Below are 72,089 nucleotides of genomic sequence, written 5' to 3' on the forward strand. Positions count from 1 at the left end.
ACCTGTCTAAGAGAGATTAGGTCATTAGGGTGGTTCCTAAAACAGGGCAAACAAGGTAGGGTGATCAGTGATTAGAAATGGGGCTGGCAGAGACTGTCTGGACTTAATGGCAAGACTGGCTTGACACTAAATGCTAGAGTCTAGATTGCAACAGAATACAAGATCTGAATTGCACCTAGAGACAGAAAAAGTGGAGTTAGCAAATAGGACCCAAGTGGTTCCAGCGCCAGAGAAAAGAAGTTTGCAGATTAGAGGTAGGACCTGGCTTGAGAATGTGAAGCACCTATCATTAGTGATATTACATATGACAGCCTAAGTGCTGTCATCTTGTCACCTGGTATTGTCAGGTCCCTAGGTGGTACAGTTTACACTTGCCTACTAACTGAAAGGCTGGTGGTTTGAATCCACTCATAGATTCTGCAGAAGAAAAGCCTGTTGATCTACTGTAAAATTATTAAAAAAAAAAAAAATAGCCACTGAAAATTCTCTAGAGTGCAGTTGTAGTCTGACACACATGGGGCTGCCATGAGTTAGAATTGACTTGACGGCAATGGGTTTTCCCTTTTACATAGCAGCACATGACCTTCTTTTACGTTCCAGAGCCATTCTCAACCAACTGACTCTCAGAGTGCACGTAATTTTACCCTTCTCTAGGCATAAAAAAAAAAAAAAAAATTTTTTTTTTTCTAGGCATGGCAGGAGGGAGAGGATTAGAAGATGGTTGTCGAGTATGGTTAAAAAGTACAAATCACCCTGTCCTCAATGAGGTAGAACACAGCTCCCCACTCCTTAAGTATGTGCCCTGCATGGAGACTTCCTTCCAAATGATACAATATGGAAAGCGGGGAAAAGTAACTTTAGAGTGCAGAAACCTGAGAAACACTGCTTCAGCCAAGTGCTCAACACCAGTGATAAGTTATGCTGATAGCTGTACCCTTAATATGTTGTGACGAAAATGGCACTTTTGCCTCTGGTCTTATTCCCCAAAACTCATGTTGTTGTTGTTGTTAGGTGCTATCAACTCGATTCTCACTCATAGTGACCCTATGTACAACCCAAAAACCCACTGCCGTAGAGTGTACAACAGAAGGGGTGAAACGCTCCCTGGTTCTGTGCCATCCTCATAGTCATTGTTCTGTTTGGGCCCGTTGTTGCAGTCACTGTTTCAATCCATCTTGTTGAGGGTCTCCCTCTTTGTCACTGACCTTCTACGCTACCAAGCGTGATGTCCTTCACCAGAGACTGATCCCTCCTAATGTCCAAAGTACTTCAGACAAAGTCTTGCCATCCTCCCTTCTAAGGAGCATTCTGGCTGTAATTTTCCCAAGACAGATTTGTTCATTCTACTGAAAGTCTATGGTACGTCCAATATTCTTTGCCAACACCATAATTTAAATGCATCAATTCTTCCTCGGTCTTCCTCATTCATTGTCCAGCTTTCACATGCATTTGAGGTGAATGACAATTCCGTGGCTTGGGTCAGGTGCATCTTAGTCCTCAAAATGACATCTTTACTTTTTAGCACTTTAAAGAGGTATTTTGCAGCAGACTTTCTCAATGCAATATTTCGTTTGATTTACTGACTGCCTCTTCCATGGGTGTTGATCGTGGATCCAAGTGAAATGAAATCCTTCACAACTTAAATATTTTCTCCATTTATCATGACATTGCTTTTTGGTCCAGTGGTGAGAATTTTTGTTTTCTTTGTGTTGAGGTGTAATCCATACTGACAACATACTGAGGCTGTAGTTTTTGATCTTCATCAGAACTCATTGCCCCAGTATAATCATGAGAAAAATATCAGACAAATTTCAATAGAGGGAAACTACAAAATATCTGACCAGTGTTCCTTAGAGCTGTCAAAGCCATCAAAAACGTGGAAAGTATGAGAAACTGTTACAGCCAAAAGGAGCTTAAAGAGACATGACAACTAAACGTAATGTGGAATTCTGGAAGGGATTTTAGAACAAAGGATATTATGTAAAAATTAAGAAAATCTAAATAAAGTATGAACTTTGGTGAATAATAATAATAATAATGTATCCATACTGGTTCATTTATCGTGTCATATGAATCATACAAATGTAAGATGTGTAAAAAAAAAAAAATTTGCCTTCCAAATAGGGAGCGCAATATATCCCAAATTAAGTAATGGGTTAAAAAAAAGCCAAAACTGCTAAGGGGCGGGGGTGGGGGGGAAGGCTAAATAGAATATCTTATCAATAAACTATTACCTGTGCCACTTATCTAAATATTAATTAACTGAATTTCTCTTCATTTGTAAGCTGTTCCATATTCATTTCATAGCTCCTCATTACTCCTTAAGAAACATTTGAAATTTCCAAACAAAAAGAAACATCAGCTAAGAAAAATTATATGCCATATCTTTTGATTCCACTACTAAAATATCTGAATTTAAAGAAGCATGCCAATATGATAAAAATCAAAGGCCCTTCTACAAAATGCAGTGTAGAGAAGGAAGGTGGGGTTGTTTATATATTGAGCCTTACCAAATAACTCAATTACACCTTTGTTGTGGATTCATTTCCATGAGCGTATTGTAGATTGGAGATCTGTAATCTTACTTTTTTTTTTTGTCATTTTTGGTCATGATGGTCTGACTCTATGTAAAATCTCAGATGTCCAATCAGAATAAGTAGAACTTCACAGGATCTCAAATTCATGCTTGGCGTGACCAGAAAGGCCTTGGGCCCTCTGCCCTTCTTTATCGCATACCCTATGATCTCCTACAGCCCCACTGCATTAAATATCATCTTTGTTCTTGTTAAGTGCTGTTGAGTTGATTTTTGACTCATAATGACACCATGTGACATAGTAGAACAGCCCCACAGGATTTTCTTGGCTGTAATCTTTACAGGAGTAGATCATTAGGTCTTTCTCATGAGGAGCTGCTGGCTGGGCTCCAACAACCCATCTTTCGATTAGCAGCTGAGAGTTTAACCAGTGTGCCACCAGAACTCCTTAAATACTATCTCTAGCAATTTATTTTATTTTATTTGCTGTTGTTGTGAATATACACAGCAGAACATACACCAATCCAACAATTTCTACGTGTACAATTCAGCGACATTGGTTACATTCTTCAAGTTCTTCGAGTTGTACAACCACTTTTCCTAACTATTCCTCTTCCATTACTGTAAACTGACTGCCCCCTGAGGTGCTTATCTAACCTTTTGATCCCTGACCTTTTTACTGAGGTTGAAACCATAGGTCTAACTGCCTACTTGACATTTCCATTAGACCACTTCCCTCCAAACCTGCTCCTCTCTCAGTCTTTCCAAATCAATGAATGGCACCATTGCTCATTTATAGTCATGCCCCACAGAGCAGCCAAAGTGATCTTTTAAAACACAAATTACATCATGTCACTTTACTTTTTCAAACCTTCCAATGGCTTCCCCTACAAGTGGAATAAAATGCATTCAGTTCTATTATAAAGATTGCTTGATATATTAGGGAAAATTTGAGCATAATGTGAATTTCATGTTCGCTTAAGTTTGAAAAACACTGGGTGAATGAAGAAACTGCACACAGTTGAAGCAAGATGTGTAAGGACACATAATGCACACATGCACCCATTGAAACTTCCACCTGCTACCTAAGTGTGCATTGGGCCACACCCATCCATATCTGTGCTAACAACTTTCCTTTAGATTTCCTTCCACCACTTCAAAATAACCCACAAGCTGCAACCCTTCTGAAGCCCACTTCCACAACCAAACTCCAAGTCTATTTTGAGGTAAAGTGACATGTTTATTATATTATTTATTTATTAACTATTGAAAATGTGAAAAATTATGCTGTTTTTTTCTAGGTTTCTATAATTTATGTGTCACTGACAAAGTTTTTGAATGTTTTACTTAATACTCAAATTACACCCTGTGGGTTTTGTTTTTTGGGGAGGAGGACCAAAAACCACATCAAGTCTGTTGCCGTCTAATTGGTTTCAACTCATAGCGGCCCTATAGGACAAGTAGAACTGCCTCGTTTTAGTCATTTAGTGCTGCTGTAACAGAAATACCATGAGTGGATGGCTTTGACAAACAGAAATTTATTCTCTCACGGTCTGGGAGGCTAGGAGCCCAAATTCAGAGTGCCAGCTCTAAGAGAAGGCTTTCTCTCTCAGTGGGTTCTGGAAGAAGATCCTTGTTATCAATCTTCCCTTGGTCTAGAAGCTTCTTGGAGCAGGAACCTCAGGTCCAAAGGGCGTGCTCTGCTCCCTGCACTGCTTTCTTGGTGGTTTGAGGTCCCCCTGTCTCTCTGGTTGCTTGTCTCTTTTATATCTCAAAAGAGATTGGCTCAAGACACACAATCCAATCTTGTAAATTGAGTCCTGACTCATTAACATAACTTCTGCTAATTCCATCTCATCAACATCATAGGGATAGGATTTACAACTCATAGGAAAATCACATCAGAAGACAAAATGGTGGATAATCACACAATACTGGTCATCTTGGACTAGCCAAGTTGACACATATTTTTGGGGGGCACAGTCCAATCCATGACATACCTTACAGGGTTTCCAAGGAGCGGTTGATAGATTTGAACTGCCACCCTTTTGGTTAGCAGCTTAGCTCTTAACCACTACAAAACCAGGGTTGGAAGATGGGGGAGGGGAGAGGAGGCTAAGTGGATTTATTAGAAAAAGCCAGGGTTTCAAAGGGCTTAAGAGTTCACATTGGGGCCCTTCTTGCCAAAGGTGGGCATAACATTGACAAAATGCTGATTGTACTGCATTCAGACAGCCAGTCTTCTTGTTCTTCTCCTGTCTGGCCACTTTGGGAGTCTGACTTTCCCAGCTCAGAACAGGGAGACATGGATTTTACCTCCAAGCATGTGGCCAGCCACTTCCGGAGTGGTTAGGGCCTCCAACCTACTCTAGCTCAAGATAGCCTCATCCTCCCAGGCCATTCCTGACAATAGCATGACTTGATCTTCCATGGCAATGCCATCCAGGGATGCTGCACGAGCCTTGATCTGGGTGTCTCCTGGCCAGTCACTGTGAGGGTGTGCAGCTTCTGGGAACAAAGAGTTGCATGGAGGAGGCTGAGATGTGGCTCCCACTGCTGTTACCTCGAAGTCAGGGCCCAGAAAAGGAAGGAACAAGAATGGGCACGGCCCTCACCACTTGCTGTGAGCTTCATTACTGCTCAACCCTGTGGGTTTTATTGCACAATTTACCACAGTGCAGTGGCTTTTAAAAACTCATGTTGCATTATAGCAGAACCGGCAGTACAAATTCCTTATTTTCAAGGCCCTAATCTATTTGGCCTCAGCCTCCAACCTCATCTCATAGGAGTCTTCTTTGGCTCACAGTGATTCAGCTACACAGCTACGCTCCCACCTCAGGGTCTTTGAAATACCTGTTCATTCTGTCTGAAAATGCATTCCTCCTGTTCTTGTCGTGCTGGCTCCATTTAGGTTTCACCTTCAATTTCAAATTCTCATACTGTGATTCCAGGTCAGATTCCTAATCACTTTTTCTGAAGTACCATCCTCAAAGCCCCCACCAATATCACAATTATATCACCTTGTCTATTTTTTTCATAGCACTTATCACAATATAAAATTATCTGAAATATTTTATTATTCAGCTTACTAACATGTAAGATCCTTGATGATACTTCTTTATATCTATAGACTCTAACAAGGGCTGGTATACAGTGGGTACTCAATAAATATTTTTTGAGTCAGTGAACGAATTGATGGGGAAAAGTGCTTACATTATATTCTTTGTCCTACCATTAATGCTTTTGGAGCCCTGGTGGCGAAGTGGTTGGCTGTTATTCAAAAGATCAGCAGTTAGAATACACCAGCTGCTCCTTGGAAACCCTATGGGGAAGTTCTACTCTGTCCTATAGGGCCACTATGAGTTGAAATCGACTCGATGGCAGTGAGTTTGATTTTTAAGTATTGATGCTTTTATAAAAACAAACAAACAAACATATTTTTGAGCTATAAATTCATGTCAGGAAAAATATTCAGTCATATACTGTAAATCTTCCTTTAAGCTCTTCCCAGGGGATCAGTAGCAGTTTACTAGAGTGACTGAGCACTGGGAAAAAGAAAATACTCAGACTCTGGAAAGATTACTGGATATTGGCTCTGCACTGATGCTAAATCTAGGGGAAACAAAATGCCACTATGGTCCCCTAATCACATTGAGGCTTGTGGTGGTCTAGGAATAAAAGTTAATAGAAAAGTACAGCAACTACAAAAAGACAAGACCACTGAAGATTTAGAATCTCCAGAAATGAAATTTTGATTCACCAAGCAAGGCAGAGAACCCCGAGTAGCTGAGACCCTGACTCAGGACAAAGGAAATATAAATGAGATGTAGAAGGAAGGAGATAAAATTATCAACTAAGGCCATGTGGCCATTACAGAAACGAGGACTGCAGCAGCTATATCTTGATATCTTGGCTGTGTTTGTACATATACATATATACTTCTCTTTGTTTTCCCTTTCCTAGAATCTTATGCAAGTTTTGTTGGAGGTAAACTTTCCAACATAGTCTTTAGATAATAGAATATTCACATGTGGCTGTGACTGAATCTGAGGCGCAATTAACACAATTCAGAGACAAATAATCAATGGTTGGAACCTTGCATCTCCATATTTTGGGAAGAGAATGAGAATGCCTTCATTTGTCTAAAGGATAGTTCCATCATGCTAGGTGCAAACATAGGGTTTGCTTTGTTATTGTATGGAAGATATGCATGGATGTTGAGTAGATAAATGCGTAAACTGTGCCAATTATTAAGCTACTGTGTCTCAGGTCTAAGCGCACCATTTAATCTCTGCTTTGTAATGTTGTGGCTGGATTCTGCAAGCTGCATCTCTTTGTCAGCTGGCTCCCTGCTTGGCTCTGACAAAAGGAGCTGCTAGAGAGAACTGCAAAGCTTGAGAAAAGAAAAGAAACACGGTCCTTTCTGTTTGCTGACAGGTTGGGCTCCTCTCAGCATCACATCAGCATCATTTTTTCAACCCAGCTGTGGCATATTGCTCTTATGGAAGCAATTGAATCCAGTTTGCAGATTTTCCCAACTTTAAAGAGCCAGTTCCATTGTGCCTCTCAAAGATTCTAGTGCCAGTCAGTCAGCACTTTTTTTGAGAAGTCAGCATCCCTGCCCTGTGGGATACTGTCTTAGGCTGGTTTCTCTAGAGAAGCAAAACCACTGAAGTGTATATATATACATATATTTCAAGAGAATGGCTCATGCAGTTATAGAGGCTGGCAAGCCACAAATCCCTGGGTCAGGTGTCAGGGTAAAGGCTTCTCCTGACTCAAGTAGCTGCAGGGGCTGATGAACCCAAGCTCATTGGGTCAGATGGTCGGCTGCTGGCTCACAGGCTGCAGAGGCTGACAAATCCAAGATCAGCAGTCAGTATGGCAAGCAGCTGGCTCAAGTCTAAAGAACCAGAAGTCAGATGATGACAAGCCAGATGCAAGGCCCAGATCAAGCAAATGAGCTTTGCCAGAACATCCACATATATATTGGATGCAGGCCACATCCCCAAGGAAATTCCCTATACAACCATTGGTTGATCACATCAGAACACATCATAGAGGTCGACTACATCGTTAAAACTGTCAAATTACATTATTACTGAACTGCCAAACTCCATCATTACATAAGGGCTAAATCTCTGAGAATCACGGCCCAGAAAAGTCGTCACACAACCTTAACCACCACAGGTTCCTCCTCCAAGCACACAGACACTTGCTCCAGCTCAGTAATATTCTCTTTTTAGTGGCCTGAGTATACAAGTTCTAAGTTTTAGTAATTTCAACCTCTTCCTTCATTTTCCTAACCCCAGGGGTGGTAGCTGATGCTTGTAGTTCTAGCTCCATTACATCTTGATTTTCTTCAATTAAAAAAATTACTTTTTTAGTTTATTCTTTTATCTAGTTTAATTCTTTATATTAAATTCTCTCTTACGTGATTTTTATCTACTAACAAAGATCTATACACAATACAAAAACACTATATTTTTAACACTGAATAGACATTTAAAAAAATTCAGAATCCTTAATTGATCAGACTTGTGAATTCACATTCTTCAAAAGCCATTTTTTATCCTTTGTATGTACATCTTCCCTTTGTCAGCCCCTTGGAGATATGTTCTATTCATTATCATCTGGTTTCTAAGTGAAGGAGAATTTTAATTGATACATTTGGTCTGAGGTCTAAGTAGAAACTCAGCCTTTTAGATTTTCCAAATGGGATCATTCAAAGTGAACTGAATTAGAGTTGGGAATATGCCAATTTAGGTCAAGTAGAAACACACTAATCTTAAATATTTCTGTACTTTGTTTTTATTCTTTATCTTTTGGAACAAATAGAATACAATAGTATATAAGTTGTTTCTGAGATGTCAGGTGAACGGAACACTGTTGCTTGAAATTCAAGAACAATGTTTTCTCATATTTGATCAGCATTTTAAATATATGAAAAACCAAAGCACACATGATGATAAGTATATAAACCACGCCCACAAGATGGTGTGTAAGGGATCTTATGACTTAGGTTTACTCACAGTTCACCCCATGCCTTAGACTATGGCAGTCCCCCAAAACCGATGGATTGAAGCTACAGAAATACTTCTTATCTTGAGTTTATGGGTAGGGGCTATCAGTGACATATCTGTAAGAATCTAGGGAAGACAGAGACTGATATTCTACAAGGCATTAGCTAATAGACAAAGTCAGAAGCCCCAAAACTGTGCTGTGCAGTCCTTTGGTAAATTTCTTTGGTAGCTTCCAAATTGGCAGAACTGTTTTATCAATTGTCTTTATCTTTTAACTCTTATGTACTAAGCATTCAGATCCTATGGAAGCTAGGCAGAAAGGTAAGAAATAACCATTACTTCCAAGAAACTTGCCCCACAAGTGACCTAACCACTAGCTGTATTGTCATGAGTAGCCACTGTTAGCTGAAGATAATTCAAAAAGGATTGCAGCAGTACCTCTACAGGGAACTTCCAGAAATCAAGCCGAATTCAGAAGAGGAGGTAGAAAGAGGGATATCATTGCTGATGTCAGAAGGATCTTGGCTGAAAGCAGAGACTACCAGAAAGATGTTCACTTCTGTTTTACTGACTAAGTAAAGGCATTCGACTGTGTGGATCATAGCAAATTATGGTTAGTATTTCAAAGAATGGGAATTCCAGAACACTTGATATGCTCATGCAGAACCCGTACATAGAAAAAAAGTCAGTCATTCGAACAGAACAAGGGAATACTAACTGCATAGTTTAAAATCTGAAAAGGTGTGCCTCAAGGTTGTATCCTTTCACCATACTTATTTAATCTGCATGCTGAGCAAATAATCTGAGAAGCTGGACTATATAAAGAGCACAGTGTCAGGACTGGAGGAAGTCTCATTATAAACCTGTGGTATGCAGATGACACGACTTTACTTGCTGAAAGTGAAAAGGACTTGAAGCACTCACTGAAGATCAAAAGCTACAGCCTTCAGTATGGATTACGCCTCAACATAAAGAAAACAAAAATCCTCACAACTGGACCAATAAGCAACATCACGATAAAGGGAGAAAAGATGGAAGTTGTCAAGGATTTCATTTTACTTGGATCCACAATCAGTGCCCATGGAAGCAACAGTCAAGAAACCAAAGGACATATTGCATTGGGCAAATCTGCTGCAAAAGACCTCTTTAAAGTGTTAAATATCAAAGATGTCACTTTGAGGACAAGTTGTTCCTGACCCAAGCCATGGTCTTTTCAATTACCTAATATACACGGTAAAGCTGGACAATGAATAAGGAAGACTGAAGAAAAATTGATGCCTTTGAATTATGGTATTGGCGAAGAATATTGAATATACTGCGGACCGCCAAAAGAATAAGCAAATGTGTCTTGGAAGAAGTACAACCAGAATGCTCCTTAGAAGCAAGGATGGCAGGACTACATCTCACATACTTTGGGTGTGTTATCAGGAGCCATTAGTCCCCAAAGAAGAACTTCATGCTTGATAAAGTAGAGGATCAGAGAAAAAGAGGAAGACCCTCAGTGAGATGGATTGACACAGTGGCTACAATAACGGGCTCAAACACAGTAACAATTGTGAGGATGTCACAGGACCGGGCAGAGTTTCATTCTGTTGTACATAGGGTTGCTATGAATCAGAACTGACTTGACGGCACCTAACAACGACAACAACATTGAACGAACAAATCTGTGTTAGAAGTGCAGCCAGAACACTTCTTAGAAGAGATGGTGAGACTTCGTCTCACATGCTTAGGACATGTTATCACAAGGATACCTAACAACAACAGTCATTGTAACATCAAATTTGGCCTGTCAGTTTTATGACTCATCTGTTAAAATGGTACCTGACAATTCAATATGTCACAGGAGAAGATTTGTTATTTTTCATTTCTAGCCTTTCTTCCTCCTTACCTTTATCCATCAATTCTCCTAGAAGAGAATGGAAAGAGTGGACTTGCGAAGAATGGAAATTCCAGAACACTTGTGTGAAGCAGAGTTGGGAACATGGGGTGGGGAAAAGAATTAGAGAATCTGAAAGAACCAAGAAGAGGCACAATTTCTTTTCTTTTTTTTTTTTTTTAAAGGTACTCAAGCTGAGATTAAAGAAAGAGTATTGGGATTTGGTTATGAGAGGTTCTGGAGCAGCTGTGGGATGAGAGAGAAGAGAGGAAACAGGCTGTTGAGAAGTGTTATTGTGGATTACAAATGTGACCTTGCTTCATGTCCTTAGAGAGATGCATCTAAAGATGTAAATTTCTTAAAATACGTTTTGTTTCTGGACTATGCTTCTCCGAGATTCCATGCGAGGACTGGGCAATATGGTACTGACTTATTTTGAAGTTTTGTATAGGATACAGCTCGTTTCCATACATTATCATTTAAATGAAGGAACTTCAGTTTAATATATCAGGTTTTAATTTTGGGGGGTACATGTTTCCGTTGTGGTTCTTATATAAGTTGTGGCTTAGTGTCTCTTTCTTTCCCTACTTCCGATTCACTGTAGTACAAATGTGTTTTCTGAGGAAATTTACTGAAGTTGAGATAAGAGTTATGTGTACACAGCAAGCAGGGAGCGTTAGGCTCTTTGAAAGCTGCTAAAAGTTATAAAAAAAAATAAAACCCAGTTAGCTTCCAGTAATTGTTAGTCCTAAGACTGGACCAACATTAGATGGCTAGTAAATCATTGCTCAGGACAGTTCATGCACCCAGGCCAAGAACTTCACGGAATACCTCTGATATTGTCATTGATTTTGTCACTCTCTGGAAAATAGACTCTTTAATAACACACCGTGTTTTTGGTTATCCAGATTCTCATTTGTCTCCAGTCTAAATAACTTGGCACTTTTATTGCTATGGAAACCTCAGTGGCGTAGTGATTAAAGCACTGTGGCTGCTAACCAAAAGGTCAGCAGCTGGAATCCACCAGGCGCTCCTTGGAAACTCTATGGCGTAGTTCTACTCTGTCCTATAGGGTCACTATGAATTGACTTGATGGCAACAGGCTTGGTTTTTTTCTTTTTTTTTTTAGTTGCCATTTTTTTTTATAGCTGCTATCACTACTGCTTCTATCATTTAATGCAGTTGGCTAACTTTTACTGATTGCTTACATTGTTCCAGGTATTATGCTAGGTACCCTACACATGATTTCATTTAAGTTTGTACTTGTGTAACTTCTATTCTATGCAATAGACCCTAACATTTCATTTAATTCTTAGATATCCCTGTTATGAATTAAATTGTGTTCCTCCCAAAAGATATGTTGACATACTAGCCCTCGTACTTGTTAATGTGGCCTTGTTTGGAGAAATAGATTCTTTCTTTGAAGATACTATCAGTTAAGTTATACAGGAGTAGGGTAGGGTAGGGTAGGGCCTAGTCTTAATCCCTTCTAAGTGGCGTCTTATAAAAAGGAAGAACAGACACAGACAGGGTGTGACACACAAGGGGAAAATACCATGTGAATATACATCTACAAGCCAAAGGACACCAAGATGTGCCATGAGATGCCAGGGGCCACCAGAAGCTGTAAGTGAAAAGGAAGGATTTTCTCCTCTAGCCAACAGAGAGTGCATAGCCCCATCAACATTATGAATTCAAACTTCTAGCCCCTTGTCTTAGTTATCTAGTACTGTCAGAAATACCACAAGTGGGTGGCTTTAACAAACAAAAATTCATTTTCTCACAGTTTAGGAGGCTAGAAGTTTGAATTCAGGGTGCAGGCTCTACAGGAAGGCTTTCTGTCTCTGTTGAGCTCTGTGGGAATGTCCTTTTCTCTTTTCAGCTTCTGTTTTTTGGTTTCTTGGAAATCTCATGTAGCTTGGCATCTATCTTTCCCCATCTCTGCTTGCTTGCTTCCTTGCTTAATCTGTTTTCTTTTATATCTAAAGAAAACATTGATTTAAGACATACCTTACACTAATATTGTCTCATTAACATAAAGAAGACTCCTAAATGGGATTATAACCACAGATATAGGGGTTGGGATTTATAGCACATACTTTTGACTTGATGGCAATGGGTAATTTTGGGGTACACAGATTCAATCCATAACATTCCACTCTTTGCCCCCCCCAAATTCATGTCCTTCCCACATGCAAAAGACATTCATCCCATCATATTATCCCAAAAGTCTTAAATAAACTTCAAACCCAAAATCTCACCTTCTGAATCATCTAAATCAAATATGGGTGAGACTTTAGGCATATTCCATCTTGGGGAAAAATTCCTCTTTATCTGTGAACCTAGAACACAAGATATCTGCTTCCAAAGTACCATGGTAGATCAGGCACAAGGTACAAATTTCCATTACAAATGGGAGAAATTGGAGGGAAAGAAGAGTTAACAAGCACCAAGCCAGTCCAAAACCCAGCAAAACAAATTACATTACATCTCAAGGCTTAAACATAATCCTCTGTTTTCTGACACCATCTGGGCAATGTCCATGCCCTCCAGGCTCTGAGTGTAGACCATAGCCTCCAGATTCTGGATGTAGGCCTCTCAGCCCTGGGCAGAGGCCCCACCTTCCAAGCCCACTGGTAGAGAAACCTCATCCCTTGGCTTTGGGTGGCCCTGCTCTCTGAGGGGAGAAACTGCTCCCTCAGTCTTGGCATGCCTGTTCTTCTGCCCCTTGGGCATGGCAGTCCACCTGCTCAGTTTTTGGCATTGGCCCTATCCTCCTGCCACACTTGTAAACAGCAGTCCCACACTGTGGAAATGGGTTGGTAAAGATCTGACTCTTTGAAATTAAGGAACCTGTGGCTCCATTGTTTGAAACCCAAGAGGCCATGGCTCCAACCTTTGAGACCTAGGTTTCTGTTGCTCCACCCTTAAAAACTTAGGAGGTTGTGGCTCCACCCCTTGAAACCAAGTCAGCCCTACTTCCAATGTTCCTTCTAACAGTTCTGCTGATCTTTAAGCTGCTCCAGGGAAGGTCCTTTTCTTTTCTTGGAGGACAAGAGATGTAGCTCCTTTGGTCTGTTTCCTGCCTATAGAATTCAAGAGGCAAACAGCTTTCCTTCTGTCTTAGTTATCTAGTGCTGATATAACAGAAATAGCACAAGTAGATGGCTTCAACAAATAGAAGTTTATTCTCTCACAGCCGAGTAGGCTAGAAGTCCAAATTCAGGGTGTTGCTCCAGGGGAAGGCTTTTTCTGTTGGCTCCGGAGGAAGGTCCTTGTCATCAATCTTCCCCTGGACAAGAAGCTTCTCAGTCAAGAACCCTGGGTCCAAAAGAAGTGCTCTTCTCCTGGCACTACTTTCTTGATGGTATGAAGTTCCCACTGTCTCTCTGCTTGCTTCTCTTTTATATCTCAAAAGAGATTGGCTTAAAACACAACCTAACCTTGTACATTGAGTCATGCCTCATTAACATAACTGCACAATCCCATCTCATTAACATCATAGAAATAGGATTTACAACACATAGGAAAATCATATCAGATGACAAAATGGTGGACAATCACACGATACTGGGAATCATGGACTAGCTAAGTTGACAGATATTTTGGGGGGACACAATTCAATCCATGACACCTTCCTTTCTTCCTTTCTCTCTCCACTTCAGCCTAAACTGATGGATTTTCTGCTGTGGTAGTTGGTTAGATCCATTAGCCACGGGCTTAATCTCTTTAACAAAAGACTGAGTCACCAAGTCCTCAGTGAGAGTTTTAGGGCACATATTCTTAGTTTGTAGAACAGAATTTTCCAAATCATTAAATTCTGGTTTAATTTTGCACTGTTCATCTTTAAGCCCATCTCTTTTCTATAGCATTTTACTGTAAGTGGCAAGGAGCACTGGCCCTTTAAGATATTGCTCAGAAATACCCTAAGCCAAATACCAAGGATCATTACTTACAAGTTCTGCTTTTCACCAAATATTTGAACATAATTCAGACAAGTTCTTTATCACTGCATGAAAAGCATTGTCCTTTCTCCATTGTCCAAACACATGTTCATCATTTCCTTTGAAAGCTTCACCAGAAACACATTTAACATCCACATATCTAGTAACATTCTGTTGATGGCACCATATGAATTTTCTATGACAATACTTTCTCTATAGCTCTCCTCACTTCCTTTTGAGCACTCGCCAGAATTGCCATTGATGTCTTAATTCTACCAATAGTCTCTTCAAGGCAGTCTAGGGCCTCACTATGAAACACATCGAAATTCCCCCAGCTTCTACTCATTACCCAATTCCAAAACCACTTCAACATTTTAGGCATTTGTTAGAGCAGCACCCAAACTCTTAGTTATCTAGTGCTGCTATAACAGAAATGCCATACATATGCGGCTTTAGTAAACAGAAATCCATGTTCTCACAGTTTAGGAGGCTAGAAGTTTGAATTCAGGGCACAGGCTCTAGGGGAAGGATTTTCTCTCTGTTAGCTCTGAGGGAAGGTCCTTGTCTCTTTTTTGCTTCTGTTTCTTGGTTTCTTAGAGATCTCATGTGGCATGTATCTTCTTCCATCTCTGCTTGCTTGTTTCCTTGCTTAATCTACTCTCTTCTACATCTCAAAAGAGATGGCTTTAAGACACACCCTATACTAATAATGCTTCATTCACATAACAAAGAAAACCCTTTCCCAAATGGGATTATAACCACAGGTATAGGGATTAGAATTTAGAACACATACTTTTCGAGGATGTAATTCAGTCCATAACACCTCCAGATATGTCAGAAAATCTATTTATGTTCTTTAAAGCCAATCATTTTGTGGTATTTTTTCATGGCATCCTTAGGAAATTAAGACACTTGCAAGATAGGTATTTTTAACCGTATTAATTAACCCCAGAGCCCTTGTGGTGCAGTGGTTAAGAGCTCAGCTGCTAAACAAAAGTTCAGCAGTTTGAATCCACCAGCCACTCCTTGGAAACCCTATGGGGGCAGTTCTACTCTGTCCTATAATAGGATCTCTATATTTTTATGAGTTGGAATCGACTCAATGGAAATGGGTTTAATTAACCCCAGAAAATTTAACTTGCTTCACATGTTCACAGTTAATACATGTTAGAGCCAGGTTCTGAATCTGGGTTGGCCTACTCTAAAACTCAGATCATCATTCAAATTCCACCTTCAATTATAGAAGTGAATATGCAAGTAAGAATTTTTTTGGTAGAAAATACTTGGGTCATCTTTAGTAATGTAGTTGACTTAATTAGAAGGAAAAACTCCATGTGCTCAGGGGTGTTCTTTCAACTCCCCTCTCAATATAGAGGGTATTTGTTTTTGACTCTATCATAATTCATGCCAGAGTATATGAGAGTCTATCAGTATACTCTTACCTAACCCCTTTAATCCCACATGCCCTCTTGGTCAATTGGCAACAGCAAACAACTGCTAATAAAAGGCTTCAATACCAGGAGATTAAATAAGGTAGGGGGTTGATTTTCTACTCACACAGCATGAAGTGTGGAATCAGCCAGTCTTGGGCTAAGATAAGAGTTCCTGGGTTGTGTAAGGAGCCCCGGTGGCACAGTGGTTAAGAGATAGGCTGCCAACCAAAAGGTTAGCAGTTGTAATCCACCAGCTGCTCCTTGGAAACCCTATGGGGCAGTTCTACTCTGTCCTATAAGATTGCTATGAGTCAGAATTGGCTGGATGGCAATAAGTGTTTTGGGCTTTGAGTGATATAAACAATTAACACACCCAGCTGCTAACTGAAAGATGACTCAAGGCACCCAGCGGTGCCTAAGAAGAAAGGCTTGATGATATACTTCAGAAAAATCAGCCACTGAGAGTCCTATGGAGTGCAGTTGTACTCTGACACCTGGGGGTTGCCATGAGTCAGAATCAACTCAATGACAACTGACAGTTGTGGTGGTGGTGGTGGTGGGGTGGGGAGGAGTGGTATGGGCAGCTCTATTATCTCATCAGCGACTCAGATTCCTACTTTCCTGTTCCTCCATTATTAAGTTGTGGCTTCATCTTCAAGGTGCCTCCATGATCACAGAGGGACCCTAGCTATCATATCTGAGTTCTACAGGGAAGAATGAGATGGGCCCTAAAATGACTTAAAAAAAAAAAAATTCGTTGCTGTCGAGTTAATTCTGACTCAAAGTGACCCAACAGAGTAGAGTAGAACTGCCTCATAGAGTTTCCAAGGAACAGCTGGTGGATTTGAACTGCTAACCTTTTGGTTAGCAGCCATAGCTCTTAACCACTGTGCCACCTAGACTTCTTTAAAGAGCTTTCCTAGGGGCTCCACCCAGTGACTTCTGTTTATATCACACAAGTCGTAACAGCAAGGGTCGATGGGAAATGTTGGCCATTAATTAACTTTTGGAGGGATCAGTTCATGGGGAAGGGCATCATGTTTGGTAAAGTAGCGGGTCAGTGAAAAAGAGGAAGACCCTCAATGAGATGGGCTGACACAGTGGATGCAACAATGAACTCAAACATAACAACAATTGTGAGGATGGCACAAGACTGGGCAGAGTTTCGTTCTATTGTACATAGGGTCACTATGTATTGGAACTGACTGATGGCACCTGACAACAGTAATTAATTTTTGGCTGAACCCATTGCTGTTGTTATGTACATCTCTTGGTGATTTGTATAACATTTGGACTTCCCAAATTATTACACTTAGGTTGATGATATCACTTTTTGTGTGTGAAAAGATATATATTCAAAAGCTTTGTGGAATTCTCCCACCAAAGGGAGTCTTTTCTCCCAGTCATTCTTGGTAAGCCCCAAATAACATGTCTGCAAATGTGAATGTAGTCTGTTTTCTGCTACCCCATACAGGGATTCTGTTGTAAGAAAAAGAGAATAGATATTGTGTAGTCAATTAGCAGTTTTTTTCATACTTCCTGAACAGAGTAATGCCTTCACAAGACCCCTGGATGTTTTGATTCAACTTTCTCTAGCTGTATTTAGAAAACATTATTTCCATTGTGCTAATCACAAAAAAAAGTTTCTTTAATCACCTTAGCTTTCTTCTCTCTTATCAAATTGTTTCTCTTTCTAATCAATTTCTACATTTTGAACCATAATATGCAGTGCACAGATTGTCCTTAAATCAATTTGCTTTGTTCTTTTTTCTAATCAAAATATGTAGGTCACTCAATTGTTTTTTCTTTCTCTTTAATCATTTCTGAATCAATCCTGAATTCTCTAGGTGAATCAACTAATTGCAGGTTGATGGGCTTCTCATATTATTCCTGAAATAGATCCAAAAGGGAGATCTATAAGAACTCCAACTCAGTGTGAAAGGAAGAATAATGAATTTCAAGAACAGAAGTAGCCTGTTTGTTTTTAATATCCATTAAGGTTCAGAAATCAAAAGCTATTTTTTTTGTCCTTTCAAGTTTTGCAGAAGTCAATACAATGTTTTAAAAAAAGCGTTGCCTCTTACTTTCTTATTCTCTGCAGTTCACTGTACCTAGTTGTTAGAACTAATAAGCTCAAGTCAGTTTCTAATTTGAGAAGTTCTGTCCTGGGCACGACTTATACAAGAATCCCTACCTCAGAAGTCTTGGTCTTCAGGTCAAATTCTATTCTTCATATGGTATACATGGCTGTTTCCACACTTTTTAAGTAAATAATACAATCAAGTATTATTTAAACGACATAAGGAAGCCTTGTTTACTCCTAGCAGGAGTTCTTGGACAATTACTCCTCTGCCTTATACTTCGAGTTACTGAACTAAATGTCTGGCTTTGTTCCCTTGAACTCATTGTACCTACTTGTTACTCTCTGAGTTTGCTGATTTCTCTGAATTTAATAGCTGATCAAATGACCCTTGACTTGATTTTGGAATGAACTATGTGCATTTTGTGTTATATGTTTAAAATACTGTGTATTCCTTACCCAATCCATTGTTAGAGGCCTAAATAAACCTGCCAGGCTGATTTCCTGCTTGTTTATAGTTGTTTCAAAGATGGGGGGGCCTGTTGCTATTGCTTTCCATTCATTTGTTTTACTTTGTTTTAACTTCATGTGGAACTGAGAAGAAGGAATAGAGTAAAACTGTACTACATTTTTGTAGAGTTCCTAATTTTTTGAGTTTGGCTCAGATTTTTTTCTGACCTTCGCCTCCTCTTACTGGAGCTTTTATGCCTCTTTTCTGGTATGTTTTAATTATTCCATTAAACAGGCCATTACAGTGGTAACATCTTTCCTAAGGACCCCTTCATCCTAGTCTTTGGTTTTTCTGACTTTTGTTTCTTTGCTGTCTCAAACCCTGGAAGGACTACTTCCAAAGTTCCTATGTACTCAGCCTGATCTTGAAATGACTCAAACATGTTTCTACCTGACGCTTTATATTTTCTGACAAATTCCCTTATGGGTGAACAGTCTGTTGCAGCTGTAAGTCTGTCTGCAGATCTTTGGGAGCCATGGATTCCCCTCAGGATCTGCCTTTTATGTAGCACAGTGGTTCTCTACTGGGCGCAACTTTGCCCCCCAGGGGAAACATGACAACATCTGGAGACATTTTGAGTTGTCACAACTGGGATGGGAGTGCTATTGGCATCTAGTGAGTGAAGCCCCAGGATGCTGATAAATGTCCTACAACGCACAGTGTAACTCCCCATAATGAAGGATAATTTGTTCCAAAATGTCAATAGTGCCAAGGTTGAGAAAATCTGATGTAGCAGATGCTTTGGGGGTACACTGGGAGGCTCTCCAGTCTGCTTTCAGTGCCTAGGCCATAAGAGCTTCTTTTAAAGGGAACGCTCCTGATTTCCTGCGGCCACAGCAGATGACACTGCTGCTGCAGGGGACTCAGAGCTGTCAATCTCCCTGTGGCTCTCCATGTCTTCAGGAAGTAGGGGAAGGTAGAGGTGGAGGAAGAAATTCCTGTACCTTCTGACTTGTGGTACAGCTCAAGTACACTTGGTTCACACATCCCAGAGGCTGATCACTGGGAGACCAATGAAGTGGTGACAGAATCCTACAGTACTTTACCCCCAGTTTTTTTCTGTCAGATTTATTGAGGTATAATTTACATATAAAACAATTCACCCTTTTTAAAGGCATATAGTTCTATGAATTTTGACAAGTACATAAATTTATGTCACCACCACCACAGTAAAGATATAGAATGCTCAGACATCTAACTCAATTGGCATAACATAATCTATAAAGAAAACGTTCTGCATCTGACTGTGGTAAGTAGATTCTTTGGCCTGCAAAGAACCATCTAAGATACATCTACTGGTTCCATCCTTACTGGAGCAAAGGAGAATGAAGAAACCAAAGATTTCTTTGGTTCAGGGAAAGATTAATCCAAAGGACTGAACCACACCCTACACCAGACTGAGCCCAGGAACAACGAGGTGGTGCCTGGTTTACACTACTGACTGCTCTGGCAGGGATAACAGAGGGTCCCAGACAGGGTGGGAGAAAAACGTGGAACAAAATTTAAATTCATACACACACACAAAGACCAGGCTTGGTGGCCTGACAGAGACTGGAGAAACCCTGAGATAATGGCACCAAGATACCCTTTACACTCAGTACTGAAATCACTCCTGAGGTTCATCTTTCAGCCAAAGATTAGACTGGTCTATCTACAGGGCCAACAAGAACACACGTGAGGAATGTGCTTTGTCATTAAATCATGCATACAAGACTAAATGTGTACAGTAGCCCAAAAGCAAAGACAAGAAGGCAGGAAAGGACAAGAAGACTGGATGAATGGAAACAGGGAAGGTAGTCAGAGAGGTTAGGGGTGGGGAGTGGAAGAGGAGAGTGTTGAGAGTTGGCAACCAAGGTCACAAGACAATTTGTGTATTAACTGTTTAATGAGAAACTAATTCACTCCGTAAACTTTCACCTAAAGCACACACATACAAAAGATACAGAACACTTCAATCAACTCAAAATCTTTCCCTGGGCTCCATGTATAGGGAATCCCTCCCTTTCTCTCCAGCTTCAGGCAACTACTGATGTCCTTTTTGTCTCGATAGTTCTGAATAGTTCCAGAATGTTACCTTTTGATTCTGGCTTCCTTCATTTAACATAATGCTTTGGAGACTCACACAGGCTGTTGTGAGTATGAGTAGTTCATTCTTTTTATTGCCCTGCTCTACTGTACGCAGGTACCATGATTTGTTTATCCGTTCACCAGATGACGCACATTTGCTTTTTTCTTTATGCTTTTTTCCCCCAGTTTTGGGTGATTGTTGTTGTTATTGTGTCTGTGTGTGTAGAAATATGTTTTTATTTCTCTTGAGTAAATTCCTTGGAGTGATATGCAAGGTTGTATGGTAAGTGTATGTTTGACCATGCACAAAACTGCCACACTGTTTTCCGGAGCAGCTGTGCAATTTTGCATTACTATCAACAGCCCGTGAAAGTTTCAGTTGTTCCTTATGCTTCGAAACACTTGGTATTGTGAGGTTGTTGTTGTTACATATTGTTAGGTGCAGTCTACAGAGTAGAAACCCCCATAGGGTTTCCAAGGAGCGGCTGGTGGATTTGAACTGCCGACCTTTGGGTTAGCAGCCTAGTTTTTAACCACTGCGCCACCAGGGCTCCTCATAGGCATGTAGTGGTATCTTATTACGAATTTAATTTGTGTTTCCCTAATGACTAATCATCTTGAGCATCTTTTCATATGCGTATATCTTTTTCGGGTGAAATATTTATTCATATATTTTGCTCAATTTTGTTGTCCTCTTGTTGAGATTTGAGAGGTTTTTATTATTCTGGATATCAGTCTTTATCAGATATGTGTCTTGCAACTATTTTCTTTTAGTCTGTGCCTTGTATTTTTTTTTTTTAATATATGAGTGTCATTTGATAAAGTCCAACTTATAAAAAAAAAATTTTTATAGTTCCTGCTTTTCATGTCCCAAGAACTCTTTGCCTAACCCAAGGTCTCAAAGAATTTCTCCTGTTTTCTTCCAGAAATTTTAGAGATTTAGACTTTACATTTAGATCTATGATATATTTTAAATTAATTTTTATATATGATGCAATGTATAGGTCCAGGTTCATTTTTGCATGCGGTTGTCCAATTTCAATGCCAATTTAGTCACAATACATACAATCCTTGTACTCCTCCTCTGTATGATTCTTCTTGACTAATCCTCCCCTTGGTCCCCACAGGTAGGAAATGGACCCTGCAGGGATTCTTACTGGATATGATTTTCACAATATATGCCTTTTGTCACACCTCTTATCAGTGGAGCAATGGCAGGATGAAGGCATGCTGGCATTTGGAATTCTACAAGGTTGATTATCTCAGTATTGAGGCCTAGAGCTTTCCACATAACCTCAAATGTACACGTTGTTGTTAGTTGCTGTTGAGTCAGGTAGACCTCATGGCAAACCCATGTATGATAGAACAAAACATTACCCCGTCCTGTGTTTCTTCATGATTGTTGGTACACTCGAGTCCATTGTTGCGGCCACTGTGTGTTTTGAGTGACTTCCAGTCTAAGAGGCTCATCTTTCAGCACTGTATTAGATAATATTCTGTTGTGATCCATAGGGTTTTCATTGGCTAATTTTCAGAATTAGATCACAAGATCTTTTCTCCTAGTCTGTCTTAGTTTGGAAGCTCTTCTGAAACTTGTCTACCATGGGTAACCCTGCCGGTGTTTGAAATACCAGTGGTATAGCTTCTAGCATCACAGCAACATGCAAGCTACCACTGTATGAAGAACTGATAGATGAGTGTTGGCAAAAGAACGTTATGGCCCTCAGTTTTCCTCTGTCTACTTCAGCACTGTTCATGAAATTAGTGATTCTTGGGAAGAATCCCCCTTCCCATGAAAACATGTGAATCTAGTGCAAGAGGGAGTTGGTAATATGAGTACAGGAAGTCTGTAGAATTCACGGAGTTCAAGCACCTCTGTAGACTTCTCTGTATACAAATGGAAGTCAAAGATATTCTGTTTGATTCTTGGTTAGCAGGGCTGGGAACATCTGGGATCAGAAACCATAGAACCAAACCCAGTGCAGCAGAGGTGCAGAAGAGGCCAGAAGAAGTCCATGAAGACAGACTCATTCAGATGGGGGACGTTTAAGGGGAGATTAGGTGGAAAAAAACACAATCCTTGGACTGACAGTGTTAATTTTGAATCCTAATCCCAAAGACAGTGGAATGTCAGACACATTGGATAATATTGTATGAGAGAAATTCTAATGGAAATTTATGTATCATTTTCACTTGTCTCATATCTCATTTGTGCTGATAACAACTTCATGGGTATTATTCCTAGTTCTTAAATAAGGGAAAAAAATATATATATATATATAACATACAGGTATGGAAAATTCAGTGATGTTTGTTCCCAAGGTCACAGAGTGAGTGATGGCAGAGCTAGGATGTAAATCCAGTGTTTGGCTTCACCTTCAGTGTTTCTTTCCACTATGCCATAAGGACCCCTCTTTCTGGAATTGGGGCACAGATTCTGAATTCTCTCTCTGTATCTATCTCTCTCTCTATTTTTCCCTTTCTTATAGATTGCATGAATCTGGAGATTAGGACAGGACTGTATCTGTAAACGGGGCTGAAGTGGCCCCAACTCCAAGGTGGAAGGATGGATGAATCAAAGGTCAAACTTTTAATTAAACTACTCTTCAGTCCCCCTGTCCCTACTCCTTCACTCGAGGTTCTTTGGATGGAATACATTGGATAAGAACTTGAAGCTACTTCCTTCTGGATTGTTGTTGTTGTTGTTAGTTGCTATGGTGTCGGCTCTGCCTCTTGGTGATCTTATGTATAACAGAACAAAATGTTGCTCGTCCTGTGCCAGCTCCATGATTTTTGGCATGTTTGAATCCATTGTTAAGGCTATTGTGTCAACACATCTTATGGAGAGTTTCCCTCCTTTTTGTTGACCTCCCACTTTACCAACTGACTGGGGCTCAAAGGTTAAGAGCTACGGCTGCTAACCACAAGGTTGGCAGTTTGAATCCACCAGCCGTTCCTTAGAAATCCTGAAGGACAGTTCTACTCTGTCCTATAGGGTCTCTATGAGTCAAAATCGGCTTGATGGCAACAGGTTTGGTTTTGGTTTTTGGTCAACGTCATCTAACAACAACACCACTTTACTAAGCTTTATACCCTTCTCTAGCGATTGGTCTTTCCTGATGACTTGTCCAAAGTAAGCAAGATGAAGTCTCGCCATTCTCATTTCTTTTTTTTTTTTTTTTAAGTTTTTTGGCTTGTTTCTTTTTGTTGTGCTTTGAGTGAAAGTTTACAATTCAAGTTAGTTTTTCATACAAAAACTTATACACACATTGTTATGTGACCCTAGTTGCTCTCCCTACAATGTGACAGTGCACTTCTTCTCTTCACCCTGTATTTCCCATGTCCATTCAACCAGCTCCTGTTCCCCTCTGCCTTCTCATCTCTCCTCCAGGCAGGAGCTGCTCACATAGTCTCATGTGTCTACTTCAGCTAAGAAGCACACTCCTCACCAGTATCATTTTATGTCTTATAGTCCAGTCTAATCTTTGTCTGAAGAGTTGGCTTTGAGAACAGTTTTAGTTTTGGGCTAAGAGAAAGTCTGGGAGCCATGACCTCTGGGGTCCCTCCAGTCTCAGTCAGATCATTAAGTCTGGTCTTTTTACTAGAATCTGAGGTCTGCATTCCACTTTTCTCCTGCTCCATCAGAAATTCTCTGTTGTGTTCCCTGTCAGGGCAGTCATTGATGGTAGCTGGGTACCATCTAGTTCTTACGGTCTCAGGCTGATGGAGTTTCTGGTTTATGTGGCCCTTTCTTTCTCTTGGGCTCATATTTTCCTTGGGTCTTTGGTGTTTTTCATTCTCCTTTGCTCCACGTGGGTTGAGACCAATTGATGCATCTTAGATTCACCATTCTCACTTCTGAAGAGCGTTGACATGGATTGAATTGTGTCCCCCCAAAATATGTGTATCAGCTTGGCTAGGCCATGATTCCTAGTATTGTGTGATTGTCCACTGTCATGAATTGAATTGTGTCCCCTAAATATATGAGTATCAATTTGGATAGACCATGATTCCCAGTATTATGTTCATCTGATGTAATTTTCCTATGTGTTGTAAATCCTATCACTATGATGTTAATGAAATGGATTGGCAGCAGTTATGTTAATGGGATCTACAAGATTAGATTGTATCTTAAGCCAATCTCTTTTGAGATATAAAAGAGAGGAGAGAACAGAGAGACATGGGAACTTCATACCACCAAGGAAACAGCACCAGAAGCAGAGTGTGTCCTTTGGACCTGGGGTTCCTACACAGAGAAGCTCATAGATCACCAGAAGATTGAGGACAAGAACCTCCCCCCAGAGCCGAAGGAGAGAGATGGCCTTCACCTGGAGCTGGCACCCTGAATTTGGACTTCTAACCTACTTGACTGTGAGAGAATAAACTTCTGTTTGTTGAAGCCATCCTCTTGCAGTACTTCTGTTATAGCAGCACTAGATAACTAAGACAAGCATTCTTGTTGTGCCTTTTCCCTTTCCTTCCCAACAGCTCTCCTGAATTCTTAAGATAATTATGGGGCCTGGTTCTAAGCCTGGGCATAACTTAACAGTTAATTCACCAAGGAAAGTCTTTGATCATAATGAAGATTTGAGTGGTATCTTGTGGCCCTGAATGTCTGTCTCCAGTGCCCAAATGATTTCACTTTATCCCAAAGTATACTCAATCAAAAAGTACAGGCATCAGTACATTTTTTCTTGATGTTCCTCAAATATAGTATTACTGGAAAGTGCAAGACCTCATTGCCACCACTAGAGTATATCATTAGCTGTGTTCCTCTCCGATATGCTGAGTTGCAGAATTTAATGAGCACAGGGAGTCTGAGCTTGCTGAATCATGGTTTGTTTTTCTGTAGCCTGGCCAGGTTACCCCTCCATCAATCTTCTTTCCTGTGATTAATTTATTGAGACCCACATTTACTTTATGCTTCACAGATTTTTCCATTACTCCTCCTGGGTGGATTACTTGCATGGTTGCTTGTTGCTGGTGGTTGAAGGGAGATGGATTCATTTCATTTGAATTGCCTTATTGGAACTACCACCTGGGTAAAAGGCATACTCAATTTTTTTATTTGCTGGGTTGCTTTTAAAACTCTTGGAAATTAATGATTTATTCATTAAGGAGTGAGACAGTGGGTTCTCGGTGCAGTCGTAATGAATGAGGCTGTCAGGAGATCCTGGGTAGGCAAGCTCTTCATTTACGTAGGTTGAATAACTAAACTCTGTGCTGGGCACTGCCTTGCTGGCCCGGGGGACTCCTCACCTTTGGAGAAGGAGTGCCCTAGCAGTGAGAGGGCTGGATCCACTCAGCTTCCTTTCAGGGTGGCTCCAGCACGTGTGGACATGAATTGGGACTCTGATATACTTCAGCATAGGGATTTTCTTTCATCTTGGGTGGGAATGTGGTTGGGGCTTCTCTCTGAACACTGAGTTTGGAGCTTCCAACCATGTACCCCAATCTGCTCAACCACCAAGCATTTGTTCCTATGTACTCCTGATTATGTGGGCTCTGGGCTGAGGTCTCTGTTCTTTTAAATTAGCTCATAATCTACAGTTGTTTAGCATTTGTCCTATACTTGCCATGTCATTCTCTCTACATTAACTCTTTTGCCATTAAAAGCAACCTGACAAATTGGTGATTTGGCAACAGTTCTTGCACAAAGAAATGAAGTAAATTATAGAATGTTTATAAACTAGCAGTTTGAGTAAGGGTTGCTGAGATGACTTTATAGTTATTCTGCAAGCATCATCACCTGTTGAATATGAATATAACACTCACACCAGTATGCAAAAAAAGCAATAAATCTTGCTTCTATAGAAACAACTTTTTTACTATATTCATTTTACAATTCTGTGACAGTTTAAGGATTGTCTAAATAGAAACATTACCTAGCTGCAGAAGTCTTCCAAATATTGCTATTTATGGAAATTGTGGCACTTGAAAACGATTGCTAGAATATCTCAAAATGTTAACAGAATTTCCGGCAAGTGCACAGCTGTGTCATTGCTTTTATGACCTCTTTCTTTTACTGTTTCACCATATAATTTTCTATATTGGGAGATTTTTCTCAACTCACCTGCTTCCATGGCTTATTCCTTTTAAGTTCTTATAACACTATCTCTTCAAATGTAAATGGACTTTTTTTTTCCAAATAAAAGTGTAATACATTCCAGTAAAAAGAAATTCACAGAAGCACCCTCAAAAAATAAAAAGGAAGAACATATAACACTATTTGTATGGGTGTGAGTTTAATATGAGTTCCCTCCTTAAGTACAGGTGAAAACTTCTTCACTCTAACATTAGAGAAATGACTTCAGACCGAAAATGCCACGCTTTAGTGTCAGTTTAGACAGTTAACATTTTAAAAAGAAAATTCTAAATGTCAGCACATCATGCAAATATCTAGTAAGACAGGGTTGATATTCAAAGGAGTTAATAACTATTAAGATAGCAGAATGATATGATGGGTGGGTGAGTGCTGACTAAATATCAGACCTGCTTTTGAAGAAAAATCTAATCCCTTCCTTTGGAAAGGAGATGAATTTGAGACCTTTACAAAATACTATGAAACAATCACATGACTTAAAGATGTAGCCAAGACTTCCAAGAAAGAAATATATGAATCGGTGACCAAGGCCAGTGATCAGACACTCTCAAGATGCTGCAGAAAGGCAGGCTTGGGCAGGTGGGCAGCAGTGATCCTCAGTTCTCAGCAGACAGGTTCTTTTAGAACCTGAATGGTATAACCTTCTGCATGGATAGATCTCATATCAAATATAATCAAATTGACCTTATTTAACACCACTTATAAGAAGATAACAAATCCCCACTTTTCACCTCTCTGTTCAGTTCTGACACCAGCTGTCCATGCAGTACTTCTGTCTCTGACCCCAACTACCCAGAGCTTCGTCAGAGCTCACAAGTTAAAGGACGCAGTCTTCCAGATTGCCCAATAGGGCCAAGACTTCAGACACCAGTCACAAGCTTGGGTGTTCCTATGACTTCTGATATGCTGGCTACAAGTTCAAGGTTTCCCCATTACCCTTTCAGGATGCCAGCCACAAGCTTGAGTGGATGGGGCTGGGCTCCCTCACCTCTGATCTGCTGTTTCCCACTACTCCCTCAGATTCAATAACTCTCTGGGACAACCTACAGAACTCACTGGTGCTATGCTTACAATTATGACTTTCTTAAAGCAAAAAGGATACAAACAAAGAGACACATAGGGCAAGGTCTAGGAGGGTTTCCAATGAAGAGCTTCCGTGTCCCCCCCAAAAGGATATGTTACCCTCCCGTGTGCACGGATGTCTTCCACCAACCAGGAAGCCCAAGGAGTTTCAGTTTCCTGAGCTTTAACTTGAGAGGGGTGGGGCTCACTGTGTAATGCAAACCCCACCCTTTCTCCCCCGAGGTCAGTCAGTAAATATCATGAGATGATCACAAGGTATTGTGAAGTGGGCCTCTCTGGCCTGGCCAGCTCCCACCCCAGAGTCACCTCATCATCTCACCTAACCTGTTAGGTAGCCTGTGGTTTGGAATCCTTGTCTGAGACACTTAAATTCCAAGGTTTTTTTTTTTTTAAGAGGTCATTTCTCAGGAACTGAAGAGAAAGACCAAATTCTTTGGGTAAAGTTAGCCTGAACACCATACCTTCCTTTCCTACTTCAGAATACCATTTGGCATTCCTTAAGACTGTCCGGGAAGTGCTATCACTCCCCACATGCACCATCAGCCCAGTGATTCATCTGAATGACCCCCTGTGGTTTGATACTGTGCTTTCAGATGTTGGTGGAAGGATGTTTTTTGCAGTTTTTTTTCTGTTTTTTTTTTACCCAGCCCTTAGTAACCCCAGGAGACAAGCCTCCATAGAACAGATAGACAATGATGATTACCTGTGTGAGAAACTGAGCTGGGATTTGGAGTTCTCAGTAGCAGCTTTGCATATGGACTACACTCTTGTTTCTTGCATTCAGTGATAGGAGACAAACTCCCTGCATGTTGTTTGTCAGGATGCTAAGACACAAAGCTACTCAGTTCTGATTATCCTGATTTCATGGTTTTTCATAAGGAAATGAAGTTTAGAAGCTTTGATAATCTATTCTTTTTTAGACATGTAGCATACTATTAAGAGTAATTTATTCCTTATTCTGCCTCCTTTGCTAGCCTGTAAGCTCCTTGAAGGCAGGGACAATGACTAGTTCATCTTTGAATTTCTAGCACCTAGCACAGTGCCTTCTTATTAAAAAAATTTATAGTAGGTATTAAATAAAAATTTTGAGTGAATGATTTTCAGCAAGGTTGGACATTTTATGATATGTTTTATGGATTGAGGATAGGTAATATTTTAAAATTTGGAATAAATGCTATTCATCCCGAAGAGTCCATGGGTAGTACAAATGGTTAATGCACTTGGCTGATAATGGAAAATTTGGAGGTTCTAGCTCATCCAGAGTAACCTCGGAAGAAAAACCTGGATATTTGCTTGCAAAAAATCGGTCATCGAAAACCCTGTGGAGCACAGTTCTACTCTGACGCACGTGGGGTTGTCCGTGAATTGGAATCATTTGGAAGGTAGCTGGTAAAGTGGTTATCTATTCCAAATCAATTTCATTCTTAATGTCTATTCAGGAAAGCTCTATTAAAGTTGTCAAAAAGCAGAAAACAAAAGGTCACAAGGACTCATTTATGTCCTTTTCTATTCAACTGCAGGTGTCTTCTATCTTATTTAGCATTGCTTTATTGGAAACCCTGGTGGTGTAGTGGTTAAGTGCTACAGCTGCTAACCAAAAGGCTGGCAGTTTGAATCCACCAGATGGTCCTTGGAAACTCTGTGGGCAGTTCTATAGGGCCACTATGAGTTGGAACCGACTTGACAACAATGAGTTTGGTTTGTTTGGTTTTTATTTCCTGAACAACTCAATGCAATGTGTGTGCCAGTCAGGGGAATTTTTTCATGTGCTGGAAGTCTAATTGCAATTTGATAATACTTAATGCACCGAAATTCACTTATAAGGTGCTACTTAAACAGCACTATTTAAATTTTTGGCCAACATCTTAGCGAGACCGCTGTACTAGCAGCTGCTCTGCAAGCTTTGTGATGCCACCAGAGGCTGACAAGAAAGATAAAAACCCAGTAAAAAAATCTGGGGTCAAGACCAAAAAGAAGTGGTCAAAAGCAAACTTTGAGACAAGGTCAATAACCTGGTCTTGTTTGGCAAAGCCACATATAACAAATTCTGTAAGGAAGTTTCCAACTATAAACTTATAACCCCAGCTATGGTCTGTGAGAGACTGAAGATTCATGGTTCCCCAACCATGGCAGCCCTTCAGGAGCTGCTTAATAAAGGACTTATCAAGCTGGTTTCAAAACACAGAGCTCAAGTAATTTACACCAGAAACACCAGGGATGGAGATGTCTCAGCTGCTGGTGAAGATGCACGAACAGGTCAAAACAACTGCACATTTTGAAAAACAACTTTGGTAAATAAATAAAAAACCATGTAGCTTTTTTGTGAAAGACTGACTTGATTTGTAAACTTTCACTTAAAGCACAATAAAAAACAAACAAAGAAATAAAAAAAAACATGTAGCAAATATTTTACTTAATGGGGAAACTTCAGATGCTCTGTAGAATCAGGAATAAGACAAAATTGCCTGCTCTTACTGTTACAACTTAATGTAGAGTGAGAGGTTCTGGCTAATGCTGTAAGAAAAGAAAAATCAATACGATGTATAAATATTGGCAGAGATAAAACTTATTATTTGCAGATTATAATGACATGTAGAAAAAACACCAGAAAAATTGCTGTAACTAGTAATGGAGTTCAGCAAGTTTGCAAATATAAGATCAACTTAAAAACCCAATAGACAATTGAACATCTAATAGCATAAATAAATAAATAAACAAACCTTGACTTAAACCTCAGACCTTATAAATAACTCAAAATGGATCATGGACTTAAAATGTAAAATGTGAATAATAAAACTTCTAGAAAGGAATGTAGGAGAAAAAAATGCACGATTTATGACTAGACAAAGACTAGACTTGACACCAAAAGAATGATCTATAAAAGGAAAAATAGATAAATTGCCCCTCGTCAAAATTAAAAACTTTTGCTCTGTGAAAACCCTGTTAAAAGAATGAAAAGACAGGCTCCAGACTGGGAGAAAATATTTGCAAATTACATACCAAAGACCTTGTGCCTAGAATGTCTGAAAACTTTCTCCATTCAATGAGAGAAAGTTTCAATAAATGGTGCTGGGACAACTGAATCTCCACATGCAAAGGATGAAGTTGGACCCATATCTCACACTATATATGAACACTAACTCAAAATGAATCAATCACCTAAATATAAGAACTAAAACCATAAAACTCTTAGGACAAAACGTAGGAGTTAAACTTCAGGACCTAGTTTTTGATAATGGATTCTTAGATATAACACTAAAAGGATAAGCAGCAAAAGACAAAATAGGTAACTGGGCTTAATCAAAACTTAAAATATTTTTATATCAAAGGACTTTACCAACAAAGCGAAAAGACAAACTACAGAATGGAAGAAAATATTAGGGAGCCATGTTGTTTTTGTTGTTAGGTGCCGTCAAGTTGGTTCCGACTCATAGCGACCCTATGCACATCAGAATGAAGCACTGTCTGGTCCTGTGCCATCCTTAAAGTAGTTGTTATGCTTGAGCTCATTGTTGCAGCCACTGTGTCAATCCATCTCGTTGAGGGTCTTCCTCTTTTCCGCTGACTCCGTACTCTGCCAAGCATGACGTCCTTCTCCAGGGACTGATACCTCCTGACAACATGTCCAAAGTATGTAAGACTCAGTCTCGCCATCCTTGCTTCTAAGGAGCATTCTGGTTGTACTTCTTCTAAGACAGATTTGTTCATTCTTTTGGCAGTCCATGGTATATTCAATATTCTTTGCCAATACCGCAATTCAAAGGCATCAACTCTTCTTTGGTCTTCCTTATTCATTGTCCAGTTTTCACATGCATATGATGCGATTGAAAATACCATGGCTTGGGTCAGGCACACCTTAGTCTTCAAGGTGACATCTTTGCTCTTCAAAACTTTAAAGAGGTCCTTTGCACCAGGTTTACCCAATGCAATGCATCTTTTGATTTCTTAACTGCTGCTTCCATGGCTGTTGATTGTGGATCCAAGTAAAATGAAATCCTTGACAACTTCAATCTTTTCTCCATTTATCATGATGTTGCTCATTGGCCTAGTTATGAGAATTTTTGTTTTCTTTATGTTGAGCTGCAATCCAAACTGAAGGCTGTGGTCTTTGATCTTCATTAGTAAGTGCTTCAAATCCTCTTCACTTTCAGCAAGCAAGGTTGCGTCATCTGCAAAATGCAGGTTGTTAATGAGTCTTCCTCTAATCCTGATGCCCCATTCTTCTTCATATAGTCCAGCTTCTCAGATTATTTGCTCAGCATACAGATTGAATAGGTATGGTGAAAGAATACAACCCTGACACACACCTTTCCTGACTTTAAACCAATCAGTATCCCCTTGTTCTGTCCGAACAACTGCCTCTTGATCTATGTAAAGGTTCCTCATGAACACGATTAAGTGTTCTGGAATTCCCATTCTTCACAATGTTATCCTTAATTTGTTATGATCCACACAGTCGAATGTCTTTGCATAGTCAATAAAACACAGGTAAACATCCTTCTGGTATTCTCTGCTTTCAGCCAGGATCCATCCGACATCAGCAATGATATCCCTGGTTCCACATCCTCTTCTGAAACCAGCCTGAATTTCTGGCAGTTTCCTGTAGATATACTGCTGTAGCCATTTTTGAATGATCTTCAGCAAAATTTTGCTTGGGTGTGAGATTAATGATATTGTTCTATAATTTCCACATTTGTTTGGATCACCTTTCTTGGGAAGAGGCATAAATATGGGTCTCTTCCAGTCAGCTGGCCAGGAAGCTGTCTTCCATATTTCTTGGCATAGACAACTGAGCATCTCCAGCGCTGCATCTGTTTGTTCAAACACCTCAATCGACATTCCATCAATTCCTGGAGCCTTGTTTTTTGCCAATGCCTTCAGAGCAGCTTGGACTTCTTCCTTCAGTACCATCAGTTTCTGATCATATGCCACCTCTTGAAATGGTTGAACATCGACTAATTCTTTTTGGCGTAATGACTCTGTGTATTCCTTCCATTTTCTTCTGATGCTTCCTGCATCATTTATTATTTTCCCCATAGAATCCTTCACTATTACAACTCGAGGCTTGAATTTTTCCTTCAGTTCTTTCAGCTTGAGAAAGACTGAGAGTGTTCTTCCCTTTTGGTTTTCTATTTCCAGCTCTTTGCACATGTCATTATAATGCTTTACTTTGTCTTCTTGAGCTGTCCTTTGACATCTTCTGTTCAGTTCTTTTACTTCATCAATTGCTTTAGCTGCTCGAAGTTCGAGAGCAAGTTTCAGAGTCTCCTCCGACATCCATCTTGGTCTTTTCTTTCTTTTCAGTGACCTCTTGGTTTCTTCATGTATGATGTCCTTGATGTCACTCCACAACTAGTCTGATCTTCCGTCACTTGTGTTCAATGCGTCAAATCTATTCTTGAGATGGTCTCTAAATTCAGGTGGGATATACTCAAGGTCATATTTTAGCTCTCGTGGACTCGCTCTCATTTTCTTCACTTTCAGCTTGAACTTGCATATCAGCAGTTGATGGTTTGTTCCACAGTCGGCCCCTGGCCTTGTTCTGATTGATGATATTGAGCTTTTCCATCGTCTCTTTCCACAGATGTAGTCAATTTGATTTCTTTGTGTTCCGTCTGGTGAGGTCCATGTTTATGTTGGTGAAAGAAGGTATTTGCAATGAAGAAGTCTTTGGTCTTGCAAAATCCTATCATCCAATGTCCAGCATTGTTTCTATCACCAAGGCCATATTTTCCAACTACTGATCCTTCTTCTTTGTTTCCTACTTTCGCATTCCAGTCACCAGTAATTATCAATGCATCCTGATTGCTTGTTCGATCAATTTCAGAGTGCAACAGCTGATAATAACCTTCTATTTCTTCATCTTTGGCCCTAGCAGTTGGTGCATAAATTTGAATAATAGTCGTATTAACTGGTCTTCCTTGTAGGGGTATGGATATTATCCTATCACTGACAGCTTTGTACTTCAGGATAGATCTTGAAACATTCTTTTTGATGATTAATGCAACACCATTCCTCTTCAAATTGTCATTCCCAGCATAGTAGACTGTATGATTGTCCAATTCAAAATGGCCAATACTAGTCCATTTCAACTCACTAATGCCTAGGATATCAATGTTTATGCATTCCATTTCATTTTTGACAATTTCTAATTTACTAGATTCATATTTTGTACATTCCAGGTTCCGATAATTAATGGATGTTTGCAGCTGTTTCTTCTCATTTTGAGTCGTGCCACATCAGCAAGTGAAGATCCCAAAAGCTTTACTCCATTCATGTCATTAAGGTCGACTCTAATTTGAGGAGGCAGCTCTTCCCTAGTCATCTTTTGAGTGCCTTCCATCCTGTGGGGCTCATCTTTCAGCACTATGTCAGACAATGTTCTGCAGCTCTTCATAAAGTTTTCACTGGCTAATGATTTTCAGAAGTAGACTGCCAGGTCCTTTTTCCTAACCTGTCTTAGTCTGGAAGCTCAGCTGAAACCTGTCCTCCACGGGTGACCCTGCTGGTATCTGAATACTGGTGGCATAGCTTTCAGCTTCACAGCAACATGCAAGCCTCCACCATACAAGAAACTGACAGACACGTGGGGGTTGGGAACCATACGTCTGATAATATCCAGAACACCATAACAAACTCCTACAATTCAACAATAAAAAGACAAGCCAATCAAAAAATTGGCAAAGGACTTGAATAGACATGTCACCAAAGAAGATAAGCAAATGGCCAGAAATCACATGAAAACATGCTTAACATCATTAGTCATCAGAGAAATGCAAATCAAAATAACAATGATGTTTTAGGCTGGATTCTTTAGAGAAGCAAAATCAGTGAAGTTTATGTATATATAAGGAGAAATGAAGTTATGATGCATACTACAATAGGGATGAATCTTGAAAACATTATGTCGAGTGAAATAAGTCAGACACGAAGGAACAAATAATGTATGAGCCAACTTACATAAATTATATATAATATGCAAATGAATAGATTTCAAAATCTATTAGCAGTTACTGGGGGAATGAGGGGGGAAATGGGGAGTTTATTGCTTAAGGAGTACGGATTTTCTGTTAAGGGAGATAAAAGATTTGGAAATAAATAGTGGTGATGGTTACACAATGTGGTGAATGTAATTAATGTCACTGAATTGTACACATAAGAGCAGTTGAAATGGCAAATGCTTTGTTATGTATAGTCTAAAATAATTAAACAACAATGAAATGAAAAACTCAAAACACTGCCACCACCACCACCAACAACAGCAAAATCCAATTAGAAAATGGGCAAAAGACATAAATAGCCATTTCACCAAAGAGGATATACATAAAGAAAATAAACAAATGAAAAGATGTTCAAGATTATTAGCCATTAAAAACCATATGAAAATTAAAACTGCAATGCGATAACACTACACACCTATCAAAATGTCTAAAATGAAAAATAGCAATAACACCAAATGCTGGGGAGGATGTGGAGAAACTGGATCTCTCAAACATTGCTGGTGGAAATGTAAAATAATACAACCACTCTGCAAAAAGTTTTGGAATTATATTCAAAAATAAAAAAAAGGACTTACCATAAGACACAACAATTGTACTCTTGGGTATTTATCCCAAGGAAATTAATATTATTTTTATGCAGAAACCTAAAAACAAATGTTCATAGGAGATTTACTTCCAAGAGCCAAATACTAGATCTATCCAAATGTCCTTCAAGGAGTGAATAATTAAACAAACTGTAGTATATTCATGCCATAGAATACTATTCAACATTAGAAATGAATGAACTATTATTGTAGAACTGTCTATTTCTCCCTTCAGTTTGTCAGTGCCTGGTTCACATATTTTGGGGCTCTGCTGTTAAGTGCATACATATTTATGTAGTTGTTGTTAGGTGCTGCCAAGTCAGTTCCAACTAATAGTGACCCTATGTACAACAAAACGAAACACTACCCAGTCCTGCAACTTCCTCACAAGCGTTGCTATCTTCGAGCCCATTTTTGCAGCCACTGTGTCAATTCATCTCATTCAGTGTCTTCCTCTTTTTTCATTGATCCTCTATTTTACCAAGCATGAAGTCCTCCTCCAGGGACTGGTCCCTCCTGATAACATGTCCAAAGTATGTGAGACAAAGTCTTGCCATCTTCACTTCTAAGGAGCATTCTGGCTATACTTCTTCCAATACAGATGTGTTTGTTCTTCTAGCAGTCCAGGGTATATTCAATATTCTTTGCCAACTTCATAATTCAAAGATGTCAATTCTTCTTCTGCATTCCTTTTTATTGTCCAGCTTTCTCATGCATATGATGTGATTGAAACTGCCATGGCTTGGGTCAGTTCACCTTAGTCTTTGAGATGACATCTTTGCTTTTCAACACTTTAAAGGGATCTTTTGCAACAGGTTTATCCAGTGCAATGTGTCATTTGAGTTCTGGACTGCTGCATCCACGGACATTGATTGTGGAGCCAAGTAAAATGAAATCCTTGACAACATCAATATTTTCTCCATTTATCGTGATGTGGAAACCCTGGTGGCATAGTGGTTAAGTGCTATGGCTGCTAACCAAAGGGTCGGCAGTTTGAATCCGCTCCTTGGAAACTCTATGGGGGCAGTTCTACTCTGTCCTATAGGGTCGCTATGAGTCAGAGCCGACTCAACAGCACTGGGTTTGGTAATCATGATGTTGCTTATTGGTCCAATCGTGAGGATTTTAGTTTTCTTTATATTGAGGTATAATCCATACTGAAGGCTATAGTCTTAGATGTTCACAAGTAAGGACTTCAAGTCCTCTTCACTTTTGCAGGTTGTTAAATAATCTATATAGAAAAGAGAGTAACTAAAATCAGAAATGAAAATGTTGACATTACTATTGACCTTATAGAAATTAAAAAGATTATGAAAGAATGTTATAAGCAATTGTATGACAACAAAGCACATAATCGAAATTAAATAGACAAATTGCTAGAAACATACAAAATACCTAAATTGGTCCAAGAAGAAACAGAAAATACCAACAGACCTATAACAATAGAAGAGATTGAAACAGTAATCAGGAAAACTCCCAACAAAGAAAAGAACAGGACCAGAAGACACAATAGGTACAGAGAAACAAAGATAAAGATGATAGATTTCTTGTCAGAAACATTGCAGACTAGAAGACAATGGAGGAACAACTTTAGTAACTTAAAGAAAACACCATCGGGAGCCGAGATGGCAGAATAGACAGACACTTCTGGCAAGCGTTCTTTACAACAAAGACTTGAAAAAAACAAGTGAAATGAGTATATTTGTGACAAGCTGGAAGCCCTGAGCATCAAAGGCAAGCTTAGACAATGAACTGATGGGCAGGGGGAGGAAGAGACCATTCAGAAGTGGAGAGGAGTTGCCGGACCTGAATCATGGGGAAACCTCAGGCACCATTCCTGGAGTGGCGGTGGCAGGGGCGGCGGGCTGGTTCTATGGTTCGGCCGCAGTTTCCTCAGGGAGAAGCAGCCAGCCACACAGCCTACTCACACCTCCGGAACCTGAGGAGAAGGACAACGGCAATCTCGGCAAAAACTAAGTACTTGTGTATATTTTACTGTGCCCCCCCAGCCCCAAGCTGGCTTCAGCGGTTGAATACCTGGGCCTGAGGTAGACCCTGGTGAGCACCTAGTGCCATCCTCCCGGCCTTGGGGAAGGAAAAAAATTTGCAATTGGGGGAAAAGATAATTTGCTAGCTCCGTGAACCGGGGGAGCTCAGAAGAGAAGCAGCTTCTGTCCAGGCATAAACTGTCCGTGGGCCTTGAGCACCTTTCCCTTCTGCATGGGCCTGTGTGGGCCTATTTCGGGAGAATAGATCCTTGTTGGTAAACTCCAACCATTTCAGCTGTGTGGTGGAGAGGTGGGTGTTTGACGTTTGACATTGTTTTGCCTATTAAACAAGGTCCTCACCTACCCACATCAGGGACCTAAGGACTGGTAGCTCCACTCAGGTCACCCAGTCACCCACGAAAGGGGTCCAAAGATAACTGGTACCTCCCAGTCCTTATAACCAAAAACTTTAGGTGCCCATGGTCCCTCTGCAGAACCCACCCACCAGCATGCTCCAGGGAACAGAGATGCGTTTTCCTCAGAGACACTCGGGGGTCATTTCTCAGCCCCCTGCCTTGTTCAGAGTGTGACCCCCTGCTGCAATCAGATAGCAGTATATAGGCCAATCATCCTTTCCCCTCTAAGACTGTAGGACAGAGCCTGTACCACACACTTGATGATCAGCTACCTGGAAACCTGAACTGAATTCATACAAGAAAACTGAATGGACTCCTAGACTGATATACCTGATAACAGCTCTAGCCAGCTGGGGACAGGACACCAGAGCACCAAAGGCAAAAATAATCAAGCTAGATCACTCAAGCAACCCATAGGGGTATACCAAAACAAAACAAAGCAAGCAGCTATGACACAGTAAGCAAGCATAAACTAATACGATAACTTATAAATGGCTGGGAGACAACAGTCAATATCAAGTCACATAAAGAAACAGACCATGAGCACTTCAACAGGCTCTCAAAACAAAGAATCCAGGAATCTTCTAGATGAAAGTGCATTCCTGGAATTACCAGATGCAGAATACAAAAGTTTAATATACAGAACCCTTCAAGACATCAGGAAGGAAATGAGACAATATGCAGAACAAGCCAAGGAACACACAGATAAAGCAACTGAAGAAATTAGAAAGATTATTCAGGAACATAATGAAAAGTTTAATAAGCTGGAAAAATCCATAGACAGACAACAATCAGAAATTCAGAAGATTAACAATAAAATTACAGAATTAGACAACTCGATAGAAAGTCAGAGGAGAAGAATTGAGCAAGTAGAAGCCAGAATTTCTGAACTCAAAGATAAATCACTTGGCACTAATATATTTGAAGGAAAATCAGATAAAAAAATTAAAAAAAAATGAAGAAACCTTAAGAATCATGTGGGACTCTATCAAGAGAAATAATCTATGAGTTCTTGGAGTACCAGAACAGGGAAGGATAACAGAAAATAAAGAGAAAATTGTTGAAGATTTGTTGGCAGAAAACTTCCCTGTTATTGTGGAAGATGAGAAGATATCTATCCAAGATGCTCATTGAACTCCAAATAAGGTAGATGTTAAAAGAAAGTCACCAAGACATATTATAATCAAACTTGCCAAAACCAAAGATAAAGAGAGAATTATAAGAGCAGTGAGGGATAAAAAAAAGTCACCTACAAAGGAGAGCCAATAACAATAAGCTCGGACTACTCAGCAGAAACCATGCAGGCAAGAAGGCAATGGGATGACATATTTAAAAAATTGAAGGAAAAAAATTGCCTGCCAAGAATCATATATCCATCACAACTGTCTCTTAAATGTGAAGGTGAAATTAAGATGTTTCCAGATAAACACAAGTTGAGGGAACTTGTAAAAACTAAACCAAAACTACAAGATATATGAAAGGGAGTTCTTTGGTTAGAAAATCAATAATATCAGGTATCAATCCAAGACTAGAACACTGGGCAGAGCAACCAGAAGTCAACCCAGACAGGGAAATCAAAAAAAAAACAAAGCAAGATTATTAAAAAAAAAAAAAAAAAGAAAGCCCAAAACAGGGTAATGGTGATGTTATTATATAAAAGAAGACAACATTAAAATAATAAAGAGGGTCTAAGAAATGTAAGAAATGTAATCATACACCTTCCATATGGAGAGGAAGATATGGCGATACAAAGAAAGAAAACTTAGTTTTAAATTTAGAAAAACAGGGGTAAATAATAAGGTAACCACAAAGGAGACAAACTATCCTACTCATCAAAAGAAAATACAGGGAAAAATACAGACTCAGCAGAAGCAAAATCAACAACAACAAATACGAGGAAAGACAATATATAAAGAAAATCTACTCAGCACATAAAATCAAGTGGGGAAAAGAAACTGTCAACACACAAAAAAAGACATCAAAATGAAAGCACTAAATTCATACTTATCCATAATTACCCTGAATGTAAATGGACTAAATGCACCAATAAAGAGACAGAGAGTGGCAGAATGGATTAAAAAACAAGATCCGTCTATATGCTGCCTACAAGAGACACACCTTAGACTTAGAGACACAAACAAACTAAAACTCAAAGGATGGAAAAAAATATATCAAGCAAACAACAATCAAAAAAGAGCAGGAGTGGCAATACTAATTTCTGACAAAATAGACTTTAAAGTTAAATCCATCGGAAAGGATAAGGAAGGACATGATATAATGATTAGAGGGACAATACACCAAGAAGATATAACCATATTAAATATTTATGCACCCAATGACAGGGCTGCAAGATACATAAAACAAACTATCAGCATTGAAAAGTGAGATAGACAGCTCCACAATAACAGTAGGAGACTTCAACACACCACTTTCAGTGAAGGACAGGACATCCAGAAAGAAGCTCAATAAAGACAGAGAAGATTTAAATGCCGCAATCAACCAACTTGACCTCATAGACATATACAGAACACTCCACCCAACAGCAACCAAGTATACTTTCTTTTCTAGTGCACATGGAACACTCTGTAGAATAGACCACATATTAGGTCATAAAGCAAGCCTTAGCAGAATCCAAAACATTGAAATATTACAAAGCATCGTCTCTGACCATAAGGCCATAAAAGTGGAAATGAATAACAGAAAAAGCAGGGAAAAGAAATCAAACACTTGGAAACTGAACAATACCCTGTTCAAAAAAGACTGGATTATAGAGGACATTAAGGATGGAATAAAGAAATTCATAGAATCCAATGAGAATGAAAACACTTCCTATCAGAACCTTTGGGACACAGCAAAAGCAGTGCTCAGAAGCCAATTTATATCAATAAAAGCACACATCCAAAAAGAAGAAAGGGCTAAAATCAAAGAATTATGCCTACAGCTTGAACAAATAGAAAGAGAGCAACAAAAGAAACCCACAGGCACCAGAAGAAAATGAATAATAAAAATTAGAGCTGAACTAAATGAAATGGAAAACAGAAAAACAATTGAAAGAATTAACAAGACCAAAAGCTGTTTTTTTTGACAAAATCAACAAAATTGATAAACCACTGGCCAAACTGACAAAAGAAAAACAGGAGAGGAAGCAAATAACCCGAATAAGAAATGAGAGGGGCGATATTAGAACAGACCCAACTGAAATTAAAAGAATCATGTCAGATTACTATGAAAAACTATAATCAAAAAAATTTGAAAACCTAGAAGAAATGGATGAATTCCTAGAAACACAGTACCTACCTAAACTAACACAAACAGAGGGAGAAAAACTAAATAGACCCATAACAAAAGAAGAGATTGAAAAGGTAATCAGAAAACTCCCAACAAAAAATGCCATGGTCTGGATGGCTTCACTGCAGAGTTCTACCAAACTTTCAGACAAGAGTTAACACCGCTACTACTAAAGGTATTTCAGAGCATAGAAAAGGACGGAATACTACCAAACCCATTCTATGAAGCCACCATCTCCCTGATACCAAAACCAGGTAAAGACACCAGAAAAAGAGAAAATTACACACCTATATCCCTCATCAATAAAAAAATAAATAGATGCAAAAATCCTCAACAAAATTCTAGCCAGTAGAATTCAACAACATATCAAAAAAAGAAAAAAAGTCACCATGACCAAGTGGGATGCATACCAGGTGTGCAGGGATGGTTCAACATTAGAAAAACAATTAATGGTTTACCACATAAATAAAACAAAAGACAAGAATCACACGATTTTATCAGTTGAGGCAGAAAAGGCATTTGACAAAGTTCGGCACTCATTCATGATAAACACTCTCAGCCAAATAGAAATAGAAGGAAAATTCCTCAACATAATAAAGGGCAACAGCCAACATCACTCTAAATGGAGAGAGCCTGAAAACATTCCCACTGAGATCGGGAACCAGACAAGGATGCGCTTTATCACCACTCTTATTCAACATTGTGCTGGAAGTCCTTGCCAGAGCAATTAGGCTAGATAAAGAAATAAAGGGCATTCAGTTTGGCAAGGAGGAAGTCAAAGTATCTCTTTTTGCAGATGACATGATCTTATACACAGAAAACCCTAAGGAATCCTCCAGAAAACTACTGAAACTAATAGTTCAGCAGAGTATTGGGATACAAGATAAACATACAAAAATCAGTGGGATTCCTCTACACCAACAAAAAGAACATGGAAGAGGAAATCAGCAAATCAATGCCATTTACAGTAGCCCCCAAGAAGATAAAATACTTAGAAACAAATCTTTCTAGAGATGTAAAAGACTTATACAAAGAAAACTAGAGTACATTTCTGCAAGAAACCAAAAGAAACTTACATAAGTGGAAGAACATACCTTGCTCGTGGATAGGAAGACTTAACATTATAAAAACGTCTATTCTACCAAAAGCAATCTATACATTTAATGCAATCCCGATCCAAATCCCAACGACGTTCTTTAATGAGATGGAGAAACAAATCACCAACTTCATATGGAAGGGAAAGAGGCCCCCGATAAACAAGGCCTTACTAAAAAAAGAAGAACAAAGTTGGAGGCCTTACTTTACCTGATCTTAGAACCTATTATACTGCCACAGTAGTCAAAACAGCCTGGTACTGGTACAACAACAGATACATGGACCAATGGAACAGAATTGAGAATCCAGACATAAATCCATCAATATATGAGCAGTTGATATTTGACAAAGGCCCCAAAACAGTTAAATGGGGAAAAGACAGTCTTTTTAACAAATGGTGCTGGCATTACTGGATATCCATTTGCAAAAAAATGAAACAAGACCCATTCCTCACTCCATGCACAAAAACTAACTCAAAATGGATCAAAGACCTAAATATAAAATCTAAAACAATAAAGATCATGGAAGAAAAAATAGGGACAACGTTAGGAGCCCTAATACATGGCATAAACAGTATACAAAACACTATTAAGAATGCAGAAGAAAAACTAGATAACTGGGAACTCCTAAAAATCAAGCACCTATGCTTATCCAAAGACTTCACCAAAAGCGTAAAAAGACTACGTACAGACTGGGAAAAAGTTTTTAGCTGTGACATTTCTGATCAGCGCCTGATCTCTAAAATCTACATGATACTGCAAAAACTCAACTACCAAAAGACAAATAACCTAATTAAAAAATGGGCAAAAGATATGAATAGACACTTCACTAAAGAAGACATTCAGGTAGCTAACAGATATATGAGGAAATGTTCATGAACATTAGCCATTAGAGAAATGTAGATCAAAACTACAGTAAGATTTCATCTCACTCCAACGAGGCTGGCATTAATCCAAAAAACACAAAATAATAAATGTCGGAGAGGCTGTGGAGAGATTGGAACACTTACACACTGCTGGTGGGAATGTAAAATGGTACAACCACTTTGGGGATCGATTTGGGGCTAGAAATAGAACTACCATACAATCCAGCAATCCCACTCCTTGGAATATATCCTAGCGAAATAAGAGCCTTTACACGAACAGATATATGCACACCCATGTTTATTGCAGCACTGTTTACAATAGCAAAAAGATGGAAGCAGCCAAGGTGCCCATCCACCAATGAATGGATAAATAAATTATGGTATATTCACACAATGGAACACTACGCATCGATAAAGAACAGTGAGGAATCTGTGAAACATTTCGTAACATGGAGGAACCTGGAAGGCATTACGCTGAGTGAAATTAGTCAGTTACAAAAGGAAAGATATTGTATAAGACCTCTATTATAAGAACTCGAGAAACAGTTTAAACTGAGAAGAAAACATTCTTCTGCGGAATTTTTTTTTTTTTTTTTTAGGAGAGTGGGGAGGGAGGGAGGGTGAGAGGGGGCATTCACTAATTAGATAGTAGATAAGGACTACTTTAGGTGAAGGGAAAGACAGCACACAATACAGGGGAAGTCAGCACAATTGGACTAAACCAAAAGCAAAGAAGTTTCCTGAATAAACTGGTGCTTCGAAGGCCAGAGTAGCAGGGGCAGTGGTATGGGGGCCATGGTTTCAGGGGACATCTAAGTCAATTGGCATAATAAAATCTAATTAAGAAAACATTCTGCATTCCACTTTGAAGAATGGTGTCTGGGGTCTTAAACTCTAGCAAGCAGCCATCTAAGATGCATCAACTGGTCTCAACCCACCTGGATCAAAGGAGAATGAAGAACACCAAGAACACAAGGCAATTATGAGCCCAAGAGACAGAAAGGGCCACATGAACTAGAGACTACATCGTCCTGAGACCAGAAGAACTAGATGGTGCCCGGCTACAATCGATGACTACCCTGACAGGGAACACAACAGAGAACCCCTGAGGGAGCAGGAGAGCAGTGGGATGCAGACCCCAAATTCTCATAAGACCAGACTTAGTGGTCTGACTGAGGTTGGAGGGACCCTGGTGGTCACAGCCCCCAGACGTTCTGTTGGCCCAGGAAAGGAACCATTCCCGAAGCCAACTCTTCAGACATCGATTGTACTGGATGATGGTTTCGAGAGAGATGCTGGTGAGGAGTGAGCTTCTTGGATCAGGTGGACACTTGAGACTATGTTGGCATCTCCTGCCTGGAGGGGAAATGAGAGGGTGGAGGGGGTTAGAAACTGGCAAAATGGACACGAAAAGAGAGAGTGGAGCGAGAGAGTGGGCTGCCTCATTAGGGGGAGTGTAATTGGGAGTGTGTAACAAGGTGTATATGGGTTTTTGTGTGAGAGGCTGACTTGATTTGTAAACTTTAACTTAAAGCACAATAAAAATTATTAAAAAAAAAAACTGAAAAAGAAAACACCATCACCCTAGTTTGTTCTCAAAAGTGAGAACAAGATAAAGACATTTTCAAATGTCCAAAAAACTGAAACAATTTATGAACAGCAGGCTTGCCAGACAAGAAATGTTAAAGAAAATCCTTGAGGCAGAAGGAAAATGATACCAGATGGAAATTTAGAGCTACACAAATGAATGAAGAGCACTGGAAATAGTAACCATGTGGCTAAATATAAAATATTTTTTCTTGTCTTAAAATATAATTGTTTAAATAAAAAAGTAGTAGTCATATGTTTTGGAGTGTATAACATATGTAGAAGTAAACTGTATGACAGCAAAAAGCCCAAGAAGAGAGAAACAGAAGTATATTATTATAAAGTTATTGTACTATACTATAATAGCCCTTGATGACAGATTTGATAAATTAAAGATATATACTATAAACCCTAAAACAATCATTAAAACAACAAAACCAAGAGTTTTGGCTTATAATCCAAGAAAAAGATAAGGTGGAATCATAAAGAATACTCAATTTATCCAAAGAGGCAAAAACAAAGCAAAACAAAAACTATAACAGAAAGAACAAGGAAAGGGGACCAAAGGACAGATGGGACAAATTTAAAACAAATTGAAAGATGATATATTTAAATCCAACCGTGTTGATAATCACTTTAAACAAAATAAAAACTAAAGAACTCACCATTGAGTTGATTCGGACTCGTAGCGACCCTATAGGACAGAGTAGAATTGCCCCATAGTGTTCCCAAGGCTGTAATCTTTAGGGGAGCATACTGCCACATTTCTCTCCCACCAAGCTGGCGTAGTGGTTAAGTGCCATGGCTGTTAACCAAAGGGATGGCAGTTTGAATCCGCCAGGCGCTCCTTGGAAACTCTATGGGGCAGCTCTACGCTGTCCTATAGGGTCGCTATGAGTCAGAATCGACTCGACGGCACTGGGTTTGGTTTGGTTTGAAGCAGCTGGTGGGTTTGAACTGCTGACCTTTTGGTTAGCAGCTGGGCATTTGATCACTGTGCCACCAGGGCTCCTTCGCTTTAAATATAAGTGGTTTCAACAACCCAATTAAAGGCAGAGATTGTTAGACTGGGGAGGGGGCAAGAAGAGCAGCACCCAGCTATATGCTACCTGTCAGAAACTCACTTTAAACATAGAGATACAAATAAAATAAAAGGATGAAAAAGATAAACCATGCTATTGTTGTTTTGTGCTGTTGAGTTGATTCTGACTCATAGCGACCCTACAGGACAGTGTAGAAACAGCCCCATAGCGTTTCCTAGGCTGTAATCACAGGTCTTTCCTCCCACAGAGAGGCTGGTGGGTTTGAACCACCGTTTCAGTTAGCAGCCAAGTTCTTTACCCATTGTGCCACCGGGGCTCCTTAAACCATGCTAATAGTAATCAAAAGAAAGTCAGATTTGCTATATTATTATCAAAGTAAATCTCAGAGGAAAAATATTACCAGGGATAAAGAGGGCCTTTTTGTAATTGGTAAAGCTGTGAGTTCATTAAGAGGACATAACAATCTTAAATGTTAATGTTACTAAGAACAGATGTTCAAAATACATGAAGCAAAAACTGACCAAAATGCAAGGAAAAATAGACAAACCAATTATGATAGTTGCAGATTTCAACACCCTCTCTCAGTAATAGGGGAAATGGAGAGAAAAGTAGTAAGAAAATAGCAGACTAAAGGTATGCTATCAACCAACTTGACCTAATTAACATTTATCAAATACTCAGCTAACAACCACAGAATACACATTCATTTCAAGTGCACCTGGATAGATCATACTCTGGTCCATAATAAAACTCACAAAAAATTTAAAAAGATTCAAGTCATACAAAGCATATTCTCTAACTATAATGGAATTAAATTAGTAATATATCACAGAAAGATATCTACAAAATCTCTAAACATTTGGAAACTAAAAACAAATATCTGCTGTTTTCTGTTTCCAGCCAAGATCCATACGACGTCAGCAGTCCCCTTCTGAATTCGGCTTGAATTTCTGGCAGTTTCCTGTTGATGTACTGCTGCAAACAATTTTTAAATTATCTTCAGCAACATACTTCTAAATAATGAAAACACAATGTATCAAAATTTGTGGGATGTAATTAAGAGTACTTAGAGGGAAATTTAGTGCTCTAAATGCCTGCATTACAAAAAAGGTCTGAAAGCAAAAAACTAAGCTTCAAATTTAAAAAACTAAAAAGAGCAAATGAAACTCACAGGAATCATTAAAAAAGAAAAAGGTCAGAACAGAGATCAATGAACCTCCAAAAGTCATGCAAATGCTTTAAAAACATTTTTAAAATTTTATTGATGTGAAATTTATATAACGTAAAATTAATCGTTTTAAAGCCAACCATTCAGGCATTTAGTATAGTCACAGCGATGTAAAATCACCCTCTTTAATTATGAAACATTTTCATCACCCCAAAAAGAAATCTCGTATCTATTAAGAAGCTCACTATCCATTTTCCTTTCTCATCAGACCCTGACAACGAACAATTTGTGTTATTTCTCTGTGCATTTAACTACTATAAATGTTTCACATAAAAGGAATCATACAATATGTGACCTTTTTTGTCTGTCTTCTTTCACGTGTTGTTAGGTGCCATTGAGTCTGTTCCAACTCATTGTGACTCTATATACAACAAAATGAAACACTGCCTGGTCCTGCACCATCCTCACAATTGTTGTTATCCTCAGCCCATTGTTGTAGTCATTATGCCAGTCCATCTTGTTGAGGGTCTTCCTCTTTTTCATTAATCCTGTACATTACCAAGCATGATGTTCTTCTCCAGGGACTGGTGTCTCTTGATAACATGTCCAAAGTACATGAGGCAAAGTCTTGCCATCCTCTCTTCTAAGGCGCATTCTGGCTGTACTTCATCCAAGACGGATATGTTTGTTCTTCTGCAGTCCATGGTATATTCAATATTCTTCACCAATACCATAATCAAAATGCATCAATTCTCCTTCAGTCTTCCTTATTCACTCACTGTCCAGCTTTCACATGCAAGTGAGGCAATTGAAAATGCCATGGCTTGGGTCAGGCACACCTTAGTCCTCACAGTGACACTTTTGCGTTTTAACACTTTAAAACAGCCTTTTGCAGCAGATTCACTCAAAGCAATACATTCATTGTTTGATATCTTGACTGCTTTTTCTGTAGGTTTTGATTATGGATCCAAGTAAAATGAAATTCTTGACAACTTCAATTTTTTCTCTGTTTATCATGATGTTGCTTATTGATCCTTTTTTTTTCTTTATGCTGAGGTGTAATCCATACTGAAGGCTGTAGTCTTTGATCTTTATCAGTAAGAACGTCAAGTCCTCTTCACTTTCAGCAAGCAAGGTTGTGTCATCTGCATATCACAGGCTGTTAATGAGTCTTCTTCCAAACCTGGTGCTGTGTTCTTCTTCATATAGTCCAGCTTCTTGGAGTATTTGTTCAGCATACAGATTGAATAAGTATGGGAAAGGATACAACCTTGACACACATCTTTCCTGATTTTAAACCATGCTATGAGTAGAAACCAACTCGACGGCGATGGGCTTTGTGTTTGATATTAGTTTCTCCTTCTTCCGTTCGAATGACTGCCTCTTGATCTATGTACAGGTTCAACATGAGTACACTTAAATGTTCTGGAATTCCCATTCTTTGCAATGTTATCTATAATTTGTTATGATCCACACAGTCTTTGCATAGTGAATAAAATACAAGTAAAAATCTTTCTACTATTCTTGCTTCCAGCCAAGATCCATATGACATCAGCAATCCTCTTCTGAATCTGGGTTGAATTTCTGGCAGTTTCCTGTTGATGTACTGCTGCAACCATTTTAAAATTATCTTCAGCAAAATTTTTCTTGTGTGTGATATTAATCATATTGTTCAATAATTTCACAATCTGTTGGATCACCCTTCTTTGGAATGGACATAAATATGGATCTCTTCCAGTAAGTTGGCCAGGTAGCTGTCTTCCAAATTTGTTGGCGTAGATGAATGAGCACCTCCAGTTCTGCATCTTTGTTGAAACATCTCAATTGGCATCCTGTTAATTCCTAGAGCTTTGTTTTTAGCCAATGCCTTCAGTGCAGCTCGGACGTCTTTCAGTTGTCATTGGTTCTTAATCATATACTACTTCCTGAAATGGTTAAATGCCAATTTCTTTTTGGTACAGTGACTCTGTGTATCCTTTTCATCTTCTTTTGATGCTTCCCGTGTCATTCAATATTTTGCCCATGGACTTCTTCAATATTGCAACTTGATGCTTGAATTTCTTTTCATAATAGGGTTATCCAAGCCTCGAATTTATTTCGCTTAACATAATGTTTTTTAAGGTTCGTCCACATTGTAGCATGTATCAGTACTTTCTTCCTTTTATGACTGAATAATATTTCATTGTTTGTATGTACCACAATTTGTTTATCCATTCATCTGTTGATGTAAATTTGGGCTGTTTCCATTTTTTGGCTATTGTAAATAACACTGCAATGAACATTGCTGTACAAGTATATGTTTGAGTCCCTGCTTTCAGGTCTTTTGGATATATAACAAGAGTGGAGTTGAAGAGTGATGTGGTAATTCTGTTTAACTTTTGAGGAGCTGCCGAACTGTTTTCCACAGTAGCTGAACCATTTTACTTTCAACCAAGTGCAAGTTTTCCAATTTCTGTACAATTTGTCATCACTTGTTATTTTCTGTTTTTAGTTTTTTTATTATACTTATCCTAGAGTTGTGAAGTGGTGTCTCATTGTGGTTTTAATTTGCATTTTCCCAAAGATGAGGAAATTGAAGATTTACCAGCTTCTACAGTCTGAAATTGATCAAACATGCAACCAAAACGCATTGATAATTACTAGTGACTGGTATATGGAAGTTAGAAACAAAGAAGAAGGATCAGAAGTTGGAAAATATGGCCTTGGTGAAAGAAATGAAGCTGGAGATCCCATGATAGAATTTCCCAAAACTTATTCATTGCAAATACCTTTTTTAAACAACATAAACAGTGACTATACATGTGGCTGTCATTGCATGGAATACACAGGAATCAAATCGATTATACACGTGGAAAGAGATGATGGGGAAGCTCATATTATCAGTCAGAACAAGGTCAGGGGCCGACTGTGGAGCAGACCATCAGTTGCTCATATTCAAGTTCAAGTTGAAGCTGAAGAAAATTAAAACAAGCCTGTGAAAGCCAAAGTATGATATCGAGTACATTCCATCTGAATTTAGAGACCATCTCAACGATAGATTTGAATCATTGAGCACTGATGACTGAAGACTAGATGAGTTGTGGGATGACATTAAAGACATCAGACATGAAGAAAGTGAAAGGTCACTAAGAAGACAAGAAAGAAAGAAAAGAGGAAAATGGATGTCAGAAGAGACTTTGAAACTTGCTCTTGAACGTAGAGTAGCTAAAGCAAATGGAAGAAATCATGCAGTAATGGAGCTGGACAGAAGATTTCAAAGGGCAGCTCGAAAACCCAAAGTACAATGAAATGTGGGAAGACCTGGAGTTAAAAAACCAAAAGCGAAAAAACATGCTAGGCATTTCTCCAGCTGAAAGAACTGAAGAAAAAAATCAAAGTCCAAGCTTCACTGGAGGCACTGGCAAAAAACAAGTCTCCAGGAATTCACAAAATACCAGTTGAGAAGTTTCAATAAACAGATGCAGTGCTGGAAGTGCTCACTCATCTATGCCAAGAAATTTGGAATCCCATTTTGGGATGGGTTTTCTTTGTTATGTTAATGTGGAGTACTAGTGTGGGGTGTGTTTTAAGTCAATCTTTCTTGAGATATTAAACAGCAGATAAAGCAAGCAAACGAGCAAACACAGAGGGGAAGATACATGCCACTTGATTGCCAAGGAGCCTAGGAATAGAAGCTAGAAGGTCATCCACTGGCCAGCCGAAGGGAAAGGACCATATTTGTGCCCATTTCAAAGAAAAGTCATCCAATGGAATGCAGAAATTATCAAACAATATTATTAATATCATACTCCAGTAAAGTTTTGTTGAAGATAATTTAAAAATGGTTGAAGCAGTACATTGACAGGGAACTGCCAGAAATGCAACCCAGTTTCAGAAGAGGATGTGGAATGAGGGATATCACTGCTGATGTCAGATGGATATCGGCTGTAAGCGGAGAAAAGCAGAAAGATATTTCCCTGTATTTTATTGACTATGCAAAGGCATCGGACTATGTTTACTGTAGTTTTGTAGTAAATTTTGAAATTGGAAAGTGTGAGTTCTCCAAGTCTTTTTTTCCAAGATTGTTTTGGCTATTCAGGGCCCCGTGCAATTCCATATAAATTCCAGGAGTTGCACTTCCATTTTTTCCCAAAAAATTTCCATTGGAATTTTAATAGGAATTGTACTGAATTTGCTGATCATTTTAGTAATTATCATCATGTCAATAATATATATATATTTTTCTCTTCAATAATATTAACTCTTCTAATCCGTGAAGATGGGATCCTTTTCCATTTATTTAGTTCTTTATTTCTTTCAGTAATGTTTTTTAGTTTTTTAGTTTTCAGAGTTTTTCACCTCCTTTGTTAATTTTTTTCTAAATATTATATTCTATTGGATGCTATTATACATGGAATTTTCTTAATACATGGAATGTGCTTTATTATACATGGAATGTGCTTTAGGGGAAAGTCTACAGCTCAAGTTAATTTCTCATACAAAAATTTGTACACATTATTGTTATGTGACACTAGTTGCAATCCCTGTAATGTGACAGCACACTCCCCCTTCCTACCCCGGGTTTCCTATGTCCATCCAACCAGCACTTTTCTCTTTCTGCCTTCTCATCCCACCTCAGAACAGGAGCTGCCCATTTGGTCTTATGAATCTGCTTGAACTAAGAAGCACACTTTTCACAAGTATTATTTTATAGTCCAGTCTAATCTTTGTCTGAAGAGTGGGCTTTGGGAACGGTTTTAATTCTGGGCTAGCAGAGTGTCTGGGGACCACGGCTTAGAGGGTTCCTCCAGCCTCAGTCAGACCATTAAGTCTGGTCTTTTTTAGGTGAATTTGAGTTCTGCACCACAGTTTTCTCCTGCTCCCAGGGACTCTCTGTTGTGCTCCCCGTCAGGGTGGTCATTGGTGGCTGCTGGGCACCATCGAGCTCATCTGATCTCAGACTGATGGAGTCTCCGGTTTATGTGGCCCTTTTGTCTCTTGGGCTAATATTTGTCTTTTGTGTTCTTCATTCTCCTTTGTTCCAGGTGGGTTGGGACCAATTGATGCATCTTAGATGACCACTAGAAAGCTTTTAAGACCCCAGATGCAACTCACAAAAGTGGGAGGCAGAATATTTTCTTAATAAACTTTGTTATGCCAATTGACCTACATGTCCCCTGAAACCATGGTCCCCAGATCCCAACCCCTGCTACTCTGTCCCTTAAAGTGTTTGGCTGTGTTCAGGAAACTTCTTAGTTTTTGGTTTAGTCCAGTTGTGCTGACTTCCCTGTATTGTATGTTGTCCTTCCCTTCAGCTAATATGATTCTTGTCTACTATTGAGTTAGTGAATTCCCCCCTCCTTCCCTCGCCACTCTCATAACCATCAAAGAATGTTTTCTTCTGTGTTTTAACCTTTTCTTGAATTCTTATAATAGTGGTCTTATGTAGTATTTGTTCTTTTGTTACTGACTAATTTCACTCAGCGCAATGCCTTCCAGACTCATCCATGTTGTGAGATGTTTCTTGGGTTCATCATTGTTCTATTTCACTATATAGCATTCCATTGTGTGTATGTACCATAATTTGTTTATCCATTTGTCGATTGGCACCTATGTTGTTTCCATCATTTTGCTATTGTAAACAGTGCTACAATGAAGACGGGTGTGCATACATCTATTCTTGTGATGGATTTTTTTCTCTAGGATATATTCCAGGGAGTAGGATTGCTGGATTGTATGGTACTTCTATTTCTAGTTTTTTGAAGAAGTGCCAAATCAATTTCCAAGGTGGTTGTACCACTTCACATTCCCACCAGAAGTGTATAAGTGTTCCAGTTTCTCCACAACCTCTCCAACGTTTATTATTTTGTGTGTTTTTTTTGGATTCGTGCCAGCCTTGTTGGGGTGAGATGGTATCTCATCCTAGTTTTGATTTGCATTTCTCTAATGGCTAATGGAAACCCTGGTGTCGTAGTAGGTTAAGAGCTACGGCTGCTAACCAAAAGGTTGACAGTTGGAATCCACCAGGTGCTCCTTGAAAACCCTATGGGCAGTTCTACTCTGTCTTATAGGGTTGCTATGAGTTGGAATTAACTTGATGGCAATGGGTTTTTTTTTTTTTTTTTTAATGGCTAAGGACTGAGAGCATTTCCTCATGTATCTGTTAGTCAACTAAATGTCTTCCTTGGTGAAGTGTCTGTTCGTATCCTTTGACCATTTTTTAGTTGGGTTATTTGGCTTTTTGTTGTTGAGGTTTTGCAGTATCTTGTAGATTTTACAGATTAGACCCTGACTAGATGTGTTGTAGCCAAAATTTTTTCCCAGCCTGTAGGTTGTCTTTTTAGTGTTTTGGTGAAGTCTTTTGATGAGCATAAGTGTTTGATTTTTAGGAGCTCCCAGTTATCTAGTTTCTATTCTGGTGTTTGTGCATTGTTAGTTATGGTTTGTATTCCGTTTATGCCATGTATTAGGGCTCCTAGAGTTACCCTTATTTTTTCTTTCACGATCTTTATCATTTCAGATTTTCTATTTAGGTTTTGGATACATTTTGAGTTAGTTTTTGTACATGGTATGAGGTATGGGTCTTGTCTCATTTTTTTTTGCAGAAGAATATTCAGTTATGCCAGCATCATTTGTTAAAGAGGTTGTCTTTTCCTCATTTAACAGACTTCGGGCCTTTGTCAAATATCAGCTGCTTATAGGTAGATGAATTTACACTTGGATTCTCAATTTTATTTTATTGGTCTATGTATCTGTTGTTGTGCCAGTACCAGGCTGTTTTGACTACTGTGGTGGTATGTATAGGTTATAAAATCAGGTAGTGTGAGGCCCCCCACTTTGTTCTTCTTCAGTAATGCTTTACTTATTGGTGGCCTCTGGAATTGTTTTCTTAATTTCGTTTTTGGATTGTTCATTGCTGGTTAAAGAAACACAACTATTTTTTGTGTGTAGATCATGTACCCGCCAAATTTGCTGAATTCATTTACTAGCTTTAGTAGATATTTCGTGTGTTCTTTTGGATTTTCTACATAAAGGATCACATCATCTGCAAATAGAGACAATTTTACTTCTTACTTTTCAATTTGGGTTCCTTTTTTTCCTTTTTCTTGCCTAATTGCTCTAGATAAAACTTCCAGTACAATGTTGAATAGCAGTGATGAAATTGGGCATCCTTGTCTTATTCCTGATCTTAAGGGGAAAGCTTTTGGTCTTTCACCACTGAGAATGATGTTAGCTGTGGAAATGAGTATACTTTTTGAGAGTGATGGATAGGTTCATTATCTTGATTTTGATTATGATTTCACACATTTATACATATGTTAAAACTTATTAACTTATTATGCAATCACTGCTTTGGTGGTACAAATGCCTAAAGGCTCGACTCGAATCCACCCACAGGCTCCTTGGAAGGAAGGCCTGGCTATCTACTTCTGAAAGATCACAGCCATTTAAAACCTTAGGGAGCACAGTTCCAGTGTACTCTGAAGCACGTGGGTTCACCGTGAGTCAGAACTGACTTGATGATTTTTTTTTCTTTTTTTTTGAAGTATGCAGTAATTCTGCTCATGGGTATATGTCTCAAAAATATGTCTAAATGCATAAATCCACCCACATATGAGCAACTGATATTTGACAAAGGCCCCAAAACAGTTAAGTGGGGAAAAGACAGTCTTTTTAACAAATGGTGCTGGCATAACTGGATATCTGTCTGCAAAAAAATGAAACAAGACCCATACCTCACTCCATGCACAAAAACTAACTCATAATGGATTAAAGACCTAAATATAAAATCTAAAACAATAAAGATCATGGAAGAAAAAATAGGGACAACGTTAGGAGCCCTAACACATGGCATAAACAGTATACAAAACATTATTAAGAATGCAGAAGAAAAACTAGATAACTGGGAACTCCTAAAAATCAAACACCTATGCTCATCCAAAGACTTCACCAAAAGAGTAAAAAGACTACGTACAGACTGGGAAAAAGTTTTTAGCTGTGACATTTCTGATCAGCGCCTGATCTCTAAAATCTACATGATACTGCAAAAACTCAACTATAAAAAGACAAATAACCTAATTAAAAAATGGGCAAAAGATATGAATAGACACTTCACTAAAGAAGACATTCAGGTAGCTAACAGACACATGAGGAAATGTTCATGATCATTAGCCATTAGAAAAATGGAGATCGAAACTACAATGAGATTTCATCTCATTCCAACAGAGCTGGCATTAATCCAAAAAACACAAAATAATAAATGTTGGAGAGGCTGCGGAGAGATTGGAACACTTACACACTGCTGGTGGGAATGTAAAATGGTACAACCACCTAGGAAATCGATTTGGTACATCCTTAAAAAGCTAGAAATAGAACTACCATATGATACAGCAATCCCACTCCTTGGAATATATCCTAGAGAAATAAGAGCCTGTACACCAACAGATATATGCACACCCATGTTCATTGCAGCACTGTTTACAATAGCAAAAAGATGGAAGCAGCCAAGGTGCCCATCCACCAATGAATGGATAAATAAATTATGGTATATTCACACAATGGAACACTACGCATCGATAAAGAACAGTGAGGAATCTGTGAAACATTTGATAACATGGAGGAACCTGGAAGGCATTTATGCTGAGTGAAATCAGTCAGTTGCAAAAGGACAAATATTGCATAAGACTACTATTATAAGAACTTGAGAAATAGTTTAAACTGAGAAGAAAACATTCTTCTGTGGTTAGGAAAGTGGGGAGGGAGGGAGGGTGGGAGAGGGGTATTCACTAGTTAGATAGTAGATAAGAACTATTTTAGGTGAAGGGAAAGACAACACACAATACAGGGGAGGTCAGCACGACTGGACTAAACCAAAAGCAAAGAAGTTTCCTGAATAAACTGAATGCTTCGAAGGCCAGTGTAGCAGGGGCAGGGGTATGGGGGCCATGGTTTCAGGGGACATCTAAGTCAATTGGCATAATAAAATCTATTAAGAAACCATTCTGCATTCCACTTTGAAGAATGGCGTCTGGGGTCTTAAATGCTAGCAAGCAGCCATCTAAGATGCATCAATTGGTCTCAACCTACCTGGATCAAAGGAGAATGAAGAACACCAAGAACACAAGGCAATTATGAGCCCAACAGACAGAAAGGGCCACATGAACTAGAGACTACATCATCCTGAGACCAGAAGTACTAGATGGTGCCCGGCTACAACCAATGACTGCCCTGACAGGGAACACAACAGAGAACCCCTGAGGGAGCAGGAGAGCAGTGGGATGCAGACCCCAAATTCTCATGAAAAGACCAGACTTAATGGTATGACTGAGACTGGAAGGACCCCCGTGGTCATGGCCCCCAGACCTTCTGTTGGCCCAGGAAAGGAACCATTCCTGAAGCCAACTCTTCAGACATGGATTGGACTGGACAATGGGTTTTAGAGGGATGCTGGTGAGGATTGAGCTTCTTGGATCAAGTGGTCACTTGAGACTATGTTGGGATCTCCTGCCTAGAGGGGAGATGAGATGGTAGGGGGGTTAGAAACTGGAGATATGGACACGAAAAGAGAGAGCTGAGAGAGAGAGAGCGGGCTGTCTCATTAGGATGAGAGTAATTGGGAGTGTGTAGCAAGGCGTATATAAGTTTTTGTGTGAAAGACTGACTTGATTTGTAAGCTTTCACTTAAAGCGCAATAAAAATTATTAAAAAAAATGTCTAAACAGATTTTATAGGGAACTCGTATAAGGATATTCATTGTATTTGTGGTGTTGGGGACTTAGTGGATTTTTGGTGATAATCACAGGGAAAGTGGATTGGTAAAATGTGGTAGATGTACCCATGGGGTACTACACAACAGTTAAAAGTAATGGAATCTATGTAGACATAACAACGTGAATGGATCTTAAAGCAAACTGTTGACTGTAAGAAGGAACATGTGTGTGTGTGAGTGTGTGAATTCATATGTATATATATGTGTTACAAATTATAATTTACATAAAATAAAAGAAAGCGTGCATATGAAATATCATATACATTTGGCAAGAGCACACAGACATACTTTAAACTTAATAGAACGCCTGTAAAGGATTAGGATTGAGAAATGAACTCAAAAGAGAAAAAAAATATTGGTATTTTTATTATAACGTATCATCTAGGCCTCTTCAGGGAAGCCATAACTGTTTTTGTTGTATTTTACAATGTGATTCAAGTCTTTTGAGCATTGTGTTTTGATGTGACAAGTGACCTATCAACTCTTTTTCCTGTAGGGATTCTACTTCCCTTTTCCTACTGATTGCCTTTAACTGGTAGGTCTGATCAGAAGAAGTCATCAACACAATTAACTCCAGAATGAGGTTTTAAAAACCCTGTTTTTTACTTAAAAATTTTACTTTAAATCCTATTAAATTCATGTGCTTAGGTATAGTAGGTTTGATGTGAGCAGAAGGTTAGATTTTTTTCAGTTGGATAGTATTCTAAAGATAAAACAAAAAAACCAAACCTGTTGCCATCGAGTTGATTCCAACCATACAGGACAGAGTAGAACTGCCCCATAGGGTTTCTAAGAAGCGCCTGGTGGATTCAAACTGCTGTCTTTTTGGTTAGCAGACGCCGCAATTAAACACTACGCCACCAGGGTTTCCATTCTGATGTTAGGTCCACTGATTCAAGAAATAGTTACTGAGTGTTATCCACGTGCATGGTGTGCTAGGTGATATGGACACAGAGATGAACCAGAAGGTGCCTGCTGTTAATTACTTCATTGTCCTGAAGAACACAGCAAGTGTAAGACTAAGTCCTGAATAGTGTAGGTGCCGTGACAATAATCTGCCTAGGAAAGAGTGTGGACATGAAGGAAAGTGTTGTCAATTCTAACACAGTAGGAGGAGAAATCTGGAGGTTAGGAAAAGCTTCAGAGAACTGAACATATGTGAGTATAATTTTATAATTAAATTGGGTATTTGTCAGGTAGGTAGCAGTGGGGAAGCATGCATTGAAGTGAGGCCACTTGAGCATCAAATAATATAATAAGTTAGGGGAGATGAAAGTGCCCAGATAGGTTTGGAACAAAAAGTGTGCAAGGGGGAAGGAAATATAGCAAGACATAAGGCTGGGGATCAGGGGCTCTCGTGTCGCTGCAATCCTGATGCTTGATCTACTATCATCTCTTTCTCACTCTTTCTCAGCCCCTTGTTTCTGTACCTAACAATGTTGTGAAAGCCTTTTTTATTTTATCTGTAGAAGTTGATGAAATTCTCTTTTACAAGATGGAAAATACTCTAAAGATATTGCAACTTGATTGCATACCAAAAATGTCATTCTTCAAAGTTATTTTTAATGTTAGAGTTAATGGGTAATGTATGATAGACAATCTGAGTCTGACTGCCAATGCCATCATAACAAATACAGGTACTTAAATTGTTAATCTATGAATTTTTTAAATAGTTGTCAAGCATAAATACACAGTGAAAATTGCCTCGACTTTTACATTAATTTTCACACCACCCAACTTTTCTGTTTTCTTGACTTATTTTAAAGGCTTTTGGTATTAGAAGTAGGAATTATTTCACAGTCACTGATTTTTAGTCATTAGCTAAGGTTTAAATTCACTGGTATAGATGTCCCAAGTTATTTGGCAACCGTTGTGAGAAATCTTTTAAAATAGCATCCGTTACTTTTCATCTATGAGTGACCATTATTTCACCTTGGATTAAAAAATTGGATTAGATTATTAAGGATTGTTTTTTTTTTTCTGGACCTTATTGAAATGTAGAATGCATATAGAAAAACACACAGCTATAAGTTTACATGTGAATGAATTTTCAGAAAAGGAACAGACCTGTTTAACCAGCTCTCAAAACAAGAAACAGAATGTAAACAGCACCCTGAAGTTCTCTTCATACCCTTCACCCCCCCATCACTATTCCCTACCACCAACCCATGGCGAACCACTCTTCTAACTTCTAATACTACAGATTAGTTCTATTTATATCTGAACTTTACATAAATGGAATAATACAGTAAGTATTCTTCTGTACCTGGCTCCTTTCACTCAGCATTTTTTTTTTTTTTTAAGTGAAAGAAGAGGCTTTATTTGGTTGGCCAAGCAAAGGAGCACACTGGGACTTGCATTGTCAGGATGGCTTCCAGAACAATAGCCCAAGGGGTTTATACAGGTGAAGTAAATTGGGTCTGGGGTCTACAGGAACACCTTGAGATGGGGCCAGCTTGCTGACTGGTCTGGCTCAAAAATGCATTCCTGGGGCAGTCCAGCCTTTCTGTGCTTTGTCAGTCTAAAAAGGGGAGTCTCTGGAACTGAATCTTAGGCTTGTACCCCTCGCTTCTGAAAACCTTCCCCCAATCTTGGAACACTAAAGTTTGGTTCCATCCCGTGGGAGAAGAGTTCCGGGATCACCCAGAGGACAGGGTCGATGGTTTTGTGCATGCCAGGCAGGCTAGGTCTAGTTCTTGCCAGCTTCAGCAGGTTCCGTGACCCAGTCTCTTGTTTTCCTCAACTTGTGCCGAAACAGGAAGCATACCTAAATAAGGAGACAGCTTAAAGACAGGGACTTGGTTCCTATATCACAGAAGATGGCAGGTACAGCCTTTTGCCTATTCAAGGTGGTAGGAAGGCTGTAGGTCTCATTCATTCCTTTTCTTTTCAGGTTTTGGATGTTCATACCAAATCCTGACTCTCAGTGGGAGTAGGGACGAAGATCATTCTTCTGTAGCTGCTTCAGGCTGGACAGGGTCATTGGCAAGAACTGAAGTCTGGCTTGTACAGGTTCAGGAAGGGTGGGTCTGTAACCTTGAAGAATATATGGGCCTGAGGCCCTTAATGTTTTTCTATAAATTGCATACTTGTAAGAGGTAGGCCCCAAAAAGGTGGATGGCAAAAATAATTAATACAGGGATTATTATTGGCCAAACCCATTTGAGTGAAGTGGATACCCAACTACTTGCCATCTTGGGGTTGAAATAAGGAGATAAGGGGTTTTGTTTGAGCTGATGTAGCCAAGCTGCTTTCACATGGGTTAAAACAAGGAACGAACTAGTAAGTGAGGCCCACATTTTCTTACTTAGAACAAGGAGCTCTAGCAGCAGAAGTTCAGTCCATTGGGAAGTAGCTGAAGGTTTCAAGAGTCTATCAAGAGCAGGAAAAGCGATTAAATCCCCACGGCAGTAGGCACAGGAAGGATGAAAGATAAAAGATTAGAACAAACAGTAAGCAGGCTAACACCTATGCACCGCAGATCAACTGTTGGTATGTGTCGCTTATCTGGAAAGTCTTTCTTTTTCTTGAACAGCCACCGCAACCCTGTTATTAGTTCAGCCTCACAGTTGCTGTTGTTCTGCGAGGTCTGTTGTTCAAGGTCAGGTGTAGGAGCCAGTTTGACTCTGGTGTGGTGAATCTGGGCGCTCTTCTCACTGAGCTTCACAGCTGTGGGTGTGGACATCAGCACTTGATAGGGACTATTCTATTTTTCACCATGGTCTTAGTGTCCCAGGCTTTAATAAATATCCAGTGTCCAGGCTTGGTAGGGAATAGTTTGCCAGGTGGGATTGGTATACCTGTGGAGAGAAACAAGAGTTTCCCCCACAAGACGCAGGTACTGTTTTGCAGTTTACCTTGTTTATGAATACTATAGGCCCCTACATCTCTAGTCACGTTGTTGTAGTCCAAATCTAAGGCATTATAGCTACTGAGCAAGGGGTACCCATAAATAAGCTCCAATGGACTTACCTTTACCTTAATTTTATTTTACTTAACATTCTTATTGTTAGCTGCTGTCAAGTTGGTCCCTGACTCATGGTGACCCCATGTGTTATAGAGTGAAACAGAGTAGAGCTGCTCCATGGAGTTTTCTTGGTTGTCATCTATAGACATCTTTGCCATGCCTTTCTCCCATGGCAATGCTGCACGGGTTTGAACTGCCACCCTTTAGATTAGCAGGTGATCACAAACCACTTGTGCCGGCCAGACTCCACATCATTGTTTGTGAAATTCATCCATGAGTTGTCATTTGTTTATTGTCATTCCTGTATAGTTTTCCACTGTATAAAGAATCCATGATTTATTTATGCTTTCTATTGTAGATGGGCACTTAGAGTGTTTCCATTTTTTTTGTCAATTAAAAGTAGTTTGATTTTAACAGTGATATAGCCTCAAGTATAGGCTGCCTTTCATGTGAAATTGTGACTTGCAATGTCGTATGAGAGGAAATGTGAGTTTCTATCGCCTGACAGTATTCTTGGTGGCAAAACAGCAAGGATTATATATCTTGCAAAATTCTTTCCCCCACCCCAAATTTATATCCTAATTTAAGCATTGCCAACCACAACAATGTGTATATATATATGAAGGCTGAGAAATGACTAATCATGAAGAATCCACCCACTCAATTATTGATATGGTTAGGCTCCACAGACCAGGTCGTTATGTGAAAATCAGTGTCATGTGAAAATGGAGGATGACCACATTCGATCACAAAATGGAGGAGGACTGCATCATTACATAACTGCAAAATTACATCATTATATATGTCATGGACTGAATTATGTCCTCCCAAAAATGCGTGTATCAATTTGGCTGGGCCATGATTTCCAGCATTGTGTGTTTGTCCTCCATTTTGTGATTGAAATTTTTTGTTAAAAAGGATTAGGGTGGGATTTTAACACCACCCTTACCCAGACCACTCCCTAATCCAATGCAAAGGGAGTTTTCCTGGGATGTGGCCTGCACCACCGTTTATCTCTCCAGAGATAAAAAGGAAAGGGAAGCAAGCAGAGAGTTGGGGACTTCAAACCACCAAGAAGGCAGCACTGACAGCAGAGTGCGTCCTTTGGACCTGAGGTTCCTGTGCTGAGATGCTCCCAGACAAAGGGAAGACTGAGGACAAGGACTTTCTTCCGGAGCCCACAGAGAGTGAAAGGCTTCCCCTGGAGCCGACACTCTGAATTTAGACTTCTAACCTATTAGACTGTGAGAGAATAAATTTCTCTTTGTTAAGGCCATCCACTTGTGGTATTTCTGTTACAGCAGCACTAGATAACTAAGACACTTAACTGCCAAACCACTGAGAATCATGGCTCAGGCAAGTTGACACATAACCCAAATCATTACGGCCGGTGTTCCTCTCCTTGCACCTTGGTGCCGTTACTGCCAGACATACGTTGTTAATACACAAAACAGTTGGATGGTAGATTTTTGACTATTGTTGTAAATGTGAAATGTTGGATAATGAGAGAGTCGATAAGTGAGAAGTAGGTGTACTTCATTCTGTGGATTAGGGGAAGGCTTGATTGTCTTATCAATGTAGCGATAGTTGATCACATAAATCAGAAATCTCCACTAGGACCTCCTGGAAAGTCATTAAGTATTTAGAGGGCCATAGAATAATGGGCTTGCAATTGGTAAACAGGAACACCTCCTGAACTGCTACAAAAGGGTAGGCACCAGGAGAGGCACATAATGGTGTGAATTCAAGTGTGCGGCATTTGTGATTTTGGTCAACTACGGAAGCTAGTTTTAGCTCAAATTACAAGCCTTCGAATCCCTGCTAAAAGAAGATTAAAACCAGTCTCCTTTCTACAGTGACAAGGTTTATGCAGGAGGGAATTTAGCTGGGAAAAAGAATGGAGGTGCAGGGCAGGTTTAGGGAATATACTGAAAGCAGCAACAACATGGGAAGAAGGAACCATGTATTTCTTGGAACATATTGATTGAGAGGTTGGCCTGTTTACTGATCTATTCTCACTGCCTAGAACCGGGGGTGGCATGTTGTCGGTAATAAGTAAATATTTCTGAATGTGAATGAATGGAAGCAAAACCTTCCATAGAAAATCATTTGATAAATGTTAGCTACCCAAATACTTTGAGTATGGAAATAAGCAAAACCTAAAATTATAGTAATAGGCACCTTGAAGCAAAAAATAGATGCCCCTGTGCAGATAGCAGGTTCTACAGAATGAGGCTAAGCATTCCCTTAATCATGTTGATTATTGTTACTAGTCTAGAGAAGAGAAACTGGTTGTTCACGTGTATCCTTTTTATACCCTTTGCCGTTGAGTAAAACTGCCCCATAGGGTTTCCAAGGAGCACCTGGTAGATTTGAACTGCTGACCTTTTGGTTAGCAGCGGAGCTCCCTTTTCTAGTTCACTATTATTCATTGATAAAGAGAACTAGAGTCAACACATCCAGCAGTAACACAACTGTGTCTGGAGTCACAAAGCAGCACAACCTTCACATGTTGGCTTGTGTCTGAGGTTACTGGGCTTTCAAAGTTGGTGGTAGCCCAGGAAATCTTTGTGTTCATAAACAAGTGAGGCACAACATTTGAGATATGCACACACACACACACATATATGTATACATATATATATATATATACACATACATACATACATACACATACGTATATAGAAAGAGTTCCAGAGTGGTACAAATGGTTACATGCCCCACCACTAACTGAAAAGTGGCAGTTCAAACCCACCCAGAAGCGCCTCAGAAGACAGGAGACCCGGTGACCTGCTTCTGGAAGGTCATAGCCTTGAAAACCATATGGAGCAGTTCTACCCTACACACATGGGGTCGCCATGGGACGCAATCGACTTGACGGCAACGAACAACAACAACATATAATCTGGTATTTTCTGATAATGCAACTTTGAAATATAACAACTTTGGAGAAGGAACGCCTTCCTGTAATGATAGCAGGAAATGAGGGGAGTTTTAAAAATGGATATCTAGAAATTGGTACCATGTGAAAGCTAAACAACCAAGGGGTTGATTAGCTGTGTATTAAGAGGCCTGGTTTTGCGCCTCTGGGGCAAGTGATGAAATTGAGGGAGGTGTATCACGGGGGAGCCAGTCTTCAAGAGATGTACATGATAACTCCAGGGAATGAAATGAGGGATCTGAAAATAGTATTTCTTGGTTTGTGGTTTTGCAAACATACTGCTCATGATAAACTGCAGGTACAGGAGAGAGAAGGTCAGAATTATCTGTAATCTGGACCCTGCAGTTGTTTTTCTTCCCTTGAGAAAGTGCTACTTTACTTAAAATGGCAGGGTTTTAACGAGCTAGCCGAGTGAAATCACCCAGTTGGAATCTGGCCTGAACTGTGGGCTCTATTCTCCGGTACAGAACATGCTAGGCCTCACTTGTATGTAAAACACTTTGTGCAGAGAAGGTTGGAAAAGAATGTTTTCTTTTGGGTAGGCTCTTTGGGGACTGCTTTCCCTTTGAAAATCCTCAATAATGATTAATGCTGCTTTTGGATTGTTAAGGTCTAACCCAGAGGCCACAGAAATAATTAATACAATAGTGGTCCAATGTATTTGGAGCTGTAACTTCATTTTAAGAGGAGTGAATGATGGAGGCTTAGAATCCGTATCTGCTGAAATTCCAGTAGCACAAATGCGCCAGGACCAACTGATCAGTAGGAATGATTTACTCACTCAACTTTTAGTGAATTATCCTAATTTCAAGAATCTATTTTCTGGTGCCTTCAAACACTTCTTTTTCTCCCCATCTGCCCTGGCTTCTGACGAGGTGCTATCAAGGTGGCAGTGATGACAGTGGCAGTGATCTAACCCTACTGTGCATGTCAGACTCCTGTTTATGGAATTCCAGGTTAGAGATTCATCTGCAAACTGAAAGGCTGTTCTTCCACCCCTCACCCCCAGTCCTCTGACACTGGATTGAGGCCAAGTGGGTTTTTAAAGCATAATTAATTTTGGAAAGGAGAGTACAATTTATGGATTGTTTAAAGCCTTTTTTTTTCTTTAATCCATTGTTTCACCCATTATTTTTGGTTCCCTTTTGGCCTTTTTTAATATTTCACACTCCTTCCAGAGCAAGGCTGGGGGAACTAAAGGAGAGAAATTTTCTGTCAGTCTCGTTACCTCTACACATTGATGATTTGGGGATGAGTTCAAGGCTGGAAGAAGAGAAGGCAACTTGTTTACTGTTTAAATGAGTTTATATTTTACATCTAATAGTCCATTTTGATTATTTATGGTCTGTAGCTATTCATAATTGCCTTATTATCATGATATTATATAAAGACAAATTCACTGATTTGTCCAATGTCCCAGAAGGGTTGGGTGCTGTAATGAGATCTGACTTTGAAAGTCAGTGTTCATCTGAGTTTATCTTTATTATTATGAGTGTATTTTTAGTGGCTTTTGAAGAAATGACTGCTCAGCATCTATTTTTTTCTGCTGACTTAAACACCCCAATTCTTTCCCTCTTGTGGTAGGCTGAAAAATATCCTACAAAAGATCTGAGAGTCTAATCCCTGAAATCCATGAATGTTACCTTATATGGCAAAAAAAAAAAATTGCAAATGTGATTAAGAATCTTGAGATTATCCTGGTGTTATGGATTGAACTGTACCCCCTCAAAATACATGTCAATTTGGCTAGGCCATGATTCCCGGTATTGTGTGATTGTCCACCATTTTGTTATCTGACATGATTTTCCTATGTGCTGTAAATCCTACCTCTATGATGTTAATAAGGCAGGACTAGAGGCAGTTATGTTAGTGAGCCAGGACTCAACCTACAAGATTGGGTTGTGTCTTCAGTCAGTTTCTTTTGAGAAATAAAACAGAGAAGAGAGCAGAGAGATAGGCGGACTTCATACTACCAAGAAAGTGTCAGGATTAGAGCACATCCTCTGGACCTGGGATCTCTGTGCTAAGAATCTACTAGAGCAGGGGAAGGTTGATGACAAGGACTTTCCCCAAGAGCCAACAGACAGACAAAGCTTTGCCCTGGAGCTGGAGTCAAGGATTCAGACTTCTAGCCTCCTAGACTGTGAGAGTAAATTTCTCTTTGTTAAAGCCCTCCAATTGTGGTATTTCTATTATAGCAGCACTAGATAACTAAGACACCTGGGTTATCCTAAATGCAATCACAGGTGTTCTTCTAAGAGGGAGGCAGAGGAAGGTTGGACCACAGAAGAGAAGAAGACAATGTGCTCACAGAGCCACAGACTGGAGTGTTGCAGCCACGCACCGGACAAGGAATGCTGGTAGCCAGCAGAAGCTCCCAGAGGCAAGGAATGGATTCTCTCCTATAGCTTCCACAGGGACTGCTGTCCTGCCCACACCTTGATTTCAACCCAGTGAAACTGACTTTGGACTTCTGACCTCCAGAACTGTGGGTGAATACATCTCTGTAGTTTTAAACCACCAACTTTGTGGTGATTTGTCCCAGCAATCATAGGAAACTAGCCCACTGCCTCTGCGCTGTTGAAATCAGTTTGGAGAAATGTTACCCAAAGGTTCTCAAATGGAGTGTTGGATGATTCCACCTCCCCACCCACCTGGAATATGAACTGTGAGCAGAGGGAAGAAAGCCTGAGGATAGCTAAAGTTTATTCATTCTAGCAAGAGAATCTCAGTTATTTCCTGTTTCTGTGACTCTCTTGAGCTGCCTTGTTCCTGTTTTTTTCTGAAACTGATTTTTCAAACTTTGCTTCAAGCCCATGAGTGTACCTGCATCCTGAGAATAAATTAACTTATTGCTTAAAGTAGTCAGAGTTATTTTCTATTGTTTGCACCCAAGGAATTCTCTATAGCTGCGTAGAAATACTGTTCTGTGTTTTCCTATTCTGATGAGATACCGTCCAACGGTTATTCTTGGTTCAACTTTAAAAATTTGAAATGATTGTTTAGCAGTTGCTTCTAAGTTGCTTTCATAAAGCAGGCGAGAAGCCCTAGAGCCATCTTTTTACATGTGGATATGTAAGGACCTATGGAATGAAAGGTCTTGATAAAATTATTTTTTTCTTTGTTTATGGTATAAGAAGTATCAGTAGGATTTTTGTCTTTAAAAATAATATAGACTTTATTAAACAATAAAGAACTGGGAATAGAAAAAGATGAAAGGTTATAGAATTATAGAATTCATTTTTATTTATTGAGTTTAGTTAGGACCATAAGAATATCTCTGTAGGGTAGCAATAATAGTGCTCTGAGCTAAGCCTCCATCATTTTTTAGAAGGCTTGTTTTAATAAATACCAGACAATGTCAGCTTCCTAAGCAATGAAGGACCAGAGACAGAGGACATGCCACACAGCAGACTCAGTAAATGTCTGTTCAGTGAGTGATTGAATGAACTAACATGAGACTAATGAGTACAAACATGCGGGCTTATTTAGAATGGGGTTGTTCTTAAAAGATCGCTTGATATAAACCCTTGTCGGAAAGTTGTGAGCCCTCATCATTCTATTGATTTGAAAAGTGGTACCAAAGATCAAAGGGAGAAAATAAGTAGGAAATTATTTCCAGTCTTATAAAAGACAAAGCAATGAAATGAAACTCTTTCAACTTCATAGAATCATAAAGCATTGATGGCCTGCTTATGAAATCCACAAAACCCACAGCTGTGGAGTCGATTCTGACTCATGACTACCCTACGGGACAGAATAGAACTGCCCCATAGGGTTTCCAAGGCTGTAATCTTTACCAGAGCAGACTTCCACATCTTTCTCCCCTAGAGAGGCTGGTGGCTTCAAACCTCCAACCTTTTGGTTTGCACCCCAGCACTTTAACCACCGTGCCACTACAGCCCCTAATTCACAAAGGAAATGTTTATTTATGTAACCCCTTAGTTATGCCTTTGATATTTGGAAGGGCAAAAAAGTTAGTCCATTACCAAAAAAACCCAAAAAAACTCACTCTTAAATAATCAGGCACATCAGAGAGAAGCAGGTAAGTGGTGCCAGGCACTTCTTTGTTCTCTCCCAGAACTTCACAGCCATCCCCACTATGCCCACCAGAGGTGGGTTTGCTGGAGGACCAGCTGGTGATACTCTCTTTTCTCAGCCTGTACGTCACCTTTCCTTTCGTCCACCTTGCCCCGGGCCCTGTGTACACATGCTCATACAGTTCTGCATCTTTGTCCTTTCAGTCTTTGCCTTGATCCATCCCTTGTTGAGTCCATTTTGACTTTCTCCCAGAAGCATCTGGAATGAGGGCACTTCAGGTGTGGCAGGGAGAAGAAAAGAACAAAGAAACAGCCTCCTGGTCCACCTTCAGGGTGACACAGCAAAGGAATTAAGCTGTTCCCCTGCTGAGACCAGCTGCCTCTTAGCGTACATTCCCAGTGCCTTATTATGTTGACAGAGTCTTTGACTTTCTTTGATTTACCAAGGGCTGCTACTTTGCTCGATTTTTAGCATAATGCATTATTATATTAAAAACTCCTGTCAGTGTTACATCCTTGAGATAACACGCTAAAAAGAGTCTCTGTTGCTTTCCTTTGCCTTGTACTTTTTTATTGTCCTTGCAAGACAGGCTTTTGAAGAAGAGTGTGTAAAAACCTACGGATGTGGTGTGGTTTGGGATCCAGCAAATGACCCATTTACCCTTGATTTCTGTACTTCCTATTATTTTTCTATTAGTCTTTTCCTTTAGTGTCGTTTGAAAGAAGACAAACATTTGAGACTATTGGTAACTGCGTTACATGATTACTCCATTGTCAGAGAGTAGTGTTTTCCTGGGGTGAGGCACAGAGGTGTACATTTTAATTGGGAAGGGTGGGAGGATGGAGGGAAAGTTCACGAGCACCCGGGACAGTGCCCAGGGAAGTTTTGCTCAGGTAGGATGCTACAGTTAGTTTTGTGGCAATCAGGGGACTACATGGGGACAAGGGCAGGAGGCAGCCAAAACAGCAAGGAGGGCCAATCCTCCTTATAGTTGGAGAAATTGACCAATACCTGGGGACTGACAATTCCCTGTAAACAAAGCTCTTCTTTACTAAAGTTCAACTTTTTATTTGGAAATAATTTCAGGCATATGAACAAATAGTGTTTTAAGATACAATGTATTTTGGTGAATTAGTAGAGGACTCGGGGGGTAGGAGGTTGTGGGGGCATTCAGATGAATTCCTGTTTGTTATGGGGTAGGTGGGTGGTGGGTAGTTCCATGACAGCAATCTCTGGATAAATGCCAGGAGGTTTGGGCAACTGATTTGCTTCTCCCCCTTGCTTCTATCTGTTTCCGTGGACTTCTCTCTCTCTGTTTCCTATAATCATCTCCCCTTCTTTCCCTTTCCTGCCTTCCCTTGTTTTCTTCGGTTTTTCCCCACATTTACTCACTTTCCTTTTCCTATACTTCTCTTGCATTTTCAGGTCTGAGTTTAACTTCTGTGAGTCTGTTTCCCAAACTATACAATGAGAATAAAAATATTCCCTTTATACCTGTTGAAGATGAGTTACTTTATGTAAAGTGAGATAACATGTAGAGTTTCTAGTTCAATGCCTAGAAATGAATAAAAGCTCAATAATTATTTCTCTGTCCTTTCAGATTCTCATTTTTTCATTCATAAAATGCTGAGTTTTTCATCATAAAAAACCCTCCATGGTGATATACCTAATAGAAACCCATCAAATATTACACTAAAAAGTGTAGCTGTAGCATAATACCAGTAATGAGCAGTTAGAAATGCAAAGGAAGTGAGACATAATTTATAATAGCAACCAAGATATATAGGATAAGAATAAACCTAACATAAAGTATATATGATTTCTATAAAGAAAATTGTGAACCTTTATGAAAGAGCAAAGGAGACCCGTGAAGACCCACATAAATGGAGAGACATACCATATTTGTAGTTAGGAAGACTCAGTATTTCACAATTTCAAGGTTGGGTATTGCCTAAATAACCCTTTCACAGATCATTTGAAAAATAATACAATAAGTTTTTCCATCAAAAATATACAACTACGGTACAAATTAAAACACAAAACAAGCCACTATCTCAAAGTTATGTGAATGAGTGATTCCGGTTTGTACAAAATTTCTGGAGATAGAATCCTACAGAGGTTCAAAGAAAATGCTGTGTCTGAGATCACTTAGAAGGGAATAAATGTGACGTGTTTTGAGAACTGTGTTAGATGACTTGAAAATGGTTCTGGTGATGATGAAGACAGTGATATCAAGATGTCAGTACTCCTCAAACTGATCTCTAGAGTCAATACAATTCCAATCCTAATCCCAACAGGAAAAGTAAAATGTTTGTGGAATAGCAAAGGCCCAGGAAGAGTAAGGAACCTCTAAAGAACCAAGTAGACTGTTTTCCCTACCAGGTACCATGACCTACATAAAGGTATAGCTATTGAGATGGTGTGGTTTAGGCATAGGGATAGACGAAGAGACCACTGAATGGCAGGGGAAATGACAAATAGAACAGAGAGGCCAGAAGCATATATGGAAATCCGATATATGACCGTGTTTGTATCGCAGAGCACTGAGAAAGTTATCCATAAATTTTGGAAAATTGGTTACCAACATGGAAAATTTTGGATTGGTTCTCTATATCTCACAATATATGACAGTGACTTACAGGTGGATCAAAACATTACAACTTTCAGGAGGAAATACAGAAGAATACGTTTAGGCTCTCAGGGTGAGGGAGAATTGCATAATAAAATACACAAAATGCAAACTGAAAAGGAAACAATTGATAAATTTAACTACTTTCAAGTTAAATAATACATTCAAATAATCCAAGAAGCTGGACTATATGAAGAAGAACTGGGCATCAGGACTGGTGGAAGACTGCACATGACACAACGTTGCTTGCTGAAAGTAAAGAGGATTTAAGCACTTTCTGATGAAGATCAAAGACCACAGCCTTCAGTATGGATTGCACCTCAACATAAAGAAAACAAAAATCCTCACAACTGGACCAATGAGCAACATCATGATAAATGGAGAAAAGATTGAAGCTGTCAAGTATTTCATTTTACTTCGAATCCATAATAAACACCCATGGAAGCAGCAGTCAAGAAATCAAAAGATGCATTGCACTGGGCAAATCTCCTGCAAAGGACCTCTTTAAAGTGTTGAAAAGCAAAGATGTCACTTTGAAAACTAAGGTGTGCCTGACCCAAGCCATGGTATTTTCAATTGCATCATATATGTGTGAAAGCTGGGCAATGAATAAGGAAGACCAAAGAAGAACTGATGCCTTTGAATTGTGGTGTTGGCAAAGAGTATTGAACATACCATGGACTGCCAAAAGAATGAACAAATCTGTCTTGGAAGAAGTACAACCAGAATGCTTCTTAGAAGCAAGGACAGTAGGACTGCGTCTTACATACTTTGGGCATATTTTCAGGAAGGATCAGACCGTGGAGAAGGACATCATGCTTGGTAAAGTATAGGGTCAGCGGAAAAGAGGAAAACCCTCAAAGAAATGGATTGACATAGCACCTACAACAACGGGCTGAAGCATAACAACGATTGTAAGGATGGTGCAGCACTGGGCAGTGTTTCATTCTGTGGTGCATAGGGTCACTATGAGTCAGAACTGACTCAATGGCACCTAACAACAACAACAACTACATTCAGGTTAAGAACATCTGTTTATCAAAAGATACCATAAGCAGAATAAAAAACAATTCATAAAATAGAAGATGTGCGATACAAAAATCCATAAAAGTACATCCATATATATATGAAAAGATCATATGTGAAAAGATTTTTAGTTTCATTCATAACCAGAGTTGTGTAATCCAATGGACCTGCAAAACAATGAAACTGAGATATCATTTCCTCCACATCAGATTGGCAAAAAAAAAAAAAAAAAAAAAAATCTAATAATTCCAAGTGTGAGTATGGCTTGGAAGCAACAAGATTGCTTAGAGTCTGCTGGTAGCACTGTAAATTGGTACTTTGGAAAAAAAAATTGACATTTTCTCATAACCCAGAACATATGCATGCTCTCAGGTGTATTATTTCTAGGTATATATTCTACCTGAGCATATATTCCAGGAGAAATAAACAAGAGTGCCTCCAGCAGCATTGTACGTAAATGTGAAAAACTAGAAACAAGCCATACGTTCATCAATAGGATAGATAAATTGTGGTTTATGCACACAGTGGAGCCGCGGAGGCACAAATGTTAGGAGCTACAGCTGCTAACCAAAAGGTCAGCAGTTCGAATCCTTCAGCCACTCCTTGGAAACTCTCTGGGGCAGTTCTGCTCTGTCCTTTAGGGTTGCTATGAGTTGGAAGCGACTCTACAGCGATGGGTTTGGATACACACAATGGAATACTACAAAGTAGTGAAAATGAATGAAATACAGGTATACCCACAATGTGGATGAATCGCAAAAGTGATGTTGATTGAAATAGGCAAAAAAAATTATATAATAGTTTATTTAGCAACATATACACATGTAGCGTATATAGAAAAGCGAGTACGTGATTACCACATAGTAATAACATAGTTATCGCTGCCTGGGTAGGATTGGGATAAGATTGGGAGGGAAGGGGCATGTAAGAGATGTCTCAGATGCTTACAATATTTTCTTTCTTATTTTAGCTGATGTGTCCCTGGATGATTGCAGTGTGATGGATTGCTTTTATATGGCCTTTCTCGCCATGGTCTTATAACTCC

General features: G+C 39.4%; 1 pseudogene; it reads right to left on the bottom strand.

Annotated features, from left to right (window-relative positions):
• Positions 1–4,689: 4,689 nt before the first annotated feature.
• On the bottom strand, positions 4,690–60,125 carry LOC126077499 (FAU ubiquitin-like and ribosomal protein S30; annotated as a pseudogene).
• Between the last annotated feature and the right edge of the window lie 11,964 nt (positions 60,126–72,089).

The sequence above is a fragment of the Elephas maximus genome, chromosome 5, assembly GCF_024166365.1.
Source record: "Elephas maximus indicus isolate mEleMax1 chromosome 5, mEleMax1 primary haplotype, whole genome shotgun sequence".
NCBI classification, from domain to species: domain Eukaryota; kingdom Metazoa; phylum Chordata; class Mammalia; order Proboscidea; family Elephantidae; genus Elephas; species Elephas maximus.